This window comes from Euleptes europaea, chromosome 14 (genome assembly GCF_029931775.1).
Source record: "Euleptes europaea isolate rEulEur1 chromosome 14, rEulEur1.hap1, whole genome shotgun sequence".
NCBI classification, from domain to species: Eukaryota; Metazoa; Chordata; class Lepidosauria; order Squamata; family Sphaerodactylidae; genus Euleptes; species Euleptes europaea.
In genome coordinates, this window is record NC_079325.1 from 33,106,940 (window position 1) to 33,166,253 (window position 59,314).

Genomic DNA, 59,314 nt, shown 5'->3' on the forward strand with positions numbered 1-59,314 from the left:
TGGTTTATGAAACAGCAGCTCCTGAGCCATTCTTTTTTAACTCTTAAAGGCACTCAGCCATGACCCCCCTGCTTTCCCTCCCCCTCCAAAACCCCAGGCAGCCAATCCAGTGCCTCTCAGCTTTACCAGGCAGCGCTTAGAGGGGACGGCATGGGATAAAACCCGCTTGAAATGCCTCTATCGCTGGGGACAAAACTTCCTAAGCCGTCCAAGGCAATTCGGGACCGCCTTGGTCTTCTTCCCCCGGACAGGGACGGCGGAGAGCACCGAGCAGGTAAAGGGCACCCCAGGGCCCCAGAGCTACACCTGGGCAGGGGGGGGGGGTGGACGCGGCCTTCTAGGGACCCTCCTCGAATACCGGTGTTGATGGAGAGTAGCCCTTGCTAGACAGGATCTGGGGCGCAAGCATGCCCTCCTCCTCCCCCATTCCCTTCCCACCAACGGCTAGTTCCGCCCCACATCTCAGCAGGTGTCAGCCACCCGCTGGCCTTTGTGGGTCCCTATTTCGAAGCCCCCCCCCCTTCCCCCGACTCTCGGTCATGCGACTCTTTCTTCCCCAGCAGCGCCAGTTGGGGGGCTCGGAGTGCCCCCAACCCCAGGACAGACGCCCGTCGGCCTACGGGGGTCTCCGCGTTCGGCAAAAGAGCCCACCTCCCCAGCCAGAGAGCCATGCCCCATAACTCCATCCGCTCAGGTAAGCGCTCTCCGGCTGCGCGGAGCAGACCCGGGGTGGCCAGGGCAGGGGGGAGAGTTCCCGGGGCTCCCGCTCCGCAGGATGGACGGGAGGGGCGGCCGGGGGGTGGGGGGACGCCCTGGCCCCACAGTCCAGGCCGCCTGGGCGCAGTTGGGGCCCGGAGAGGCGCAGAGATGCCCAAGGCCCCTCGACGCGCCCTTCCTCCGGCCCGAGTCGGCCCTGAACCGCCCCCCAAAGACGACCTGCAAGAGCCTGGCCAACGTGCTCAACACGGGCCTTGAGTCCCCCCCCCCCGGGACTGCAGACAGGGCCTGGAGGCAGGCGGCCGCCCGTCCGGTGGGGTCTCTTGGCTCCCCGTGCCCCGTCGAGGCCTCGGGGGCCGCTCCCATCCCGGAGGGGGCTTTTGGCCGGCCCCCGGGCCGCATGATAACGAAGCGCCCCCTTCCGTCCCGGCGCCAGCCCCACGGGCGCTTCCTTCGAGGTCCCGGCCGCGCCCTCTCCCAACGCCGAATGCGGGGTCGGCAGGGGCCGCGGAGGTCATCCAGTCCAGCCCCGCTGGCGGTTCAAGCAAGACGGCCTCCTCTCGGGGCAATGCGTCTGGGGGAGTTCCCTTCTGCGAGGCCGGGATGGGGGACCTCTGGCCAAGGCGGGGGTTCGCTGGGGCTGAAGCCTGGGGAAAGGGAAGCAGGCTGGGATCACTCTTTGCAACTTCGCCGAATTTTCCTGATTTGCGGGGGGGGGGGTGTCTGTTTTTCCAGAGGAGGTGTGGGGGGGTTCTAGAAGATCCCCCCCCCATTTATTTTACCAGCCAGCGCAGGATAATGGATGAAAAGATGAAGGCAAAGAGCTAGCGGAGGGTCAGAGCTATTGATCCTTAGTCAACAAAGTGAGCCCAAAATCAATATTTCGGTTTAATTACTAGGAAATATGAAATCCGCTAACCGCGGGAAGGGGGAATCAGACCCTGAGATCTCCATTAGCAAATCTCTTCTGCAATTATTGCATTTTCTTGCCGAAGATCGTTTCTGAGAATTCAGAGACAGGAATGTTGGTAAAAATTAAGGGGGAAGGGGGCAATCTTGTTCCCTTTGCCTTGACCCTATATGTGACAATATTTTTGTTATCAAGAATAATTTGAATGTTGAATATTGGGCGTGCATTCCAGATATTGCAATTTTTATTCTTCAGGTTAATTTTTTAAACTAGCACGGCCGGAACGGGTAGGATAGCCATAAACACTAGAGTCTTGGTTGCTGACGGAACCAATCCGTTATATTTTGTTCGCTGCCGATTGAGCATCAGATTTTTAAAATTATTTTAGTTTAGAAGGGGGGGTACCAAAAATTAAGTTGTCGTTAAAAAAGCAGAATCGTTTGAGCGCCCGATGCTATGCAGTTTGATTTTAAGTACATGAGGGGACTGTGGGGGGGGGGGGGAATCGGATTTCCGACAGGTCAATTTCACCAGGCAAATTGGAAGTGATTTGGGCAGTTCCAGGATGTACAGATTTGATGGATGGTCCTGTCTCAGAAAGCGTGTGATTTTCGTTGTGCCCGTTTGAAGTTCTCAGCTGCCCATGTTAACTTGGAAGCAAATACCGCTTCCTTGAGTGGGGCCTACTCACAAGTAAATGAATATTACAACCCAGGCATTAGAGAAAAGGGAAATGTGATTCTCCTTGACCTCCAGATCTTTATGTACTTATTCTCTCCCCCCCCCTTAAATATAGTAGGCAGCAACGACCCTCTTTCCCCCAAGTACTCTTCCCCATCTGGAATATGCTACGAGGGGGAAATTCTGCCCCGGGCGATGTTGTGTGCACCCCAAAACTCATCCATGATCGACAAAGGATCGCATCTTCCGCCCGAGCCGTCGGGTTTACCGGCCCGGTGAATCCCAAACGTCCTTTGTCCTTTGCACCGTGGAGCGTTTTGTGCAAAGAAGCCTCCGATTAGGTCCGCTTCCACTCGCCCTGCCGGCCCCCCTGGGCTGCATCTAACTAGCCCTCTTCACACAGCCCAAATGATGCGCTTTCAATCCACTTCCAGTGCACCTGAACGGTCGTTTGCAAGTGTCTTTTGCCAGTTCACGCAGTAAAACCCACCTTCAAAGGGCACTGAAAGTGGATTGAAAGCGCATCATTGGGGCTGTGTGAAAGTTGGTGTTATTTCTCGATCTGGCGAGGTTGGCGCCTTGTGCCAGTCGAGGAGCCCCATGCCAGCCGCCGCCTACGGAGGGAGACCGCGAGTTCTGCCCCTGCCCAGCGCCTTGGCCGGAGCCGAAGGCGGCTGTGGATGCTCGGCTTGCAAAAGAGCCGGCTGCCCACCGGCGTTGGGTCGTTCTCCGCCCGCCCAGCGAGCCCCCAGCGCTGAAATCCGGGGTGCGTTTCTATGGGGAGTGAGCCCCACGGGGCAAGGCCAGGTGAGCCGCCCAGACAGCGTGGTGTCGCGGTTGAGAGCAGTGGTTTGGAGCGGCGGACTCTGATCTGGAGAACCGGGTTTGATGCCCCACTCCGCCACATGAGCGGTGGAGGCTAATCTGGTGAACCGGGTGGGTTTCCCCACTCCTGCACACGAAGCCAGCTGGGTGACCTTGGGCTAGTCACGGCTCTCTCAGCCCCACCTACCTCACAGGGTGTCTGCTGTGGGGAAGGGAAGGTGATTGTAAGACGGTTTGAGTCTCCCTTAAGTGGTAGGAAAAGTCGCCATATAAAAACCAACTCTTCCTTCCTCCTCCTCCTCCTCCTTCTGGCAACCCCACTGAGTGGAGGGGTTGATTTTGGAAAGGAGGGTAGGCGGCCTCGCCCTCCGAGGGACCCAGCAGTCGGCGGCTCTGCTCCTTCCCCCAGGTGGCTTCAGCTAGAGCGGCCTGCCAGGTTGCAACCGGCTGCATCTGTTCAGGAGCAAGCCGAACCTGTTTGCTGGGGAATCGAGCTGTGGGCGGCAGAGAGGCCTCTGGACGCAGGGCCGAGGGTGGGAGGAAGGCCTGGTGAGCACCTCTGGTCCGGCGACTCTCCCCACTCCCTTTGATTATGACGGTCAGCTCTTTTGCCAACCTTTCAGACGTGATTCTAGCCCTTCTGTTGGCGGATCTGCCACTTGGGAACTGGACAGGAGACAGCGTTGCTGAATGTTGGGTTGCCACCAATAGAAGAAGAAGAGTTGGTTTTTATATGCCGACTTTCTCTACCACTTAAGGAAGAATCAAACCCGCTTCCCTGCCCCTCCCCACAACAGACCCCCTGTGAGGTAGGTGGGGCTGAAAGAGCTCTGTGACTAGCCCAAGGTCACCCAGCTGGCTTCGTGTGTAGGAGTGAGGAAACAAATCCAGTTCACCAGATTAGCCTCCACCACTCATGTGGAGGAGTGGGGAATCAAACCCGGTTCTCCAGATCAGACTCCATCGCTTCAAACCACCGCTCTTAACCACTACACCACGCTGGCTCTCCTTTTCATTAAAAGGGTTGATAGACCGAAAGAAGTGATGAGTTTTTGTGAGCAAAGGTGATCTGAGCCCTGGTCATGGATTCTGGGGGGTGGGGGCAGCTTGGGAGGGTCACCCCTCAGGATGGGGTCCATGATCATGGGGTGAGCGAGGAGTTGCCACCTTGGTGAGAGAGGGAGCTCTCCCCAGACAATTGCCATGGTCCTTTGCAGGAAGGCGAGTTGATTGCAGAAGAAAACAGGAGTCCGGTGGCCCCTTAAAGACTAACTACATGTGTGTGTGTGTGTGTGTGTGTGTGTGTGTGTGTGTGTGTGTGTGTGTGTGTTCGCTTCCAACTCATGGCGACCCTATGCATCGAAGTCCTCCAAAACGTCCTATCTTTAACAGCCTTGCTCGGGTCTTGCAAACTGAGGGCCCTGGCTTCCTTTATAGAGTTGATCCATTGTTGGGTCTTCCTCTTTTCCTGCTGCCCTCAACTTTTCCCAGCACGATTGTCTTTTCCAGTGGCTCTTGCCTTCTCATGTGACCAAAGTACGACAGCCTCAGTTGAGTCATTTTAGCTTCTAAGCTACATTTAGGCCACTGTAAACTTGCCTGAGTCAGAGTTCACTGTCATCGGAGGCATAATCAAAGGGGAGTCAAGGCAAAAGGGTTGGCGACTGGGCTAGGGCTCTGGGGCCGGCCAGGCAGACACTTCCTCCCCCTGCGGACTATGTCACGTCTTCTGGGCTCAGGAAAGACACGGATCACCGATCCACTTGCCATTTCCTGGCAATGGCTTTCTGTGCCGCCACAGTGCCCCTGAAGTGTGCTCCGGCTGATCAGGATTGTTCCAGTTCTTTGCTCCCTGCACTCCAGTCTTGAGTGCCTGACATCTTTCTCTGCATCTCCCACGCGATATAAATCCTTTGTCAGACCTGGGTCACTCTGCCAGGCCCATACAAGAGATCATAACTCGTTGACTAAAGATTAGTTCACCCAGAATAACTCCCACCTCTTGCAATCTGTGGGATACAATCCATATCTCAAAATAGGTATGCATTGCAGGTGGAATGGGGGGGGGCACCATTCTTTAACTATCCCGATTGAAATATGAATGGCTTAAAAGTGTAACAGTATAACTAGTCTGTGTGAAGTGATCTTGACCGCACTGATTTGGAGTCTCCGTGTCTGCCCTTTATGATTGAAAGGCTTGCATGGTCTTAAACCCACAAAATCTAGTCCCATAAAAAAGACAGCTGTCTCACCTGCTTTGTACTATCTAGCTAGTTCTACTATACTGAGTGGAAACGTTCAGTGATCTTTATAGTCAATACTGGTGCTTTCAATTTTATTTCAGTAACGGCCAAGCTGTGTAATTCTAGCTCCTCCTTGATTCTTTCCATAGTTGCATTTTGGTTCTAAGAACCAGGAGGGCTAGGGTAATATTGGGGTAACCCAGTGATTCTCAGCATGGTGCTTGTGGGTGCCATAACACCTGCCAGTGTGTTTCCTGATGCTTCTTCCCTGAAGCATCTCTTCCCCAAAACAGACAATCAGTCCTGGATTTCCTCCACCTCACTGGTGTAGAAGATACTTCAGAAGAGCCCAGGAGGCATCATCTTTGTGTCTTCAGGGAGCACCCATTTTGAAACAGTTGCCTCCATCACAGAAGAGTGCTTGGCTGGGAACCTCCTAACAGGGGACGTCCTAATGTTGTGTTGGATTTTTCAGGGTTTTGTGATTGCACCTAGCCTTCATGGCAGCCATTTTGGGATTGGTCTCACCTCCCAGTCGGCAGCCATTTTGTTGTGGTGTCCCTGGCATGTTCTCAAAATTCAAAAAGGGCCTACAAGTTGAACGAGGTTGGGGACCCTTGGGGTAGAGAGTTTTACAGGTGGCACAGAACAAGTTCAGTACATGGACAAATCCTTGTATTTTTTCAAAATGGGAACTGGGCTTCACATTCTGACTTTTAGACTTCATTGTGCATTCTGCAGGTGTGTCTCTTACACACACACACACACACACACACACACACACACACACCTGATATGAACACTTTAAAGTGATGTTGTCATCAGGCAGGCCAAATTTCACAGGTAAGAAGGAAGGCAGGAAGACTCTGATAAGCAGTTCAAGTCTGAATATTCAAAAGGAAACAATGAGGGCATGTTGAAAAAATTACTTTAAAAATTGAAACAGTGACAAAACAATTGTAATAATTTCTTGATATTTCCATGTCTCTTTCTGTCTGTCTCTTTCTCTCTCTCTCTCTCTCTCTTTCCTACATAATTGTTATTGCTTGCATGATTGCTCTGGCCTCATATTCCATCTCCCCTCAGAGGCATTCTCAATTCTGCTGTTATTCTTGTATTAGTGCTGAACCCATTAAAGCTAATTTGTTCACCCTAATCTCCATTTATTTTTCCCTAGTTGATATTAGATTTGCCTCTCTATTGCTCTATCCTGATTTTCTTTTTGTCTTCCTAATAGGTCCCTCCCTCCCCCTTTCTCTATTAATGGTATCAACTTCCCTTTTCCCATCCTCCAAATCACATTAACTCCTGACTGCCCTCCTTCCACTGCTCAGACCCCCTGGCAGGCAGCATTTGGGTGTTGTGTTTTGCAGGGTTCCCCAGCAGGCTCGTGCGGGGGGCAGAATCTATGGGTACCTCCAAGCAACACCCAAAAGCATTTGAGCAATTAAGCTTGGCTGAGAATGGGATGTCCATACCCAGGTAGAGCCAACGCCATTTCGGGATTTGCCAGATGATACTTTCTTTTGTGTGCTTAAGGTCCAGCTGTTATCCATTTGTGCAGGGAAATCCAGATATCGTCCCTCCATATCGCTCTCTTGTTGCTGCCGGTATTCCATTTTCCCAGTCCTCAACTTCAGTGTGTTATTCCAGAGAAATGTGATTTAGTTCACTCTTGGCAAAACATAGACACTCCTTTCCCCACCCCATCCTTTCATAGTAGGAAACAAAAATATGTGGATAGGTGAGAGTCTTGGAGACATGTGGATGGGGCATGCACCTGGATAAGCCATACAGTCGCAACTTTTGATATGCTGGCCAGTGGAGTCAAAGCTCCCAAAAAGTACAGTTTGAGTACCAGTTAGGGTTGCCAGCCTCCAGGGACTAGCTGGAGATCTCCTGCTTTTAAAACTGATCTTCAGTCAATAGGGATCAGTTCACCTGGAGAAAATGGCTGCTTTGGCAATTGGACTCTATGGCATTGAAGTCCCTCCCCTCGCCAAACCTCACCTTCCTCAGGCTCTGCTCCAAAAACCTTCTGCTGGTGGTGAAGAGGGACCTGGCAACCCTAGTACCAGTAGCTACACTCGTCTCAGGGCTCAAAATCATCTTCAGGGAGGCCACCAAATGGGTGAGGCTGATTGAATGAATCCTTACCACAACGTCATAACACTGGGGGTCAGGATTTGGGAGGCAAGGACCCATGTGAATATTCCCACCTGCTTAGTCATGGACAAGTGAAAGAGAGAGCAACACCCATTTTCAGAGCAAAAAGAGGGAGGCAAAGCTCAAAAAAACCCTCTTTATTTGAATAACTGAAGCTACCTCATGAGTCAGGCCTTGGAGGTCTGAAAAGGTCAGCATTGCCTAAGCAGCTCTCCAAGGCCCCATGTAGAGGTCTTTCACACACCCCACACACATTCAAGTGCTTTAGAAATTTTACAGATATACACACAGGAAGTTGAAACTTCCTGCCTGCTAAATAAGGAAATGAGAAATGTATCTGGACATTCACGTACAACCTTGAAAGTTGTCATACCCCAACAAAAACTTTCCAAAGCCCGAGTCTGCTGAATTGGAATGGGTGTAGATTTGATGCTATTAAGCTTGGGCTCAGTAGGGACTCCTTGAGTAGCTAGCTCACTGCAGAAACTCCCCACAGAGCTTGTAGCAGGCCATTCCTTTGACGGTTTATTACTGGTTGAGAGTGGTCCACGCCTACTCTGATGGGATTGTTTTCTCTATGGACTAGGCGTTTCCCCCTACCCCTTTCTATGCTCTGCAAAATAATGCCTTGGATTTCTGGATTCCCCCTCACTTTTATGATTATATCACCTCCACTTTCCTCCTGCCTGAATCCACTGTATATCTCAATTTCTGCCAACTGGCAGTAACATTCCAGGCATCTGATAAAATGGGCTTTGGTCTCATGACAGCTTCTGTTGCAATAAACATGTCAATCTTTAAACTAGTCTATGTCTGCCACAGATTAACATTACCCCTCTGGATTTCCCCCTCTTTTTATCAAATTTTTGAGAGAACACTTACCAATGAGAAGATGTACAGGAAATAAAAATATTGGGCCATGGGGTCACCTATGATTTAAATCCTGAGAGCCCACATTTGTTGTTATTTACACTAAAGAGATTGTCTTACAACTCAATCAATAAAAATAAAGAGGGGGAAAACCATATTGCTTATACTTAGGTAAAAAAATTAAATACCACAGCCCTCCACAAAATTCCGCTGTCGTCGTTCCCATCATAAAACGGCAAATAGAGTGACAGAAATCACAGGATTAAAATCTGACAGCAAGAAACACTAAAAGCAACATACTCCTTTAAAACACAGATTAAAACTGTGAACTAAACAGATTAAAACTGTGAAATAAGTATAAAGCTGCAGAAGGATAATAAATCTGGAACAGAACTAGGTAAAATCCAGCTGAGATGCAGGCTTAAAATCACAGTTAAAACGCCTAAGTAAATAAATATTTTGGGCCGATTATGAAAAGACAATCAATGTGGTGTAGTGGCTAGAGTGCTGGCCTAAGAACTGGGAGATCCAGGTTCAAATCCCTACTTTGATACGGAAGCTTGCTGGTGGACCTTGGACAAGTCGCACATTCTCAGCCTAACCCATCTCACAGGGTTGTTGTGAGGATAAAATGAGAATAACGTCTGCTGCTTTGGGTCCGTGCTGGGGGGAAGGGGGAAGTGTGGCATAAACAAAGTTAAAAAGTTATCAATTTGGCACCAAGCACAGGGTGTTTCATCGGTGATGTCCCACAACCAAAAAGGTCTTGTTCTTGTTGCTCCTCACTTCTCCTCTGAAGGTGGGGATAGCTAAGCAGGCCGTGTGTTGAAGGCTGTTATTGCAGCAGGTGTTCGCTGAGGTATCTCAGTCCCAGCACATTTTGCATTGGGCCCAGCAACAGGCAACCGGTGGAGTTTTTAACCACTGATACGTTGCCTGCAATCGGCACCTGGCAGCAACTTCATTTTGAAATAACTGAAGCTTCTGAACTATCAAGAAGGTTGGTTCACCACAGCAAGATCTTGTCCATTTATTTACTTCATTTATACCCCACCTTTCTCCCCAACGGAGATCCAAAGCAGGTTACTTTGTTCTTGTCTCATCCAATTTTTTCTCTCACAACAACCTTGTGAGGTAGATTGGGCCGAGGGTGTGTGACTGACCTATGTCAAGCTTCCAGAGCAGAGAGAGGATTTCCACTGAAGGGCCCTGTTAATGTGGAACTTTGAACATTAAACGCATGGCAGGTTTTGCCTTGGATTTGCCGCTCTCTAAATGTACATTTTCCCCAGTCAAATTCTCAAAACTCAAAAATAAGCCCCCATGCAGAGTTTTGAGAATTCAGATGGGGAAAACGTGCATCTTGAGAGCGGCAAACCCAAGGCAAAACCTCCCGAGCGTTTTTGCCCATTGTAATCCCTCAACCTGCAGTATGAAATGGTGGTACTTCAGCGCCTAATTTCCGCCTCATTCTCTTGCATGTCTAGATCAGGCCTCAGTCTTACCTGGACTGTGCTTCAGTTTCTTGGCTGTCTTCCAGCCCATTATTTCCCCCAGGCACCAACCAATTTAGGACGCCCACAGTCTCGCCTGACTCCAATGAAAAAGAGAGAGAATTGCGAATCAATTGACCCTAGTCTTTTCCAAAGGTTGACAAATGGCTTGGTGCTTGCTTTCGGTTTTACAGCGCAGGGTTTGACGGATCTTTTGAATTACATTTTTTTTTCTGCCTGTGGTGGATTATATAATACTCAAAGCATTTCAGATTTTCGACCACAGTTTGTGCATCAGCAAATAAAGAAAACAGCGTTGCTGTTTTTTCTCTAACACTTTGAGGTTTGCCTCCCTGTCATTGCTCTTTAAATGTTACACCAATGCTGTGGCATGAACCCGTGGGAAAATAACTCCTGCAACTGCTGCTGCAATGTCTAAATAACTTAGCCGGGGAGAAACTCCACTGGGTTCTGGACTGGGTACTGTTTTTCATCTGAAGGTGGAATTCTTTGGTCCTACCCATACTAATCAGCTATTGCTCACAAAAGTCTAACGGCATTTGAGTATTATCAGATGAAGTAAATGAAATAAACATGTAAACAGAGTATTTTACATTTTCTGCTCTCCCATCCTCAAGTACAGCAAGGTATGACAGCCAGGGTGGTGTAGTGGTGAAGAGCGGTGGTTTGGAGCGATGGAGTCTGAGCTGGAGAACCAGGTTTGATTCCCCACTGCTACACATGAGTGGCGGAGGCTAATCTGATGAACTGGATTTGTTTCCCCACTCCTACACATGAAGCCAGCTGGGTGACCTTGGGCTAGTCACAGTTCTCTCAGAACTCTCTCAGCCCCACCTACCTCACAGGGTGTCTGTTGTGGGGAGGGGAAGGGAAGGTGATTGTAAGCCGGTTTGATTCTCTCTTAAGTGGTAGAAAAAGTCGGCATATAAAAACCAACTCTTTTTCTTCTTCTAGCACCAAAACTGGGCCTGGGGGCTGGGAGGAATAGGATGGATATAGTCCACCTGCTGAGGATGGGCAGAGCACATAACAGTCAGACTGTTGACTTATTACATCTACCTAGAAAGACAGCCACTCTTTGGTCTTGAGGCAAACCCAAAGGCTGTGCATCCAATCCATTATTCCACAAGTAGATTCTCACATCTGCCCAGTTCCCTTAGGGTACTTTGGCTGCAGTCATTCCCAAAAGATTGTAACAAATCGGGTTTGGAAAAGATCACAGCAAAATGGGAGAAAACACAGAAAGTGGACAATTAGAGAACATGGTCATTTGGATGCTCCAAAAAAACCCCACTCCAATTGAGGCACGAAACCAGAACAGACCCTCCCTGTGGAAACAGCCTCAGTAGAGTGTGCAGTAAATGAATTTTTGAATTATATGCCATTCTTTTCAACTGTGAACAATTTTGCATTCTTGTCCCTGCATTTTCTTTTTCACTTTCATTTCCATGGTAAATCTGATACCACTAACACAAGTGATAGATGTTCTGCATTTTAAGGGCATCCCATGTTTGTAAACTTTTCACACTTCCTTACAACTTAGTAGGGTCCGTTTTTGCAAACCTTTTGAGTGTCACTGGGCGACATTTGTATCTGGCGGCCTTAACAAATCTGCACAGGTAGCAGGTATGGGGGGGGTCTCTTTTATTTTGGAGAAGATAAGAAGGACAGCAACTCAGAATGAATTGGTGTAAGGATTGTCAAGAACTTGCATTATGGTAATAGCTAATGACACTGGCAATGGCCAAGTCACTGGTGCATTCTCAGAGTATTCCATACCTAGGGTTGCCAGCCTCCAAGCGGTGGCTGGAGATCTCCTGCTATTACAACTGATCTCCAGCCGATAGAGATCAGTTCACCTGGAGAAAATGGCCAGTTTGGCAACTGGACTCTATGGCATTGAAGTCCCTCCCCTCCCCAAACCCCGCCCTCCTCAGGCTCCCCCCCCATATCTCCAGGTATTTCCCAACCCGGAGCTGGCAACCCTATCCATACCTGAGCATGAAGGAGCTCAGTAGCCGGTGGCTAGCTAGTTAGGCACATTACAGAAAATTTTTCTCCAGGTTTTCTCCAGTCCCATTGTCCATGACTTCAAAGACAAGCAGCCCACTAATAATGATTTAGTAGCCCAATGAGGGGCTGCCTTGCAATGGTGGGATATCTTTCCCTGGGAGACTATTAGCAGGGCTAGATTTGGGATCAAGTCATACGATGCAAAAGGCAGTCATTGTTGCCCTTTCTCCAGCCTTCCTCTGGGCAAACTTGACGGAACTCAGTTTGGTGTTTCCATTCAGGTGAGAAGTTGTTAAGATTGTCACTGATTATAGGATTAGGAGGCTGCAATTAGTGACCAGACGCTTGCGTGGGCGATGGTAGAACTGGTTAGCATTTAACTTGGGGAATTTGTAATGTTATTCTTTGCTCACATGAACTTTCAGGATGGGTCATGAAAAAACTGAAATTGAAAACGACTGGGAGTAGGTGGAGGAGGGAATATATCTGGGGTTTCTCTCTTCCCATTCTACAGGGCAGGAATGTTTGGGAACCAGGTCATGCCTGGCTGGCATCTCTTTCCTGCTTGGGATTGGCTATGTAGTGGGGTGCATCAGGTGAGCCATTCATGCAATCAGGGCTCGGACTTGGATGCTGCAGTGCTGGCAGCTTTCCCCATTGATGCTCCTGGAGTTACCAGCCTCCTTTGATAGAATCAGCCATGGAGTTCTTCTGGACTGCCTCTGTTCTGGAAGGCAATGGAAGAGCCACTGGTCCACGGAGGCTGTTCCCAGGAGGTCTTGCTTGGAGATGGCTCTTCTGCCCCAAGACATTTTTACTTCAGGGCTCTGCAGGGCTCTGTGTTGTCCCCTGTACTTGACAACAACACAAAACGACTGAGTGAAGTTGCTTAGGGATTTGAGGTGAGGTGTCACCAGTATGTGGATACAGGGGGGGGAATGCAGAAACACATACAATTTCTTTGTCCTTTTGTTACTACTATTTTGTATAATTTTCTAGTAGCTACAAGTTGTTAGATAAACGCCTTTCAACCTCTGTAGCTCTTCATTTTTTTTTTCTGTCTTCTATGGCCATTTATGCAGGGTCAATTTTGATGCTCACTCAAAGCTCTTTTTTTAAACGCGACCTTTAAAATGCCTATTCACGGTCCCGACGCAAAAGGAGAAATTCTACCCCCAAAAGAAATTCCACCTGCTCCTTCGTTCCCTCCATTAGCAACTGTCGTTTGCATAGCTAATGTGCGGCTGTGGTTTTACATGCTTCCTTGAGGGGATTCTTCGAGGTGGGGATGGAGCAAACACAAAAGGTCACGTTAAAGGGACTTTTAAGAAGATATGTAGTAGGTATGCGCCATCTTCTCAGTCACTTCCTGAATGATGGTTTACCATGAAAAACTAAAAAAAAAATATGCAGGGCACTTCAGCCTAGAACGCGCTACTAATTACCAAGCATAAATGGCCTATCAGAGGTTTTTCCCCCTTCTTTTTTACCAGTATGTGGATGACATTCAGCTCCACTTTTCATCTGAGCCATATGTGGCCTGGACTCATTGATGCCTGGACTCAGGGATGGATTGGATGAGGGCTAATGACGTCCATACAAGAGGGAGGTCCTGCAGCTGAGAACCTGCGGGATTCAGAACAGGACTGCATTCCTTTTTAAGGATTAGTTCAAGAGATGCCGAGAACTTAAAAATGAACCCAATCAATAGTTGCTTACTGTGGATTGAATTGTTTGTTTATGTGTAAGTTAAGAATGTGATGAACTGTAGGCAGGGAGGAGGTAAGGGAGGCAGCTGGGAGAGAAGAACTTGCAGCAAAGTAGGTGGGATATTTTTTTCTAGGAGAGGTACCTTCCATACAGAAAATTTCCAGTGTTGGAATTTAATAGAGTATGTTGACATAAGAAAAAATATATAATTAGTGCAATCGGGGGACCCACAAAGACTTGTGGGGGGCATCTCATTTCCCCCTCCCTTACTATTTGCTCTTTCCCTTCCCTGAAAGTGCCATTCTCCCCTTTTCCTGCTTCATTATCTCTTTCCCACCCCCAGCTAACCTACTTTACCTGCCCTCCCATCTTCAGTTTTCCCTTCCTCTCTCCCCCTTGCAGCCTCTGCCTGGGGAAACTGGTGTTGGTTGCGGGGCCAGGGCCAGTTACATGGTAGGGAAGTTACAAGGGGCAGCTCACTTTCCCCTGTACCCCCCTTCCCACTATTTCCTCTCTCCCTCCTGGCAGCCCCCATATCTTTATCTTTCCCTGCTTCCTTCTTTCTTTCCTTTGCACCCACCAACCAATCTGCCTTTCATCTGGCCCCCAGCTATATTTATTAATTTACTTTATTTATACCATGCCTTTCTCCCCTCTGGGGCCCCAAAGCAGCTTACATCATTCTCCAACTCTATGATTCTATTCCTGTCCTCCTTTTTATCACAACAACCCTGTGAGGTAGATTAGGTTTAGAGTATGTGAACAGCCCAGGGTCACCCAGGAAGCTTCCATGGCAGAGCAAAGATTCAAACCTGAGTCTGAAACTTTTAACACTACCTAGGGTTGTCAGCTCTGGGTTGGGAAATTCCTGGAGATTTGCGGCAGAGCCTTTGGAGAGTGGAATTTGGGGAAGCTCAGCAGGAACGTGATGCCATACAGTCCACCCTCCAGAGCTGTTGTTTTCTCCAGTGGAACTGATCTCCGTAGTCTGGAGATTAGTTGTCATTCCAGGAGAACTTCAGACCCCCCATCCTGGAGGCTGGCAACCTTACATTCAGCAAACAGATTGGAGGATTTGCATGGCAACTGGTTGAGAATGTCAACTAGTCAGTTTTCAATGGACTGGGATTAATTGAAACCCAAACAGTTATGATGTTGCGCTTTTAAATTCCAGATACACAAAAAACAATTGAAAGAACAAGCTCTTTTGGTTCATAAACAGAGCGGGATAAAAACATATACAAAGATGAAAAAATAAATGTTGCAGAGAAGTTGGGAGTGGGGAAGAAAGGAAGCAGCAGAAGTCGAAGACATATTACAGGGCGAAATAAAGCCACAGCCCAGCCCTGCTGATAGGACAACAGAATTCAGAAAACATGTATCCTCAAGAGAGTATCATTTTCTTAAAGTCTTTCCCAAAAATCTTCTTCACTTGTTTCTAAGACCAAGCAGTAGGGAATATACTTTTATATCTCTGAGGTGTAGAACTTGTTTATTTATTATAATACTTTGCGTTTACATAGCATTTAACAGTGCAATCCTCAGCAGTTACACCTGCATCAACAGAAGTATAGTGTCCAGATCACGTGAAGTGATGGTATCGCTTTACTCTGCTCTGGTTAGACCTCACCTAGAGTGCTGTGTTCAGTTTTGGGCACTGCAATTTAACAAAAATGTACACAAGCTGGAACGTGTCCAGAGGAGGGCAACAAGGATGGTGAAGGGTCTGGAGACCAAGTCCTATGAGGAAAGGTTGAAGGAGCTGGGTATGTTTAGCCTGATGAGGAGAAGACTGAGAGGGGATATGATAACCATCTTCAAGTACTTGAAAGGCTGTCATAGAGTGGATGGTGCAGAGTTGTTTTCTGTTGCCCCAGGAGGTCGGACCAGAACCAACAGGTTGAAATTAAATCAAAAGAGTTTCCGTCTAGACATTAGGAAGAATTTTCTAACAGAGTAGTTTCTCAGTGGAACGGGCTTCCTCAGGAAGTGGTAAGCTCTCCTTCCCTGGAGGTTTTTAAGAAGAGGTTAGATGGCCATTTGTCAGCAATGCTGATTCTGGGACCTTAGGCAGATGATGAGAGGGAAGGCATCTTGGCCATCTTCTGGTCACTGGGGGTGGGGTGGGGAGGTAGTTGTGAATGTCCTGCATTGTGCAGGGGGTTGGACTAGATGACTCTGGTGGTCCCTTCCAACTCTGATTCTATGATTCTAAGCCCGTTGACTTCAAAAGGCTTTAAAGTGTGTAACCCTGCTTGAGATTGCACTGTTAATGTGCTCAACACAAATACTTGAACTTGGAGTCCTTAACTCTTTAAAATAGGTCTGTACCGTTTCTTATTCCCGTATTGCAGATGGAGAGACTGAGGCTGAGAGAGAATTGATTGCCTTAAGTCCATTTGATGAATTCATGGCAGGTGAAAGATTTGGATGAAAGTTTTCCTGATGCACAGCTCAGGTTCTTAGCCATTATGTTACACCACCACTCAACGTTTCTGTTTGGTTTTTGTGTGTGTCATATATTAATGACAAGATGCAAACAATTAGACACTTATAGCATTAAGAACATAAGAAAGGCCATGCTGGATCAGACCAAGGCCCATCAACTCCAGCAGTCTGTTCACACAGTGGCCGTCCAGGTGCCTCTAGGAAGCCCCCAAACAAGACGACTGCAGCAGCACCATCCTGCCTGTGTTCCACAGCACCCAAGATAATAGGCATGCTCCTCTGATACTAGAGAGAATAGGTATGCAGCATGCCTAGTATCCATTCTAATAGCCATGAATACCCCTTTCCTCCATGAATATGTCCACTCCTTTCTTAAAGCCCTCCAAGCTGGCAGCCATCACCACATCCTGGGGCAGGGAGTTCCACAATTTAACTATGCATTGTGTGAAAAAATACTTCCTTTTATCTGTTTTGAATTTCTCATCCTCCAGCTTCAGCAGATGACCCCGCGTTCTAGTATTATGGGAGAGGGAGAAAAACTTCTCCCTGTCCACTCTCTCCAAACCATGCATCATTTTATAGACCTCTATCATGTCTCCCCTTAGTCGCCTTCTTTCCAAGCTAAACAGCCCTAAGCATCTTAACCGCTCCCCATAGGACAGTTGCTCTAGTCCCCTAATCATTTTGGTTGCTTTATGCTTTGAAAGGTCACCACGTGCCAGTGCATGCCAGCTTTGGCAGAAGCATTTGAAAAACTCCTAAAATCATTTGTAACAAGTAAATTCAGTATATATTATATATGGCCAAATGGGATGGGTTGGAGTTGGATCTTACCAGGTTTCCAGCCGGATCTGGCCCACTCACCTCCTCACTGCAGTCTCCATCCTGCACAGCTTTTTTGTCCATGCAAACACCAGGATACTTGACACAGCCTTTTTGTTGTTTGACAGGGGCTCCTCCTCCTCCTGTTAGGATCCAGCCCTGTATGCTCAAATCTAAAGGAGGCTTTAGTTTGCAATACTGTTTTTGTAAGCTACCTTGGGCTGGTTTGCTGGAGAGACGGCATAAAATTCTTTAAAATAAATTTTAAAAATCAATAAATGTTTAAACAAAAGCCTGAGCAAGCTAGATTGCTGCTATATTTTGTGACGCCTGTCCCCTCTCCATTCCTGCCTCTGATGTTTTCAGCATTTTTCTTCCAACCCAGTTTAAGTAATGTGACATCATACACACACAAGTTTTTTATAATATAATGTCACAGCAGTTAAGTTCCACACTTTGTGTTAGCAGAGCTGTGTTTTCTGTTTTGCAAATACATCATGCAGTTCCTAAATGAAATCAGGTCTCCTTTTGCCCGCTTGGGACTGGGTTTGTCTCTTAGCAGGACACGGAGGATTAAACCAGCTGGGTGGAGCCTTTGTGAACGGCCGACCCCTGCCAGAGGTCGTACGGCAACGCATTGTGGACTTGGCACACCAGGGCGTGAGACCCTGTGACATCTCTAGACAGCTGCGGGTCAGCCACGGCTGCGTCAGCAAAATCCTGGGCAGGTAAGCATGAAGGTGGCAACTTAGAGCCAAGCAGTGGTTTATTTCTCCTCTGAGAATTCAACCTGCCATCTTACAGAGCTCACACAGACAAGGAGTGATGTGCATCTTTCCTGAATTAAGAAATTGTTCTGGGGGCTGAGCAGATGCTATCACGGATGGCTAGTTGAAAGCATGTGGGAAACAATTTAACTGATCCCCAATTTTAACCACAAAGGGTTAAAAATTTCTGTTTTGTTGTCCCTTTGTGTTTTTCCACAAGCATTAAATTGTATTGCTCTCAGTGCTCTTCTGAAAATGTTTCTGCATGCTCTTCCCTTCAAGGGAGCGTTTGGGGAAGTACATTCATTCCTCATTCCCTGTCTGCTTCCCCAGTGCGTGACTTCATGCCATCCGAACACAAGTCCCTCATCCCAATCCCAACTGTATTAAAGAGCCTGACCAGTATGAGTAAGTTGGGTTCTTCCAGCCCTTGGGGGATTCAAGCATTGGCAAACCCCGCAATTTTTTGTGTGTGAAAATGGGCAAGTCAGCTGTTAGTGCCCCCAGAGTTCAGCTTCCCCTTTGCAACAGAGGCACAGTCTTCCATTGGCTACCCTTGCCCACTAGGGTGCAAACCAGAAGCAACCATAATGGAACACTTTGTGAGGCTGGGTGATATGGTACTCAAAGGAGCCAACTGGGAGCTGGTGATAATCAGGTAGACCTCCCAGGGATTCCAGCTAACAACTGCATCTTCTTCTAAGACAGAAACCAATCCACTTCCTTGTAACTTTTTTTTTCAAATTCGCTGCTTCTCAAGCCCTAACATCATTTTATTTGAGCCTTCTTATCCAGTGTAATTTGCTTTTAAGAACAGTAAGATGGGCAAGACTGTGTAAACGGTGGATTATATATCATCAGATCACTTTTCCTGAAAATGTATGATAGATAGTTGAGCAAGTTTGGTGAAAGGAGGGAACAGGGTGAGATTGGAGGATCTGGTCAATGGCTGTAATTCTAATCAGAATGAATCAATTTTGAATTTCAAACATTAGCAGGAGATTTTATTTGCTTTTCTCCCCAGTGAGCTCCCAAAGCAGCTTACAACATGATCTCCCCATTTTATACACACAACCACCCTGTCAGGTAGATGAGGCTGAACGACTGGTCCAGGGTCACCCAGCAATCTGCGACAGCAATGTTGGCATTCAAACCTAGGTCTCCAGATTCAAACTTGAGACTCTCAGATCCTAGTCTGATATCCTGGCCACTGCACCACACTATGAACTGGCCTTCAGCCAAAGTTAAAAATGTCTCAGTGACATCCAAGGCTTTGCTTCTTACTGGTGTGGTAATCCTATCGCTTTCTCTATTGGAGTAGGTACTACGAGACTGGCAGTATACGACCAGGTGTGATTGGGGGCTCCAAGCCCAAGGTGGCAACACCTAAAGTGGTGGAGAAGATTGGAGACTACAAACGGCAGAATCCAACCATGTTTGCTTGGGAAATCCGGGACCGCCTCTTGGCAGAGGGTGTCTGTGACAACGATACTGTTCCCAGCGTGAGCTCCATCAACAGGTGAGAACCTGGGAGGTGACCTTCTCAGGGGCATTACCCGATAGCAAGTTCTTCCAGCCTCGCAGCAGTGCTGTGAGCAGACACAAGGCTTCGTGCTCTTCCCTAGGCAACCGCAACTACTTGCCTCTTCCTTTCTCTTTCCAGGATCATTCGCACAAAAGTGCAACAGCCGTTCAATCTCCCGCTGGACAACTGTGTGGTGTCAAAAACCTTGAGCCCTGGTCATAACCTCAGTAAGTGCCTCCTTTGTGTACTGTGAGCGACAGGACCGCCTGACCTGTCTCCATTCTGCCCCAGGTTGTTACTCTTAAGTTCAGAGGGGATCACCCTGGCTGGATTACTGCTGAGACAAGGAGTGAATACTTGAGTGAGTCTACAGTGTTGGGCCACAGATGGTGCCAGGTGCGAGACTCATATCATGTCTTTGGCGAGTGAGGTTTCTTCCATGTCAGCACGCTGGAAGAAGTGATGCCTTTGACGGTTTGCAGACTGTCCTTTCCTGGCACTGGATCTGCCAGCCTGGGGTTCCCAGAAATCGGAGGCTGCAGTATCTGGCAACAGGGAGCTTCCTCCATTGTGTCACAGTTAAATATGGAAGTAAACAGGGAAACAAGGATGTCCTTATTGAAGGATATAGATAAGCTGAAATGTGTCCAGAGAAGGACAACAAAGATGGTGAGGGGTCTGGAGACCAAGTCCTATGAGGAAAGGTTGAAGGAGCTGGGTATGTTTAGCCTGAAGGAGAAGACTGAGAGGGGGTATGATAACCATCTTCAAGTACTTGAAGGGCTGTCACATAGAGGAGGATGCTGAGTTGTTTTCTGTTACCCCAGAAGGTCGGATCAGAACCAACAGGTTGAAATCAAATCAAAAGAGTTTCCGTCTAGACATTAGGAAGAAATTTCTAGCAATTAGAACAGTTCCTCCTTTAATCGGCTTTTTTGTGTAAAAAGGGACAAAAAGCCCCATAGAGAATAGCGAGGCTGCACCTGCAGAAAAGCAGGCGCATCAACGCCATTCTCGGCGCTGGTGTCTGGGGCGGAAAGGGGACAAGAGGCTGCCTAATGGCATCTCCTCCCCCTGTAACGCCCTGGGAACACCTCCTGGGATGCCAGAACGCCCCCAGAATGCTGGTGTGGGCCTTTACGCCGGTGGGATGCCAGCGGAAGGCCCTGCCAGCGTTCCAGGGCGGCGCTGCCGTTGCAGCGTCTGGAGACCGTCATCTGGGCCTCCACGCCAGCACTGGGGCTACTGATGCCGGTGTAAGTAGCCTGGGTGCCGGCATGGGGCCCCCGATGCTGGCGCAGCCCCTTCCTAACCTCCTAAGGGCCTTCGCCCTTGAAGGTCAGGAAAGCGCTGTTAGGCTTTCATTGCCCATTCCATTCTCCCATTCCATTCCTCAGCTTCGTAGCCCCTTCTCTGCAGAGATAGTTGTCTCTGGGATGTTCTGATGCTCACCTGATTTCCTCCCACTGTGCCCTTTAGTTCCTAGCTCCACTGTGACCCCACCAGAATCCCCTCAGTCAGATTCTCTGGGCTCCACCTACTCCATCAATGGTCTTCTGGGGATTGCTGTGCCCAGCAGTGACAACAAGCGGAAAATTGATGACAGTAAGTACTGTTAGACCCCAGGAGGGTGCTGGGGTGGGCTGTTGCTGTTCAGTGTACTCTATCATTATTACAATGTTTTATTCAGGTCATTATAATATATTCTGGTTTTTAAAAAAAAAACAATTTGGCATGAAGCAAAAGTGCTAAAATGTGTGGCCAATGGATGTTAACTTCCACACATAAACAGCCTCACTTCCTCAGGGCCCCTACACTGATCTTTCAGCCTCAGTTGCCTGCCAGTTGGTTCAGTGGCATAACGGTGTTTAACAAGACATACGCTTGGAAATTCTACACTTTGAATTATCAGAACCAACCTCTTGCTAAGCTTATCTTCAGCTGCAGAACCCAATTTTCTGCATATTTAACTAGGAGGGAAACCAACAAAGTGACCATTCAAGCTGATCAGAACATCAGACTTGCAGATTTGCTCTGCTCTGCTTGTAAACTCTAAAGATTTAATTGATTCATTTTAAACAGGGCAAGCCTGTGCATGTTTACTCGTAAACGTGGGACTTTCTCACTTCAACCTTTCTCTTGATGACTTGCTGCAGCTGCTAACTTTGACCTGTTAAGACACTCCAGACCACTTTCCGCTACAATGATCACCCGTACACTGACTCACGCCAGCAGTCTTCCACCAGGCAGAAATCTGCCAGCACCATTTCATCTGCTAAATTTCTTCGGAACGTCCATCACTCCATTACATTTCTGCCCAGAGATTTACTTCAGTGCATTGGGAATTTTCTATTACAACTATTTGTTTTCTCAGTAGGAAATTTGATATGGTGAATCTCTTTGACAGTTCGATAGGAACAATCCTGACTTCAGGGAAATCAGATGAAAAATGCTTTAAGTGTTTAAATATCAGGGGAGAATTTTTTCAAGTTACCTTCATGTACTATAGAGGTAAACAAAGAAGAGTTGTAAACACAGTGCCAAGTTCTGGTTTCTATTTGAACATTACCACATGTTCTGACTTGACCTGGATGGCTCAGGCTAGCCCAGTCTCACCAGGTCTCAAAAGCCAAGCAGGGGCGGCCCTGGTTAGTATTTGGATGGGAGACCACCAAGGAATACCGGGGTCTTTATGCAGAGGAAGGCAATGGCAAACCACCTCTGAACATCTCATGTCTTGAAAACTCTATGGGGTCACTGTAAGTCAGCTGCTACTTGAAGGCGCTTTCTACTACCATACGCTGTACTCTCATCTTACATAGGGTGGTGTTCAAATGGAAACCAGAACTTAGCTTTGAAATAATTCTTCCTATTTTATTTTATTATGTGCTTTTATGGTATATGAAAGAAAAGGCATTCAGGATTTAAACATTGGTAACTCACACATTTTTCATTCAGTTTCTCTGAAATGTCTTCTTCTTTCCATTCAGGAGTTACTCCATACAAAATTTAATACTGGCAGGGGAAATCATTTCTATTTTATAACAGAATTTTTGTGGTTTTGATAATAGGACAATACGAACTCTTCCCCACTCTTGGTAGTTCTGCCTTTTTTGACTAGAAATTGCTTGTTTGGCCTAAATTGCCTGGACTGTATTCTCCACTGACTAAAAGGGCAACTTTTTAATATTTAACTTTAAAACAACAAAACAGATTTTTTTAATCAAACCAGCTAAAGGAACATCCCAACAACATCCTTGAGTTTTTGACACTGCAAAATGACAGCAGTTGAGAGGTAAGGTCCAGACCACCCCTCCCCCGGAGTAGCTGTTGCATTTTTTCCATGCCTTCTAACCCCTAAACCCCTGGCACCAAGTGAAAGGGGCGTCAGGAAGCTGTTTTAGAAGATCACGCCTGGGGGTGTGCTGCTAGCACAGCATTGCCAGAAGGGTCCAGCCAAAGGGTCTTTTTGGTGAGCCCCTGGTCACGGTGGGACATTCTACTTAAAAGGAGGACGCCCCTTGCATTTTAATGTTCTAAGGCTGTCAGTGGCTTTGATCTGACCTTTTCTCTAAAGAAAAACCTTGTGTCCCCTAGATATGAGATAGCTACATTTTGATGTTTTTAAGAGGTTTTTCTGTATTATTTTTAGATGTCAAATTGTTATCAGCCATGAGAATTGTCCAGTACTACATATGAGGAAGTGAAATAGTTGTCTCCCCCCCCCCTTTACTGCTGTAATGTTGTTTTACCTTTAGAATTGTGAAATAGTTCTTCGTGGGTCTGCTAAATGTTCTGTTGCTGTTAAACTGGCACTTACTTGAGGAACAATGTGATTTTTCCCCCTGCAATTTTGTCCTCTTTGGAAATTGAGTAACAAGGGGAGGGGTTTGGCTGTTAATATGATATTTATCTGAAGGATTGTGAAATAGCCTTTTTTGCGCTGCTGCTCAGTTTTCCCCTATGGCCAAATTTGGTTTACCTTTAGTATAGTGTCCCCCCTTTTCCTTTTCTTCTTGCTACATTGATGACTACCCTGGACATTGTGCAATAACTTTGTGATGTCTGTTTTTGATGTTTAATAATTATTGGTGGTGTTTTCCTGTCAACATTTTTTTTTTTGCCATTCTGTAAGGATTTTTAAATTGTAGAAATGGTGTTTGTTCTTGAACCAGGTAATATTTTACAAACAACTGGTATCTGCTTTATGACGCGATCCTTTGCAGTAAGGCTAAGCCCATACCGTTCAATGAGCTTAAACTGGAGTAACTCTGTGTAGGACTGCTATATTCATAGGTATATTTAGTTGATTAATCTGAAGCTTAGGGTAGGATGAGTAACTAGTTCCATAGAATCGACAGAAAACTATTAAATGACCTCTCTCAACTATCTTTAGGGCAATGAAGAGAATTAAAGTTTGTTACAGAGAAGTTAGTTAAATGAAATATCCAATACAAATGGGCTGTACTTTTATAACACCTTTTCTGATGTGTTAAAAGATCCATTAGTAAGTTTATGGAATGAATGCTTGAATACCTCTACATTCCCAGGAAGATTCCAGGTTTGATGCAGGGGTATCCATAATATACACAAACAGTTAAGAACAGTTATATTCAGGCAGTATATGATAATCCTGGAGCTTAATTAATTATTATTTTTAAAGACAAAATGACAACTTTAAGGGACGCTTTGACCTGTAAAACCATGTTCAGAAACTATCAGTGCAATCATAAACAGAATTATACCCTTCAAAGTCCACTGAAGTCAATGGACTTAGCCATTTGAGTCCTATATGGGGCATTTCAGGAACTGTGGAGATTTCCCACCTGTCATGTATGGAGCCCATAATGTTCCCAAGGCCTCCCCCTTTGCACTTTGGCTTGGGCACGTTATTTACTTACTGATTTGGTTGGCTGTGCTATTCTAGTTTCGCATGAATGCACCGAGACATTTAAAGTCAAAACAGACAAGTCTAAGAGTTTGGCAGGCATGAACTAGAGCAGTTGCTCCATCATCATTCCAGACATGCCAGCAGAGCCAGGGGGCAGAATGTGACTCTCTGAGAACTTCATCCCTGTCTGAAAGGTCAGATCAAGTTTCTAGCCCTTATGGCGGAAAATCTATGCTTGAGTGTGTGTGGGTTTGGCCTGCGGGAATCTGTGCATAAGTTTTCCAGCAGTTGGGAATGGCACTTCAAGAACCCTCACCAGTTCAAGTTAAATCAAAATAAAATACGGTAATCGAAGTAAAAGAAATTCTGTACATTAGCCTATCTTATTCAAGCCACAAAACGGAGCTTTCCACATGTTCAGCTTGGAAATCTTGAATGATGCTTCATTTGGTCCTTCTTGCTTAACCCTGGAAATGAGAAGGAAACTACCCCACTAAATGGCCTCCCCTTGGCTGCTTCAAGGTTGAAGGACCTCACTAAGAGTCTGCAGATCCTGTGGCTCTAATTTATGAAAATAAGTGCCTTTGGGTTTGCAAGTGCTCTGAGGGGAGTCAGAATATGTCTAGCAGTCCTGGAGACTGGGGGTCTCCTTCTCAGTCCCACCACAGTCACCCTTTACAACTGATTCCTGTTCCTCTTTCAAAATCAGAGCATCTGCTACTTTACAACCCTGCATCCGTAGCCCCTTCTCACAACAACAAACACTTTATTACAGCCTTGCCAGAAAAATACATATGGTTAGGGCAAATATACTCATATACATACTATATGCTGTTACAACATAATCCTTCTTTCTGGGAACTCAGTCCTAAATAGTCTGAATACATAATTACATAACCGATGGATGCCCTTTTGAGGTTAATCCTTACACTCCTTAGGAATACTCTTAGATTGACGAATTTTAATCGCTACTGCTCAGAACCTGGCAGTGGAGGATGTAACCTGCTTGTTTTCCCCCAATAACAACATCTGCAATAAATCTGCTTGCGGTACCCCTGTGATACCTTTTATTAGGGGGAAAATGAGCTGGACACGAGCCTCATTATACCAGGGACAATCAAACAAAACATGTGCCACTAATTCCAGCTCCCCTGACCCACAGGGGCAGAGTCTCTCTGATATTTCTCATTTAACCAAAACAATATCTTATTATAAAATGGACATTTCCATTCTTTGAATGGTTCTTGTCCATAACAGGTCTGTACTATTAATATCATATATATTTTTTTGGCTAAGGGGGTTAGCTTCACTAAAATATACACCTCTTTTATTTTTGATAACCAATCATGTATCTTAGGGGAGGTTTTCTGGCTCCACTGCCTAGCAAAGACCATTCTAGCAGCAGTTAAAATATGTAATGCTACTATCCGTTGGTCTCTTGGTATTTTGGGAAGATAGTTCAACAATAAGGTTTCTGGATTAAATGGAATTTGTTTCCTCAACCCTATGGATATAATTTTTACAACCTGTTTCCAAAAATTTGATGCCCTTAGGCAACCCCACCCCATATGAAAAAAAATCTGCATTGCCTTCATTACAGAACAAACATCTGCTGGTACCTGTGTTATAGATCTTTGCCTTCCTTGAAGGTGGTAGATGCCACCTATAAACCATTTTCATCAAATTTTCTTTGAATAAGAGGCTAACTGTAAAGTTTGTACCGTGATTAAAGAACCCCTAGGGAGATTTTTAACATATGCCTGTCTAATTCTGAGGGCACAAAATATAAACTTTACCGTAACACGCTTGTCATTACCAGCGAAGATATATAACAGATGAAAATCACGAGAACAGCAAGGGAACCTGCTCAATAAAGGCAATATATATTTAGCTCCTACAAATGAATACAAATAACAGCTAAATACAAAATGAGGTAAAGTTTCAATTACAGCTCTACCACAAGGACAGAGTCTCTGGGGGCGGCTAATGCCTTTGCAGCGACCTGACAGTTCCAGCACTGTCAGAAAAAAAGTTGACTGTTAGAAAAGTAAAATAACTCAGCAAAACAGGGAAAGGGGGGGCTGAAAAGCCCCCAAAAGGGGGAGAACAATGTCTCCTAGCATCTAGATAACTTCCTGATCTAATCTCCTCAGTGATTCCAAAGCCTTCTTTCTACAAATGATACATCCATGCATATCAGTATGCGCAGTCACCAGGTTATCTGAACAACATATGCATTTTCCCCACATGGACCACCTAAGCACAAACTGGATTTTCCAGAGTTCTGGTTAATGCACTCCAGCATGCAAAATATGTGTGTTGTCCCTGCTCAGGCAACACTGCATATCTTGGGAGCACAGCGAGAGGCACTCTGCTGATGCGCACAGCTGCCAGGCTCGCATCTCATGTGGACATGCAGTCTGTAAAGGGCTGGTGCATCAGGGGGATTTGTGGGAATGCACAACCTCTCTTCTACCCTAGTGAGCAATCCCTGAGCTTTCGAAAAAAGCATTTGAAAGGGTCAAGCAGAGCTAGCCAGAGAACATAAAACAAGCGCATTGACAGAAGTGAGCATCACTGAACAACAGGATACTAAATGAGCACATAATGTCCAGCAGTGGGGAATGGGGTGAGGGATAAAAAAAAAATCCCTTGGTAATGAAACAACCACCCTCCTATACCTTCATATCATGAGAGCATGACCTGGCAGGAGAGGGCAAAATTAAAACACAACTGGAACTGTTGCAAAGAATGTGCCCTTGCAGAGCTGCTACATCACTGAGGGACTGTTGTGTGAAACAGCAACAGATACGGGAGGGTGACCTTTCATACATATTTAAATCTTGGTAGGAGGGCTTGTGCTGTGAGTGCTTAGCCAGGCGCAGACTGGTCTGACCTAGGCAAGAAGGAAGGGAAGGGGTAAGAGGCGGAGCCCTTTGCCAACCCTGTAACATATCCGCAGAGGATTGCTTTTTCCCTTCCTTTCTTGGGTATCTTATAAAGCTTTGATGTGACCAGAGGCACGAGCCCTTGGATGTAAGCCAAAGGGCAAGAACCAAAGGGCTCTCGGCCCTTTGTCTCATAGCCTGTGGCTTGCAGCCTGTCTTCATACAAGCCAGGCAGTGATTCCAGGACCAGCCTGAGATTCACTTGCTCTGTTTTGTTTTGTTTTGTTTGTTGTGCTTTTGTCTCTTTATATATAAGCCGCTTTAAGTCCTTTTTGGAGGAAAGTGGGATATAAATGCATAAATCGATAACCTTTTGGCAGGTGACCAAGAAAGCTGTCGGCTGAGCACAGACTCTCAAGGCAGCAGCAGCTCCTCCCACAAACACCTGCGCAGTGACACCTATGGGCAGCACCTCCTGGAGTGCCCCTTTGAAAGGCAGCATTGCCCGGAGGCCTATGCTTCCCCCAGCCACGCCAAGGGAGAGCAGGTGTGTAGTCGCTCACCGGGCTTCCATTTTTAAGGGGTTTTTGGTGGGGAAGGGGGCAGCAGGGGGCAAACTGGTGGTTGGAGGAGTAGGCAATGAGTCCGAGTCAGGCCTTGGGTAACTTTGGTCTTTTATGCATGGGTTGGATTTCCCTGCTTGGACCTGGGTTTATTGCACATTAAAGTAACCTGGGTTGGGGGAAACTATATGCATTGGCTTGAATGATCAGGGACGAAACAGTGTGCTAATGGAGGCATGAATACAGAAAAGCAGTCTCCCAAGCTCAAATCAAGTCCCACCCCTTTAAATGCTGCTCTGTAATTGGCTTACTTCGCAGTGCTCCCCGTGAGAGAAGATCTCCTTCCCCAAAACCCAACTGCCGCATAAAAAACATTTTAAGAACAAAAAACAAAAAAAACGGATCAATCTGAAATAGGGGGGGGAGAGAAATCCAAGCCTCGTTTTTAAAAAGTCTTTCTTTTGCTCAGAAAGAGCTCAGAGGTAGCAGGAAGCAGGAAGCACTTGAATCTCCACCTCTTTACACACTGCTTCGTGATTGGCTGTGAGAGAAGCCAATCTTCTGTGTATCCCCCTAATGGAGTATGCACGCTCTGTGACTCCGGAATGAGCCAAGATCTTTAAAAAAAAAAAAGTTTTTTATTGTTTTTTCATACATTCTATACAATCAATTAACATTGCCTTTCAATCTTTTCTAATTCTCAATTAAATCTAACATATATATAACAATCATCTTCCCCTACTTTGACTTCCCCTCTTCCTTCTTCTATCTCTAACTTATCTTCATAATCCTCTTAGCGATTATTTTCTAATTCTTTATAAAAAAAATTATAAAACCTTCTACAGTTATTAAAAAAGGAAAAAGAGAAAAAACAAGAAAATTGAATGAGCCAAGATCAATGGTTTAATTCAGGCCAGACCAGAAGAGGAATGGGAAAAGCCGGGTTCGTTTTGCGTCGAAACAGCATTGAGCTTCCAAGGAATGAGATAGCGTGCATACTGAAAAATTTGATCCTGGCTGAAACAGGGAATAAAGGAGGTTAAAGCGACTGTGCATAAATGACCTTTGATTCATCTAGGGATTCAGTCCTGGTTGATACCAGCGGGATCATGGGGAATAAACAGGGAAGGGGTTTTAGGGAGCTGATGGCTTGTGAATTCATGTCTAGGACACTGGCAGACAAGCAGAAGGCCTTGAACTGGGGCACTGAGCTCTCTTATTCCTCCCCTCCCAGGGTATTTATGCATTGCCCCTACTGAACAGTTCCATGGACGAAGGCAAAGCCATGCTGACACCTTCCAACACACCACTTAGCCGCAACCTGGCTGCCCACCAAACATACTCTGCTGTGACAGGTAAGCGTCGCCCTTTCCTGGGACCCCTAAACCTTCTCCCAGACGCGTTACGTGCCATGTGCCAACCTAGGAAGAAGTTGCAAACCACTGGTGCACAGGACTTTGGGCCCAGAAGAGGAAAGTGGGAGACCCTGGACCAGTTATAGGCAGACCTCTGTCAACTCTGACCCCAGTAAATCACACAAGGGCCAGCGGATCCTGAAATAGCCTCTGCAAAGCCTCCCCCTGAACATCTTGGCCCTTTCAGTCCCACCCCATCCCTGTACTGCACCAAGGTCATAGATTTCTGCTCATTTTCATTTCATGTCTCCTTCTCCCACCATTCCTGTTCCTCCACCCCATCTTAGTCCCATCAGACTCCTCTCTGCCGTTCCTTGTGAAACAGGAACCCCCTGAAGTCTGCAGTACTCGCTCCGCCCCTTCCTCCTTACCTAGCTCTGCATTTTTGGACTATCAGCAAATTGGCACCGGAGGCTCTGTCCTGCCTTGCAATGCCTTTTCTCACACGACCTCTGTCTATGGCCAGTTCACAGGCCAGGCCTTTGTCTCAGGTATGATGATACAGCTGATGCACTGTGAGATAGTGTGCCAAAATGCAACATGGGGCAGATGCCTGGGCACCTGTCATCGTTAGCTGGGGGTTGAAACATGGTTGCTATAAATGTTTAGGTTTTGTACAGAGGAAATTATTCCAGAGCTCTACCAGGTTATGCGGAAGCAGTCTCTCGTTCTCAGCAAGTGAATGCCCCAGAGACTAGTAAAATGATGAGTCTGTACTCGTGGTGTAGTAGTTAGGAGTGGTGGACTGACTCTAATCTGGAGAACCGGGTTTGATTCTCCACTCCACGTGAAGCCAGCTGGGTGACCTTGGGCTAGTCAAAGCTCGCTTAGAGCTCTCTCGGCCCCACCTACCTCCCAGGTTTTCTGTTGTGGTTAGAGGAAGGGAAGGAGATTGTAAACTGGTTTGATTCTCCTCAAAAGGTAGAGACAATCGGCATATAAAAACCAACACTTTTTCTTGTACAGCAACCCTGGGGAGGGCACGAATGGCAGACCAGTCTTTAAAATCAGGTTAAAATCTTTCATGACACCCCCTGTTTACCGGCCAACAGCCAAAGTCTCTGTCCCCTTCCATGCATGTGGGATTGGCATAGTCCCATGACTGTCATGGAGGGCAGGAAGTCATGACTTTCCAACATGTGGTGTAAATACTAAGATCTGGAGGAAGCCTGGAAGGTTTCAACATCAGGCCCAAAATTGGTCATCAGTCCGGCCAGATAATCTGTTAGGCACAAGGGTTAGCAGTGCACTAACAGAATTACCAGGGTTGGATCCACCGGTTCACTGTCCTTTCCAGCCTGGCAGTTGTAGGACTCATGTGGACTAACAGTCATGTGGGTCGAGGGTAGGGTTGCCGACCTCCAGGTACTGGCTGGCGATCTCCTGCTATTACAACTGATCTCCGGCTGATAGAGATCTGTTTACCTGTAGAAAATGGCTGCTTTCTTAATTGACTCTATGGAACTGAAGCCCCTCCCCTCACCAAACCCCACCCTCCTCAGGCTCCACCCCAAAAATATCTAGGTATTTCCCAACCTGGAGCTAACAACCCTAGCTGAGGCCTGCACTGAGGAGGGGGAAGGGGGCAAAATTGTTTCCTCCTCCCTCTTCCACAATCACAGCTTTGCTGATCCCAGTCTATGCAAACACTTCCTGAGGCCCACCAAATCAGTAAGGTTGCCAGCCTCGAGGTGGTGGCTGGAGATCTCCCACTATTACAACTGATCCCAGGCGATAGAGAACAGTTCCTTTGGAGAAAATGGCTGTTTTGGCAATTGGACTCTATGGCATTGAAGTCCCTCCGTGTCAAAGTAAACAAGGCTGTCATATTAGTGGTCTGACTGATAGCATCTAAGATACTCCCCTCCCCAAACCCTGCCCTCCTGAGGCTCTGCCCCCCAAATCTCCAGGTATTTCCCAACCCGGAGCTGGCAACCCTACAAATCAAGCCCTTGATCTGGCCATGACCTCACCTTCCTGCTTTTTTGCTAGTGTTCAGAAGGCCAGGAGGAAGAACGGGGTAAAGACCACACTTTGTGGACATGATCCCCCATTGTAATAGATCCTTCTCTGTTCGGGCACAATCTAATCCCCCTCCCGCTCCACCATACACACTTTTCTCCCACAGTCAGAAGACTAATGAGGGAAATCTATTCAGGAGTGCAGCAGTGAGTGTTGTCCCCAGGAGAGAGAGACGGATCTCTCAAAAAATACCGAAGCCAGCCCTGCTCTTGCAAATATCTGACAGAGGTCCTGTGGGCCAGGAAAAGAAGCTGCTTCTTACCCTTCATGATGGTGCGACAATGCTTGTGTCTAGGGAAGGCCGTGAAGGGATGCAACAGTGAACAGTTAGGACAGATTCAAAGTTGGATGTACCACACATGGAGCCACTGAGCCAGTCTGCATGGTGGTCCTTCAAGCGGTGGGCTGTAATGGTGTATTAGGCTTCCTGGCTGCGTTTCATTAGACTTTTATCAGCTGCCCAAGCCAAACAGGAAAGAAAGGAACTGGCATGGAGGCATTCCATGTGGTTGGGTTGACCCTCACCACCACCCCACCCATAAAGACCACTCACTGAGGGAAGGCCACCCTTTGTGGACACGATCCTCCATTTTCATAGGCTGCTCCCCATGTACTACTATGTGGAACCCTGCTACGCTGAAACAATTTTCAGTTGTCCGCAGTGGGGCATATCATATCTGAATCTTCTGCAGAAGACCATGTGGGAGATCTACATAGGTAAATGGATTCCTGGCAGCCAGTGTGGTTTGGTGGCTTGTGTAGTTTAAAATCCTCACTTGGCCATGAAGCTTACTTGGTGACCCGAGGCTATTATTTACCGACAAAAAACGTTTATATCCCAAGCTTTCATCCTATGTGGGATCCACGGAGTGGCTCACAGCAGTGTTTAAAACAACATAAAACAATCCACAATGGTAAAACAGCAAGATAAAAAGCACACCCACAAAGCCAAGAACAGAACAGACACGGTAACAATAAAAAGCACAATTAATCCTCCAGATTGCCTCCAAAGTAGCTTTTTTAACACATCGAAGGACTAATGACGAGGAAGCAAGCCAGGATCCTCTCCACAGCCTCCAGAAATTAAAACAGAACAAGTCAATACCTTGAGAGAGAACTCACCCCCTTCCTGCAAAGGGTCACAGTTGGAGGCACTGAGGGTTCCTCTGTCTCCTTCTGCAGACCCAGCTGGAACAGGCTGGAAAATCTCTGCTTGAGACCACAGCGCAGTCATTGCCACCATCTTGGCCACAGAGGGGCTGTGGCTCAGTGGTAGAGCATCTCCTTGGCATGCAGAAGGTCCCAGGTTCAATCCCCAGCATCTCCAGTTAAAGGGACTAGGCAAGTAGGTGATGTGAAAGACGCCTGCCTGAGACCTCGGAGAGCTGCTGCCAGTCTTAGACAATACTGACTTTGATGGACTAAGGATCTGATTCAGTATAAGGCAGCTTCATGTGTTCATGTGAGCTCTATGTCTGGTCTGTCTTCTGGGGTTTTGGGCCACTATTGCTGTAGCTGCCATCCCTTCCGTTTCCTTAACAGTCAGAAAAAAGAAAAAGGTATTAATTATTCAAGGCCAAATAAGATATCTATACAGCCTTTTAAAAGTCAGAAGTCGGGGTGTTAGACACCAGGAAATTCAACATATACATGTTAGTTAAGAAGTTTCAGACAAAAGAGAGGAAAGAGAATTTTTGTTTGTCTGTTTTGGCCTAGCCTTGAAATGAAGTTTTGAAACAGCTGGATGGCAGGTTTGTCATCAGATAGACCAGAATGGTAGCTCTCCACACAGCAAGAGCCTGGTAGGTTCTCCCAGCATAGGTGGGTTTTGGATCCCTGGCAGATCCCCATTTATCTGAGATCCTTACATTATCTCCCTGACTGGCTCTCCTGTACTCAGTTACTTGTTCACTCTCACCTTGTGCAAGGCAGGCAGAAATAGTTTGGGCGGGGCATCTATCTGTGCCACTGCTGGTGACTTTTGGCTTCTCTCAGTTGTGTTTCTTCCCCTTGCAGGGCGTGAAGTGGTTGGTTCCACCCTGCCTGGCTACCCTCCCCACATCCCAACCAATGGGCAGGGCAGCTACAGCTCTTCTGCAATTGCTGGCATGGTGGCAGGTAAGGCTCTCCTGGAGAAGGTATGGGAGGCAGGGAGATCGAAAAAGGCTGTGCTGGATAGCAGCTTTGGCATTTCACTAAAGGGGCAGGTTTGAAAGGTGGAGGTGAGGTGGAGGGGGTGGCTGCTACAAAGGCTCACTGTCTCGTCCACCATGGCAAGGAGAGAACAGCAAAGACCCTGCCATCCAGTTCGATTCCTAGATAGGTCAGCTTGGTGGATGGGCCCTCAGTCTTTTCATGGGCTAGGGGCACTCCCAACTCCCCGCACAATGCATGAAATCGCTGCATGAGCTCCAGACACTGAGGCGACTCTGCAGGGCCTGCAAAAAGGAAATCATCTAGATAATGTGTTACGCTGGGTTGACCAGAATGCACCTTAACTGCCCACTCCAGCATGGAACTGAATTTCTCAAATGCCGAGCAAGATATGGAACACCCCATAGGCAATGCCTTGTCAAAATAGAATTTGCCTTGAAAGGAGAAACCCAGGAGCTCGAAATCAAGTGGATGGACAGGGAGAAGGCGGAACGCAGACTTAATGTCACGCTTCCCCAACAGCGCACCCTCCCCAAAGGTGTGTATCAAACACACTGCATTGTCAAAGGATGAATATTTGACCGAACAAAGCTCCTGGGGAATGGCGTCATTCACCGATCCACCCTTCGGGAATGATAGATGATGTATCAGCCTAAACTCTCTGCCATCCCAATGAACCATGTGTAAATCCAGTTCCAGCATTATGGAGTATATACGTTAGGTCCCCTGTGGCGCAGAGCCCCGTGGCGCAGAGTGGTAAGCTGCAGTACTGCAGTCCAAGCTCTGCTCACGACCTGAGTTTGATCATGACGGAAGTTGGTTTCAGGTAGCCGGCTCAAGGTTGACTCAGCCTTCCATCCTTCTCAGGTCGGTAAAATGAGTACCCAGCTTGCTGGGGGTAAAGGGAGGATGACTGGGGAAGGCACTGGCGAACCACCCTGTAAACAAAGTCTTCCTAGTAAACGTCGGATGCGACGTCACCCCATAGGTCAGGAATGACCTGGTGCTTGCACAGGGGACCTTTACCTTTTTTATGTTAGGTCTGGAGCTCTTATGCTGTGTAAGTTAGGTTGACTTGCAGGTTCTTCACAATTCCTGTGCGTGTTGTGTTGGATCAGAAACATGGTGTGTATGCAGAAAGGTCTTCAGCCTTCCCTGCTGTGCCATTTTTCCAACCTGAAATGCCCCTGGGGGGGGGACTATTTGAACCACTGGGGAAACCCATGTGTATCCCATAGGGACTCCAAACCCAACTTGCGTACTCCACAGTGTGCGAATCAGGCTCAAACCTCTTAGATGCCTTCCCTTTTAATCCCTCTTTAGTGGGTTAAGGTTGGGAGATCAGTAAATAACAATAAATGTCTACAACTTATTGAAAGGAAACACTTGTCTTCAGTAGACATCTCTAATTTATCCCTTCTGTGATGATACTGTAACATGTATTCTAGCTGAGGAGGCATGAGTCATTTTACAATGAGGCAATTAATCCGTTAAGCATTAAAATAAACCCTACAAAAACATAGGGGAGCTCGGGATGAAATCTTCATGGGAGGAGTGAACCGATCCATACTATGACTACTCCTCTATTTCTCCAGATCAGCTTTCCAAAAAGTCTGTTGCTTGGGTTTTACAATCAACAACAAGAACAAAATTCTCAAAAATGAGAAGCTAAAAGGGAGCTTCAGTGTCAGGAGGGCTGCTTATAAAAGCAGTATAAATGAGGTTCCAATAAAATACCATACATTAGAATAGGCACAGAATAGAACAGGCACTGATTAAACAGGCAAGATGACTTCCTCTTAAGGTAAGTGGAGATAGTACCCAAATGAGCATTAAAAGAGCATAAAATTTTAGAGCTTAAGCTTGTCAACCAACTCAGAATTTGTAGTGGATTTTAGCTGCCTTAAACTGATTCTTTAATCCATTAAATGAACATTTTTGTGCTGGTGTTGGAAACTTGTTTATTTATTTTATTAGACTTCTACCCTGCCCTCCCCAGCCAACTTCAACAAAGGTTGCTTCTGCATGGGGTTTTTTCTCCACCTCTTTTAATTCTCTTCTTTCCAAGTTTTCCCCATCCTCTGTATGCTCTTTCCCAAACCTGCTTTATTTTTTTGAAATAATGTTTTCCAAGCATGCTGCCGTGCTGCCTGGATGGGAAGGAGCACTTTTTGGGAAATCCTGCCCACATCCCTGCCATTTTTCTAATGTCAGCCCCTCATGGCTGCCTTTTTTCCACGCTGTATCGCTAGACGGTTTTTAAAAACAAAAATTGGTAATTGCTACAATGTGTAGTGTTACAGCGCTATAGCAATCCCCAATTTTTTTAAAGAGCTCTCAAAAAACTGCCAGTGACATGGCAAGGAAGTAAGGCAGGTATATGGGGTTCACAGTGGGAAACCGAGCAGAAAACTCCTATGTGAAAGCTCCGTTGCCGAAGCATTTGCCTCTGCAGTCGCTTAGGTAATAAGAGCAACACAGAGAATCCTGGCCATCTGGAAGCAGCCAAAGATATATATTTTTTACAGGATTCAAGATAGCGTAAGATCAAGAACAAAAAGCCACCATTTGCTGTTAGAAGAGAATATTGTCTTTACTGCTGTCTTTTTCCTTCTCTGTTGCAGCAACACCCCAGAGTCAGACTAGCCTTGACAATCAAGCATGCCCTTTGGCTGCAGCAGTTTTTGTCAATGAAAGCTTAAGAGGGCATCCCTAAGAGCAAGACCAGTGCTTGCTGACCCTAAATTAACTGGCCTGGAATTCTTAACAGTTCATCTTGTGTACTTATATGTAGTGAACCAGGTTGGTTTCCCGACTCCCACACATGAAGCCAGCTGGGTGACCTTGGGCGAGTCACAGCTCTCTTAGAGCTCTCTCAGCCCCACCTACCTCATAGGGTGTCTGTTGTGGGGAGGGGAAGGGAAGGAGTTTGTAAGCCGGTTTGATTCTCCCTTAAGTGGTAGAGAAAGTCGGCATATAAAAACCAACTCTTCCTCTTATACTTGTTCACACTGATCGGAATCTCTCTTCCACATCTGAACGTGCTCTGAAATTCCCTCTCCATTTTTCTCTCCTTGGTCACCCTGACTATGAGCCAAAAGCAGCTGTAGGCACTTAATCCGCCTAAAATAATGTCCTGCGTTTTCAGAAGGTGCTTCTACCAAGGATTTAGTTCCCACAGTACAGCTGCGGCCCCTGCCTAGTCCCAGGCCAGCAGAGACAGCAGGAACAAATCTCTTGCGGGAGCTGTTGACCTTGTAGCCTTCCTTTAGCCATACAATTTAGCATCACCCCTTCACCTCTGGCTATTCTACTTCTTAAAAAGAATGTGAAATATTATAGAATAAAAAGCTACCTCTGGGCACGACAGAGGCCATCCTTCACTCCCCACTGTAAAGCTGCAACCTGCCCCCAGACTCACAGAATGTTTGGACGGCACAGATGGTAGCGCATCCATGCAAGCCTAGGTCGGAGCATGGCTGTCCTTCATGTTCCTGGACAGCATTTTGAGAGAATTGTCCACCACCACCCCGCCCCCAGCTGACAGTTTATGGTGGCTTCACTGAATCTGAAGCTGGTAGTCTGTCTCGGACCATACCGACTGCTTTTCAGCATGGTGTAGTGGTTAAGAGCGGTGGTTTGGAGTGGTGGACTCTGATCTGGAGAACCAGGTTTGTTTCCCCACTCCTCCACGTGAGTGGCAGAGGCTAATCTGCTGAACTGGATTTGTTTCCCCACTCCTACACATCAGGCCAGCTGGGTGACCTTGGGCGAGTCACAGTTCTCTTACGAGCTTTTTCAGCCCTACCTACCTCACAGGGTGTCTGTTGTGGGGAGGGGAAGATGACTGTAAGCTGGTTTGAGTCTCCCTTAAGTGGTAGAGAAAGTCGGCATATAAAAACCAACTCTTCTCCTTCTTCATTATGGCCCCACGGCAGCTCTCTGGAGAGGAGGAGTAAACTCCGCTCCCCCAGGAAGGTTTTGATTTTTTGCTGGCAATGGCGCCTTGCCAGGTGGGTGAAGAGAAGCTGGCACACGGGCGCAGTTCCCTTGGGCTGGGACGTGCTGAGCTGGCGTGTTGCTGTGTTACCTTGGAGATGTGCTTAATGCAGCGTTGAGAATACAGAATCTTCTCCCCCTGTGCGCTCCCTCCCCTCAAGCGTGAAATGAGATTGGTCAGGAGAAGAAAGGAGAGATTGGGGGTTGTTTTTGCACTGCTTGTAATGAGGACACTCAATCAAATGCCCCTTGAAGTCCAACCCCCCTCCCCCATGGAAGGGTCTGTCTCTCCCCCACCCCCTCCAAGAGACAAATGTTTGTATAAGCTGCTCTCATACCTGTACATATTCCTTCCTTCTGCATACCTATTTATTTATGCCTTTTACCCTGCCATTCCTTATCTATCCTGCTCCACGGAGCCCATAGCAGTGTCTTGAATTCTCCCGTCCTCTGTTGCATGCTCACAACGACCCAGTGAGGTAGGTTAGGCTCAGAGGGGGGGGGGCTAGCCAAGGGTCACCAACTTACCTTCATAGCTCAAGGCGGATTTCACAGAGGATGCTTGTAAGATCGTGGCCTGAAAAAGTGTGCTTCCCCCCTCTAGCTTTTTACGTTTTTGTAACATTCACCTGATGAAGAGTTCTGGTGAGCTCAAAAGATTGCACAATGTTTTGTGTCAGTTTGGTTGATCCTAATGAAAGGTATTACCTGGGTTTTGTTCTTGCAGATTTGAACCCAGGTCTCCCCAGGAACTTGGTACAATACGCTAAGCACGGCTTCGCACTGGCTCTCCCAATACCACACAGGCTGATCCAGTATGCACAATATTCTTGTGGTTTGCTGGATGCATGTGGCAGAAAACAAAACATTTAAGACATTGTATCAATTGCAAAATAAATAACAAAATTAAAGTATGTGTTTGAAAAAAATACAAAAAACAGAAACTGACAGAGATAATAGCCAATAGTCATAACAATTTCCCTTAACTTCAACCAAACACTCACCAGCTTTGCATATACAAAAAATTTATAGAAGAAGTACCAGTACCTCAACTGTGGGCATGCTAGATAGATAGCTTGAGCCATGCCACCATCAATAAGCTACTCCGTCCCCTGCCCCGTTTGGACCCTGAAGATAAGGATACTGGCCTACCTTGCAAGGGTAATGTACATGGAACACTTTTAGGAAAAAGATCCCTCTTCTTATCTTTTTGCTAGGAGCTCCTTACACAACACCATTTACTAACCAGCAGCTCTTGTTGAATCTTTTGCTTGCCTGCAAGTCAACGCTGCAGTGCTCTCCTGCTTCGCTGGTCCTTGAAGGATTCCAGAGAGCTACTCTGGGTCCCTCGGGAGGCTTCACCTGATCCCTCCTCTGCAAAACATTTGGCTCCCTGACGGGAAGCTGCAGCATAGGTGTGAACCCTGCCAATTAAATTAGCCCAGCCCACCATGCAGAGAGGGAGTAATGAAGCAGAGGCAGGCCACCCACATCCCACTCTGTGCTGCCCCTCTAGCTGCCCTAGGAAATGTCCCCACTTCCCTTTGTTTCTCCATTGCTTTCATTCCCACTTCAAGCGTGGTGTAGTGGTTAAGAGCGGTCATTTGGAGCGGTGGAGTCTGATCTGGAGAACCGGGTTTGATTCCCCTCTCCTCCACATGAGAGGCGGAGGCTAATCTGGTGAACCGGAGCTGTTTCCTCGCTCCTACACACGAAGCCAGCTGGGTGACCTTGGGCTAGTCACAGCTCTCTCTGCGCCACCTACCTCACAGGGTGTCTGTTGAGGAGAAGGGAAGGGAAGGTGATTGTAAGACGGTTTGAGTCTCCCTTAAGTGGTAGAGAAAGTCGGCATATAAAAACCAACTCCTCCAACTCCTCCTCCTTCTTCCTCTTCCCCTTCCTTTCCCCCTCCCTCATACTAAGACCTACGGCCTGAACCTGTGTATTTTTATTTGTAAGTAAGTTACACTGAGGCTTACCAGCAAGTGTGTAAAAAATGTAGCCATAATTTTATGTTTCTCTTGATTCTTTGCGGGGAGGGGGGGGTTCTCTCTCTCTCCCCCCCCTCTTTTTCCTCTCTCCTCTGCCCCAATATGGCTGAGTGTATCCCCCCTGGTCTTTCTTGCAGGCTGGAGCAGCTGCACTGCAGCTAATGATTGTTTAAATGTCAGTACAGTACTTAGTTTCTCAAATGAGAAAGTGCTCGAGCTTGAAGTCATATTCTCTGCCAAGAAAACTTACTGCTCTTCTCAGATTCCTAACATGAGAAAACTGGACATTATCCAGGATGTAGCAGGTTCCAGAACTAGGTCTGCATTCTGTCTCTGCCTATGTTTGTTACTCTGGGGTGTAGGGTTGTCAGGTCCCTCTTTGTCACCGGTGGGAGGTTTTTGGGGTGGAGCCTGAGGAGGGCGGGGTTTGGGAAGGGGAGGGACTTCAATGCCATAGAGTCCAATGGCCAAAGTGGCCATTTTTCTCCAGGTGAACTGATCTCTATCGGCTGGAAATCAGTTGTAATAGCAGGAGATCTCCAGCTAGTACCTGGAGGTTGGCAACCCTACTAGGGCGACAGGCTGGCCTTCAGATTTAGCAGCCTAAATGTTGGCCTGCTTCTACATGGAGATGATTCCCAGGTAGCTGTCATCACTGTTGCAAATTTCTTTGCACCCGCAGTGGCAATGAAGCATCTACACAAGAAGTTTTCACAGCACTTTCCTTGCTTCAGCCCGCCTTGGCTGCCATTTTCCTTTCTGCCACTGGAGGGCTTTTTAAAGTTTTAAAAAGGGTAGTCAGTACATTGCTATAATGTTATAACAATTGATTGCAGCACTGTACAAGTTCCCAGTTTTCATTTTTTGTAAAGTATCTAGCCCTTTTTGTTGTGCAGTGGTAAGGTGAACAATGCAGCCAATGTATTTCCCTTTTTAACTCCACAATGAAAAGGGATGAAGATGTACTTTTAAAAATGAAAGCTGAGAACTAGTACATTATTGTGATAGGTTGTTATAATGTTGTAGTGATCTAGCTATTCTTGATTTTTTTAAAGGCCGTACAAAAACCTCTGATGGTGGTGATGGAGAGAGGTAGTGAAAACAGCAGCTGCAGGGATTGAGATTAGGAAAATGATGCCTGTGTGGCTTGGACCTGCAAAAATGTGCATCTTCCTTTCCACACAGTGCCCAAAAATGTTTGGTCTGTGATCTTTCCAAACGATCATACCAAACCAGATTTTGGAAAGACTGCATCAAAGCAGGGGGAAACAGAAAAGCAGGGTGAGAGGACAATGTTATGTGGATGTTCCTCAAAACTGCATTACAGTAAGGAAGCCAAGGCAGAGCAAAACCTCCGTGTGGGAACAGTGCTGGTGGCAAAAAAAAAAAAAAAAAAATTGAAGCTGGAATAATGTTGGAGTATAATCCCTATTTTGCCTCTTGCATTAATGTTTTTGTAAGTGTTTCTTCCCACCCTTCCTAGTTATATGAGAAAGGGAATGCTCTGAGTTCCTAGGAGGAAGGGAAGGATAGAAATGTGAAAAATAATACAGAAAAAAAGTACGGGGCATGTAAAGAAAACAACCATCTCCCTGAGGGGAAGGGCTGTGGCTCAGTGGTAGAGCATCTGCTTGGCATGCAGAAGGTCCCAGGTTCAATCCCTGGCATCTCCAGTTAAAGGGACTAGGCAAGTAGGTGATGTGAAAGACCTCTGCCTGAGACCCTGGAGAGTTGCTGCTGTTCTGAGTAGACAATGGGGGTTAGCGCACTTTGTATTTCCAGCGATGTATTAAAAGTTTGAAAATGTTGTAAAAAACATCGCTTTTAAAGGGTTTTTGGATACTACGGCTTATAAATGGTTGGAAGACGTCTTCACAGCTAAAAGGGCCAAACAAAGTTCGAACAGTATTTTTTATAGCGTTTTCAAACTCTTAATACATCGCTGGGAATACAAGTGTGGTAACCTCCAATACTGACTTTGAAGGACCACGGGTCTGATTCAGTATAAGGCAGCGTCATGTGGTCATGTGCGAGTTATGTTAAGCTAATTTAATAAATGTAGTGGGTACAACATGCTTTGCCTATGTTTAATGCCTGGTTAATACAATTATACAGACAAATTCAAATTCAGCAATTATTTACACTACAACAAACCAGTTACCCGTCTATAAGGTAACACAGAACTCTGATTGTTATAAAGGAGAGCAATTGTAACATCCATTAAAATGTATTCTACCGTGGCACTAGCAATTCATTGCTAGAGGTGCTAAGTATTATACAGTTAATATTAGAGAAATTAAAAATAAAATAAAATTACATTCCACGATACTGTAGGTTATTTTCCATGAACCTCTGTTGAAGAACTAATGGAAGAGGAGTGGCAGCAAACTTGTACCTTACATGGGACAAAATACCTTGAACCGCCCTTGTCTCTGCCTCCCCTTCAAGTCCCCAGGGCAATCCAGTTATTGGCCTACACTGCTGCTGTATGGGAAGGGAAATATATCCCATGCACTCCAAATCAGCAGAGTTTTGGATCTGTGGCATTCCAAAATTTTAGACTGCTACCTTCTGCCCAAAGCTCCTGGCAACATCTGGCAGCAAATCAACAGGTGTGGTTGTTGCTTACCGGGTTGATTCCACACTCCTCCACATGAGGGGCAGACTCTAATCTGGCGACCTGGGTTTGTTTTCCCACTCCAACACATGTGAAGCCTACTGGGTGACCTTGTGCCAGTCACAGTTCTCTCCGAACTCTCATCCCCACCTACCTCACAAGGTGTCTGTTGTGGGGAGAGGAAGGGAAGATGATTGTAAGCTGGTTTGAGACTCCTTATAGGTAGAGAAAACTGGGGTATAAAAACCAACTCTTCTTCTTCTTGATCACCTAAGGCAAGGGAACCACTTTTTCCAAAGAGTTGAGTGGTCCACAGAACAAGGCAGAAAGCCCCTTTCTCAGGCAGCACAGTTCCAGAGCATCCCTTGCTTTGAACATTTTGATCTGGTAGCTCTTCACTGTCATGGAGGCTCAACCAACACCATCATGGAGGCCCCCCTGTCGGCAACTTGGGGGTCAGACAGACCTTCGGACTTCCATAAGGTCATCCCACCCTCCACCTGTACTTCATCTGACATACGCTTAATATTGGAAAGCACTATTCAATTGTACTGCTTTGGCAGGGAGAACATGTGCTTATTGTTTCCCGAATAAAACCCTTTTGAAAGAAACTCAGCTTTGAAGTACATACAAATTTACTTGGCAAGATTTACTGCTGCAAATTCGACACTGAGTTTCAAAAGATTTCTGGAAACGTTAGCGTTAGAACTGTTGAGAGATTGATTGGTGTGGCGTACTGAAAATAAAAAGATTTGCGATTCCTAAAAAATACGCATACATAGCCACTGGACCACAGGCAAGCGGCTAAAGCAATCAGCTTGCTTTCTGTCCTGTTTTGAAAAGCTTCTCTCACACGTATCGCAAAACAAGTCACAATAGTTGAACAGCCTTTAAACCATCTTTTTACGAGTCATGACGGTTGAGGAGCCTTCTGTCCCCTGGCACTCATTCCCTCTTTTTTTCTGTCACCAGCAGGAAGTGATTATTCCGGGACCGCTTACAGCCATGCCCCTTATTCGAGCTATGGGGATACCTGGCGCTTCCCTAATTCAGGCCTACTGGGTGAGTATCCTTGAAGTGTTATGTTTAGGAGAATCTCGGTTTCTAGATTTGCCCAAGAGAGCCTGTGTCAGCTACTCCGGAGCACCTTATGGACCAACACTGGGATAACCACATCAGCTACCTGATGTGGGTCTTTGCTCCAGCCCCACAGGCACAGGGGAATAGGGGTGGGAAACACTGTCTTCCTCACCAACTTACCTTCATAGCTCAAGGCGGATTTCACAGAGGAAGCTTGTAAGATCATGGCCTGAAAAAGTGTGCTTCCCCCCTCTAGCTTTTTATGTTTTTGTAACATTCACCTGATGAAGAGTTCTGGTGAGCTCAAAAGATTGCACAATGTTTTGTGTCAGTTTGGTTGATCCTAATGAAAGGTATTACCTGGGTTTTGTTCTTGCAGATTTGAACCCAGGTTTCCCCAGGAACTTGGTACAATATGCTAAGCACGGCATCGCACTGGCTCTCCCAATACCACACAGGCTGATCCAGTATGCATAATATTCTTGTGGTTTGCTGGATGCATGTAGCAGAAAACAAAACACTTAAGACATTGTATCAATTGAAAAATAAATCACAAAAATAAAGTATAAGTGTTTGAAAAAAATACAAAAAACAGAAACTGACAGATAATAGCCAACAGTCATAACAATTTCCCTTAACTTCAACCAAACACTCACCAGCTTTGCATATACAAAAAAATTATAGAAGTACCAGTACCTCAACTGTGGGCATGCTAGATAGATAGCTTGAGCCATGCCCCCATCAATAAGCTACTCCGTCCCCTGCCCCGTTTGGACCCTGAAGATAAGGATACTGGCCTACCTTGCAAGGGTAATGTACATGGAACGCTTTTAGGAAAAAGATCCCTCTTCTTATCTTTTTGCTAGGAGCTCCTTACACAACACCATTTACTAACCAGCAGCTCTTGTTGAATCTTCCTCACTTTGGATCAGCAAGGCCTGGAAGAAATACTGGGAGCTCGGTCTGGTGCTCTCCCCTGGTCAAAAGAGTAACAACTTTTGCCTACTAGCTCCAGCTTCAACAGTTCCATTGACTAGACTAGACTCAGGGCTGGGGAATACATACACCAACACTTCAACCCCTAGACCATGACTCACAGTAGCAGTCTGGCCCTGACAGATTGGTAGTCAGACCTTAGGGAAAGAAGGCTTCCAGATGCTGAGTCCTCCACAAGAGTAGGGCATGGGGGAAACACAACCGACTGCAGTTGCTGATGTGTTTCTGCCGCATGGCTGGAAGGGGGGGGGGAAAACTCATGGCTTGTAGCCAATCACCTGCCCATGGAAGGCGTGCAAATTTCCCCCATGTTCCTCTGCTTTTCTGTAGTCCCTTTCAAACAAACACTGTGGGTTGTGGGGGCTGCAGTATGGAGTAAAATCCCCCCTTCTCCTGTCAGTGAGCCTAAGCGGAGGAAGAGAAGAATGTGGAGAAAATCAGCCTCCCACTGATTTTAAGCTTGTTGCTTAAAAAATAGATCTCTAGTACGTGATGAAGTTTTAATATTAAACAGTTTTTTAAAAAAAAAAATCTACAACTTGTCTGGAAGACGCAAAGGAAATAAATCTTCCTTATTTGCATGACCTGGGATTCTGATGATGTACAATTCCAGATTCCAGAGTTCAGCCTCATTTCCTCCCCTGCAATTACCATGCTCACTGAGGAGTCTGATGCCTGTTTCCCAGAAGGCAACAGCATATGACCTCTGCCCGTCATTCTGAATTGCACGAGTGGAAACATCCTGCCTTCCCTTGCTAATAATTTGTGAGGGATCCATCCTGGCCCAAAGCTGACTGGACATGCTGCCACCTTTCTAAACATATTTTACCCACCTTCTAAAGAGCTCAGAATGGCATGAACAGTCTCCCCTCTTTCATCTTCACAACTGCCCTGTGAGGTAGTTTAGTTGAGAGAAAAGCGGCTGGCTCAAGGACACCTAGTAAGCTTTGTAGCTGAATGGAGACCAAAACAGAAGTGCCTGTGGTCTGAGTCCCAACAGTTTTAGCCACTGGACTACACCACCTCTCCAGCCCAGGAGAATATAAAGAAGTGACAACCTGTGACCAGCGGGAAGAATGAAACTCTACAGGCAAGGGGTTGGCTAGTGCAGCTGTTGCAGAAGGGTGGGACGCAAGCCCTCTGAGCAGAGACCCTGACTGGAAACCAGCTCTTGTAGAACTGGACTCTTCTGCCCCTTTCCCCCTCTTTCCTAAAGGAAGGAAGGAGGTGATGTGAAAGACCCCTGCCTGAGACCCTGGAGAGCCGCTGCCAGTCTGAGTAGACAATACTGACTCTGATGGACCAAGGGTCTGATTCAGTATAAGGGAGCTTCATGTGTTCGGATATAAAATTTAAAGGGGAGGGACTGGGGCTCAGTGGTAGAGCATCTGCTTGGCATGCAGAAGGTCCAAGGTTCAATCCCCGGCATCTCCAGTTAAAGGGACTAGGCAAGGAGGTGATGTGAAAGACCTTTGCCTGACACCCTGGAGAGCTGCTGCCAGTCTGAGTAGACAATACTGACTTTGATGGATCAAGGGTCTGATTCAGTATAAGGCAGCTTCATGTATTCAAGGAGGCTGGGAGCAGGGATATCATTCCCAGGAGCATTTTAAGAGCGGTAAAATATGAGGCCTGTTGAGGCAGGCAGAGAGTGGCAGGCTCGCAGGTGGTGGTCCATGAGTATTGTGTGATGAGCTGCCATGAATGCTTCACCCTGGCAGGTTTTTTGGTAATGGGTGTTCCCCTTTCTCTAGGTTCCCCGTATTATTACAGTTCACCATCACGGGGCCCGGTGGCCCCCACCGCCACATACGACCACTTGTAGATGATACCATCACTGAAGGAGCCGGGGCAGCCCTAGTGAATCAGAAGAAACTATTTATTGCCCAGCAACGGAGGGAGAGAGCAAAAGAGACTAACTGCAGCTCAACGCCCAGGGGCCCGGCACACTGCATGCAGCCCTTGAGCTGAACAAGAAGTGCCCAGCTTGGGCCAAGGAAGGAAGCCAAGCGAGCAGCTACATGGGGCTATTTGCATGGATGTGCAAGTCATACTGTGACCACTGGGGCAGGGAAAGGAGGAGGGGCAGCAGTGGGGTTAATGGGGGACACTGGGAGATTTAGAGCAGCAGGACAGGTGGAAGTGTGGCAAGGCAGGAGAGGGAGACATCGGGGATTGGAGAAGGTCTGGTAAGGAAGCTACGGCAGGTGGCAGGAAGCCCAATGGACTGGAGCACCCTTGGACTCCAAAATGAAGTGTAATCAGGGCTGAAACGGCTGGACGTGACAAACACCAGCCAGTAAAATGGCATGACATTTGGAGAACTACTTGCCTTCAGCTTTCTGGTTGCAGAAAGACAACTGAAGACAACGGTGTCTTAAAGAGACAATGTGGAATTTTCAGAAGATACAGTGAGTTTTATGGAAGGAAGATCTTCAAGATCTCCAATAAAGCTACATGTTTAACAGCCATCTTCTCTCTAGAAAGGGTGGACCAGCTGAAGATAGGCTGTCTGTGTGCTGCACCAATTGGAAAGTAATTAGCTAGCTGCCACACAAAAGCCATATCTTTTGTTGCTTTTGCATTAACCTGCGCTGACCCTGCAGGATCTGGACTGAAGCTGCATCTTTGTGCCGCTCTGCTCCCCTGTACCTGCACGGCCACAGGGGCCATCCCTGTTCTCACCAACTTTTATTTCTGAAGGATCTTCTACCATTCCATTGAGTTTGAGCAGCAGAAAAGGGAGGCACAAATGCAGCTTTACCTATGCAAGATGACAGGTGAGCTTCTCTTATGATTGCAGCAAACAGTTTGGGTAGCTGCTGCTGGCTCCAGGGAGTAAACAGATGGGCCAAACCCCTTCTTTGTTAGTGAACAGGGCATTGCAGTGGACTGCAGCTGATACAGTTGCAGACGGAACCAGAACGTGTGGAAAGAACCTGAGACTTTGCACTGACCACAACACGATCATCTAAAAGTCAAACCACTGACAATGGGAGATAACTTTGAGAGGGATCAGGGAACAATGGGGTAGTAAGGCTAGGAAGTAGAGGTTCAGGTCAAAAGGAGGGAGCAGCAGGAAGAGTGAAAACAACAGAAGCTTGTTAACCTGCTGTCCAAAATCGTCCCCTTGAGTGTGACCTCTTGCCCCAAGTCCCACTGAAAGCATCTTCCTTTATCAGTGGGTCTCATAGGCTTAGTCCACACCCACCCACTCTTGCCTCTACTTTCCTCACTGCTCTTGATCATTGCTTCTTGCTGGCTTGTTTTCTCCCATCCGTCCTCACTGGCTGCCTAGCACAGGATCTGAGTACTGAGTACAGTTCCTCTCCAGAACAGATCACATTTTAAAGCTCATCGTCATTGCAAGCCATCAAGACAGGCGCTAGAGATGCTCAGAGGAGTTGGCTCACCGGAGTCACCATATGAGTTTCTCGGGTGCCCCATGAAGCAGCTGGGGGCTGAGACACTGAGTTTCCATGTATATATATATATATATATGACTGTTTCCCATTGTATTATACCATCCACCAGCACCACCGTTTGGAAGAGAGTGTGACTTTTCTTCTTGCCCCCAACTGCATTGCACAGTCTCCTCCCACCTCCTCCTGCCCACCTCCTCCCTATTTGTATTCAGTGCTCGTCTCTGGTCTTGGAAATTGGCCTTCAAAGTGATGATGATAGCAAAGGTGGTGATGATGGGCTTATTGCTGCTCTTGGGGGTGGGAGGGTTCTCATTCTTTCCACCTCTTGGCAAAAAAGAGGAGCAGGAACTGGCTGAGAGAGGCACATAGCTTCGTGGTGCAGCACATGCTTTGCATGCAAAAAAATTCAATATTTCTGTCTCCAGTTAAAAGGTTCTCAAGTGGCAGGGCTAGTACCGTAGAAAGCAGCTGCTAACTGTAAGAGGCCATATCTGGGCTAGAAGAAGAGTTGGTTCTTATATGCCGACTTTCTCTACCACTTAAGGAAGAATCCAACCAGCCTACAATCACCTTCCCCTCCCAACAACAGAAACCCTGTGAGGTTGGTGAGGCTGAGGTAGTGTGACTAGCCCAAGGTCACTCAGCAGGCTTCATGTGTAGGAGTGGGGAAACCAACCCGGTTCACCAGATTAGCATCCACTGCTCATGTGGAGGAGTTGGGGAATCAAACCTGGTTCTCCAGATTAGAGTATCCAAACCACCACTCTTAACCACTGCACCACACTGGCTCTCTAGATGGGTGCACAGTAAACCATTTGAACAGTAAGCATAAACACAGCCATGGGGAAAAGTCCTGACCTGCCTTTTGGGGTTCCCCTGCCAGTTGTTAGCAGCTGGATCCTTCACCTTTCCAGCTGCGTCATAATTTAAGATCCATGGTGGGAATGGGTCAGGGTAGGACTGATTTCTTTTGCAGATTTTTTTTTTTTTTAAGAAAAGCTGTGGAGAATATTAGTGCAAGAGCTTTGGTTATCCAACTGTTAATCCAGATTCTGATCTTTCAACATGATGAATGACTGTCAAAGAAAGGGTGGGGCTGGAGAGCTTCTGGAATTGCAGCAGTGCAGAAGCTGCGCTGGCAAAGTTGTGTGAAACATCTGGACTTCTGTGCTTTTGCTACAAGAAAGTTATCTTTTTAGCTCCCCGACGCTTGTGGATATGATCTTGACAATGTAAACTGTTAATGATTCAGCCATTAAAAGAACACTTCAAAGCAAAGTGATTAATAACAAACTCATTCTTAAGAAGCTGACGTCTGGATTTGAACATTCAGAATCAGCAAGGCCATCCTTCACTGTCTGCCACCACCAACACTTTAGCCAGTCTGCAGCTGCCAATGGGCAGGAAGGGTAAGCATGGCACCTTAGGCAAAGCTCAGTTCAGCTGGCAAATCAGCCTAGAGGGTTCTGGCTTCTGCAAAATACTGGGACATATCAGTTGCCTCTGGAGTACACCATGGATGCGCACACACTAAGAGGGTTGGGGTTGCATGCCTGTCAGTCTGCAACCCGAAGCACATCGTACGTGGTCCTGAAAGCATTTGTGCACTCTGTTATCCCCCCACCCACTCTGCGCCATGGTTAACTTCATAATGCCCTGGCAAGAAGAGAAGGAAGTGGAACACCATATTTATTCCAGCCGTGTGGTGATATCGAAGGTTGTCCCACAGGTAGGGTTGCCAGGTCACTCTTCACCACCAGTGGGAGGTTTTTGGGGGGCAGAGCCTGAGGAGGGCAGGGCTTGGGGAAGGACTTCAATGCCATAGAGTCCACTTGTCAAAGTGGCCATTTTCTCCAGGTGAACTGATCTCTATCAGCTGGAGATCAGTTGTAATAGCAGGAGATTCCAGCTAGTACCTGGAGGTTGGCAACTCTTCTCATAGGGTTGCCAGCTCGAGGTTGGGAAATACCTGGAGATTTTGGGGGTGGAGCCTGAAGAGGGCAGGGTTTGGAGAGGAGAGGGACTTCAATGCCACAGAGTCCAATTGCCAAAGCAGCAATTTTCTCCAGGCGAACTGATCTCTGTCACCTGGAGATCAGTTGTAATAGTGGGAGATCTCCAGCTACCACCTGGAGGTTGGCAACCCTACTGTCCCAGCAACATCAGGACACCAGGGTTTCTTCCCACGTGCCCTCTGGTTTGCGCAGTGCCCCCCACTGTGCGTGGAAGAAGACATGTAAAGGGTTCCCTCATGCCTGATTTGGGTAGCATTTCTCTGGAGCATTTCTCCACAATGCCTCTCTGTAGATAACTGAAGATCTGGAGCTCCTTGCTCTCTTTCAAGGTGAATGTTCATCTGTCCATGAAACAAATGCAAATCAGTAAGAGAAAGTGATTGACTCTGTACACGGTGGGGGGAGGCTCAGGAGGGAAGAAAAAAACATATATGCAAAATTCTGCGCATTGCACTGCCAAATGTGAATTCTTCCAAGGAAAGGGGTCTTTAGGGAATCATAGCAAGGAGAAAATTATATTGCTACCAGAATTGCCCAGAAGGAAAAAAGACCCAGCCTCAGTCACTATATTTTACACAACTCTTGTAGGTACATCCTAAAATTAAAGTGTTCCTGAGGAATAATCACATGGTGGGAAGGAACGAATCCTTACCCTTTGCCCTCCCTCCAACCTTTCTCTCTCCTTTATGACAGCACCAGGGGGGTGAGGGGAAGTGATGGGGCAAACTGCATTTCAAGGGGAAGCTTTGTCCCACTTGTCCCACATTACATGTCTGAAAAGAGACATAAAGGTCTATTTCACACAAACACTCTCATCCTAAACATATTTTCCCTTGAAGAAGAATAAATTGAGACAAAGGGTCTGTGCAGCTGATCTATACATCTTGAACCTGCCAATTCTTACAGAGTTCTGCAAAACGGTTAATAGCCTCCATTTCAAATTTCAGAGCGGTTTCAACCTATCCATTTAAGAAAGACTCAAGCTTATGAACAGCCATTCTATTAAAATGACCTCTGTTTATGCAAGTGAAGCCTGAACCCATGAAAGGAAATTGGCTCTGTTATCATGCTATTGAACCACCTTAACTGTCATGTTGCTCGGGTACGTCTCATAAAGAGCCTTTCCTCATAAGAGCTGGAAACACTTTGCATACAGTCTCTCAGTGCATTTTATAGAAATGGTTTCAGATTAGCTGGCATTACTCTCCTACTCTGCAGATTAGGGGCTTGCCTAAAGCCAACCAGCGCGCTTAAGACTGAACTTTGAAGGGAGTTCTGGCCCAAAGTTGAAGCTCTTAATCACTACATTATGTCAGCTCCCAATTCTTGTGCTATGTGCAATCACATCAAAGCATGCCATCAGTATAGATCAGTATAGCCAGTGTGGTGTAGTGGTTAAGAGTGGTGGTTTGGAGAGGTAGAGTCTGATCTGGAGAATCAGGTTTGATTCCCCACTCCTCCACATGAGTGGTGGAGGCTAATCTGGTGAACTGGATTTGTTTCCCCATTCCTACACACGAAGCGAGCTGGATGACCTTGGACAAGTCACTCTCTCACAGCCCCACCTAGCTCACAGGGTGTCTGTTGTGGGGAGGGGAAGGGAAGGTGATTGTAAGCCAGTTTGATTCTCCTTTAAGTGGCAAGGAAAGTCGGCATATAAAAACCAACTCTTCTTCTTCTTATACCTGTGATACTTCAGCAAGGAAGCCAAATAATTTAAAAATGGGTTTTGTTCCAGATCATCAGTATTTTCTAACACTCTGGTCCAGATGCAAATATTAAAAAGTGGTCAAGTAACTGATTTATAGTGTAGTCCCATCCAGTGTTACTCCAGTTTGTGCCCCTTGAAACCAATGAGTTTAGTCTGGATTAACTCTTCATAGGATTGCACTATTCAGTTTACCTGACAAAGGGAGTTTTGACTCTTGAAAGCTCATACCCTGAAAATCTTGATGGTCTTTAAGGCGCTAATGGACTTAGATTTGGACTTTGATTCAGTTTAAATATCTTTCATGCAGAATAAAATAATTCTTTTACCTGTAATGTAACTCTGTAAGGTCAGTATAATTATTTAGTCTGAGGGACAATATGTTATTGTTTTAAACCATTTATTTTTCATTTAGAAGACTGAAAGAAGGGAGATGAGACAAAGGAACATATGAGCACAGCAGGTCTCAGTTTGATCAACTCTCCAAATCCGTAGCTCATTTCCCATGTTTTAAAGAAAGACAAAGCAATGAGGCCAATGGCTACATATAGAAGTCAAATGCAATTCCTTACCTATGGATAATTAATAAAACTGCCTCATACTGAATCAGACCCTTGGTCCATCAAAGTCAGTATTGTCTACTCAGACCGGCAGTGGCTCTCTAGGTCTTTCACATCACCTACTTGCCTGGTCTCTTTGCCTGGAGAACCTGGGACTTTCTGCATGCCAAGCAGATGCCCACAGAGGTGAACCGCACAAGGTAATCTGCTGGGCAGAGTTGGGACGGAGTTGGGGGTGGGCATAAACAATGAACTTGTTGGAAGGGGAGGCCTCCAGCAAAGGGGACAGACCAAACCGTTGTGGAATACAGCGTGCTTTGTTCCCATGAAAAACCAAAACTACATCAAGAGTAACAAGAATAAATCACGGCCATGAAAAAAAAATTAAAATCGCTTTTTTTTTTTTTTTTTGCTCTATGGCAAGAGAGCAGCAAAATTGTCTGTGAAAAGTTGGCCAAGTTTACCATACTGCTTTTGCTGCAAAATTTTATTGTGAGATGTATACTTTTGTGAATTTCTTTCTAGGTTTCCCCTTTTACTAACAAAAAATGGTTGCATCCTTCTGGGTTTTAAGAACGAAAGTGAAATGGCCTAAATTCAAAACCAAAAACCAGCCTGGCTTCATTCTAATCTAAAGATTGGGATGGGGAGGAGGTTAAAGAGACAATATACAACATCATTGGGATTGGTAGCCAAAATATTTTGGACTCTATGGCATTGAAGTCCTTCCCCTCCCCAAACCCCGTCCTCCTCAGGCTCCACCCCAAAAAACCTCCTGCCGGTGGCGAAGAGGGACCCCCTGGCAACCCTAGCCCAGCCCCCGGATGGAGAGAGGAAGAGAAGGCCCCCACCTAGGGTTTCCAGCTCCAGTTTGGGAAATACCTGGAGATTTTTGGGGTGGAGCCTGAGGAGGGCAGGGTTTCGGGAGGGACTTCAAAGTCATAGAGTCCAATTGCCAAATTGCCATTTTCTCCAGGTGAACTGATCTCTATTGCCTGGAGGTCAGTTATAACAGAAGGAGAATCTCCAGCTAGTAAATGGAGGTTGGCAACTCTACCCCCACCAGCTCCCCTACCCAAACCCCACAATCCTCAGGCTCTGCCCCAAAAACCTCCCATCAGTGGCAAAGAGGGACCTGGCAACCCTACACCCACAGGACAGAGGGGGCAGGCAGGGGGAGGCAGGCAGGAGAGGGCTGGGGCAGCCTGAGTTGGTTGCTCTAATCATGGATAAGCCTCCACCGAGTTTACATTTTACAGACTTTCAGTTGAATCTGACACAGTGACTTGCCCACAATTGCTGCAGCGGGGAAGGGGATAACAGACAAACTCCAGACTCAGAAATGTCTACTTAGGTTCACCGGAAGATCTCCCTGTCACGCATTTTCAGCATCATCTTTAACTCATCGATAAATAGTCTATTAAATTATTTTTAATAGGACGGCAGGCAGAAAGGCTGAGCAGCTGCTATGGCACTTCTGGCTGTGCAGCTGAGGCTTCTAGATGTTATGTTAGAAAACCTTAATTCCATCTGCCTTCAGCTTCCAAATGTTTGCCAAGAGACCCTCCGAGGTGCCACACTGCATGGTCCTGGGAGCTCCATTTTAGGCATTTAAGGCTAAGTGTACTCCGAAGAGGAAAGCTAATTGAGATCCAAGATCCGTTAGAAAACACTTTAGCAAGAGCAAGTTAGACTGTGCCCTTGGTGAAGCACTCCTCTTCAAAATGCAGGGTGTGCTTAATTCCCTAATAAACCATTGGTAATGTATGCATCCTCCCCACACACATACGCACACTATTCTTGCTACTGCAAGAACTGCCTCATCTGTGATCTGTGGAATCTGCTGTGAACTGCGAGTCACAAAGTCAAAGCACTTGTATGACCCCCACCCCACCCCACCCCATGAAGGACAAATCCTTGCAAAACATAGAATTCAGCCTTGTTGCAACATTCCAGCTAAGGCAAAGCATATCCAGTCGCTGCTTCCTCCCATATGTGCAGATACGTATCATTTTAAGTATAGAAGAGATGGCAGCTACTGATTTTGTAAAAAAATAAGTACTTCCAGGCAGCAAACATTTGCAAACTGCAAAGCGCTCCCCCCTGCATGGTATATTAACAGTCACACAATTGCAGAAGTCAAAATCGTGCCATTAGCCAGCAGTTCATTTTTCTGAGACCTGTAGCTGGAAAGTTCACCTTCATACTATCAGCCTGAAGTTGAGCAGCAAACAATGGAATCTCAAGAAATAAGAAGGGGGATTCCCCTTCTTCCCACAGCCTTAAAATGTCCTGCCTAGGAGTAATGTGTCATATCTTCCCCTTAGTATTGCATTTCCAGCTTTTCCAGCTGTTCTATCTTAGCAGCTGGGTCCTCCTGGAGCGGGTTGAAGTCTCCCCCAGTGCAGGGATCCGCCCAATATCTAGAGACTGGGGTCTACTCTTTAGGGCAGCCCTAACATCACTATTTGGGATTTGTTTAGGGTTGGAACCTCCAGGGGGCCTAAAGATCTCCAAGAGTTATAACTGATCGCCAGACTGCAAGGTCAGTTTTCCTCAAGAAAACGGCTGCTATGGAAGCTGGACTCTGTGGCATGATACCCCTGCTGAGGTCTTTCTCCTTCAAATCACCAGAAAATTTCCAATCTGGCGTTGGCAACCCTAAATTTGTTAGGTCCAAGTCTGCAGGATTAACAGAGACACACTGACTCCTATGAACTGATTGTACCAGAAATGCTGTCTGATCCGTTTAGGGCTGAAATATCCTGAAAGGAAAAGAAGCCCCACTGTTCCAGAGAGCCAGTGTGGTGTAGTGGTTAAGAGCAGTGGTTTGGAGCGGTGGAGTCTGATCTGGAGAACCGGGTTTGATTCCCCTCTCCTCCACATGAGCGGTGGAGGCTAATCTGGTGAACTGGATTTGTTTCCCCACTTCTACACATGAAGCCAGCTGGGTGACCTTGGGCAAGTTACACTGTCTCAGCCCCACCTACCACACAGGGTGTCTGTTGTGGGGAGGGGGAGAGAAGGTGATTGTAAGCCGGTTTGAGTCTGCCTTAAGTGGTAGAGAAAGTCGGCATATAAAAACCAACTCTTCTTCGTCTTCTTAATGCAGCTAGGGCTTGATTGAGATCTAGTCCTGCAAGGAACTATATACAACAGAGCAGTGAACATCTTCCGTAGCAGAAGCATGGGCCACTTTGGCAGCAGTGATAAAGCCACGTGGAAATAGCTTCAGAGTCAAAATCGTACACCCAGATTTGATATTTCTGGGTCAAAGGTGGGTCAAAAGTGGGCAAATCGGGTCACTCTGGGTCAATGGTGGGCCTGAAGGCCATATCTGGATCTTGGCTTGTTTTCATGGATTCTGAGTTGGATGCTGGCATTAGCTTGGGCTGACTGTGACCAAGTGGAGGGGAGGCTGCCTTAAAATAAAAGTCCACATGAGGCTCGGTGTTTTAAAAGAGGAAGGGATATTCTTCATTGATAAAGAAACCCATACTGTGATAGAAAAGGTGAGATAGGCATGTTGACTAGCAAAGACAAAGAACCCCCTTGGAGGTCAGGGTGGGGGAGAGAAGGGGCTGGAAGGCAATCCCTTGGATTAGCAGTCTAGGCAACAAAGGGATAGCATCAGAACAGTAAAGAGGGGACTTCCGGGTCAGGTGACCCCCCCGTTGCAAGCGCGAAAGTAGCGCTCCTGCCGTCCGCTGCTACGGGGCACATAATTAGCCCCGGGAAGAGCCTGCAAGCGGCACCCCTCGGGACAAGAGGGGATGCAGTCCTGGGTGCCGGTGGCGGAGCTGCCATGGGAGCGATAGCCGCCGAGAAATCGGCGGCGGTTGCTCTGGCAGATTCCACCAAATAGCCGGCGCCATCTTAAAGAAGACGGCAGGAGAGAGCGAGGTGGGACCTGACTTTTTCTTTTATGGATTATTAATAAAGTTTTTTTCTGATTTTTAAAAATCACTATTTGGGGTGTGTGGCAGTTTTCTTTCTTGAAGGACAGTTCTGAAACTATCTATAATTCAGTTACGCTTTTTTGTTCTTTTTTTGGCTTTTTGCCAGTTGAGTGACGCACTCACAAAAAAAAAAAAAGTTTCTTTTAAAACTAAAGACCGTTGAGCTAAGAGAAAAGAATTGGAGGATAATCAAGTGACATGGCATAGAAACTTTATAGTGGTCACAGTGATTGTTTTTTCCAAAGTGGTTTGTTCTGAATGAAATGAAATAAAAGAAACTTTCTGCCCCCCCCCTTCCTTCCCTTGGATTATAATGGATTTGTAACTTCAGTCTCCAGGTTTTTTTTTGCCTCACCAATGGGTGAGAAAGAGAAACACACTAAGGACATTTTAAAAGACACAAAGTTGGTGGTACAGCCTCCTGTTAGACGGTCCTCTGTGACTCAAATAACTCAAACAACCAAACAGACAACTTCTCCAATTGCAACAACATCTATTGCTGCCAAGATGCCTTTAAAAACTAAACCTGAAGTGACTTTGACTTCTGTTTTTGAATTGCTAACTAAGACCCATCAGGATGTCACTGAAATGAAACAGGAGCTATCTCAGAATACAGCTACTATAGCTCAGAACTCAGCTGCAATAGCTGCCTTGCAGGATACAATCTCATCTTTGGCTGTCAGGCAAGACAGGGTAGAAACCAAGCTCAAAAAAAATTCACAGGATACTAAAGAAACTAAGAAGAAGGTGGATACCCTGGAGATGTCAATAACATCTGTAGCTGACAGACAGGAGATCCAAAATGATCAGATGGCAATGATGGAACTCAAGATAAAAGAATCTTCCCTACGTATTCGTGGATTGCGAGAGAAAATTGAGGAGCGGGATTTGCGCAAATATCTGTCGGTTCTCTTGGCAGATTTTTTGCAAGAATCTGAGGAGGTGATTGCAGGGATGATTGTGACAGCCTACAGAATAAATTCAGCATATGCAACCAGGAATAAAGTACCGAGGGACTGCCTGATTCAACTATTTTCTAGAAGCCACAGAGACTTAATACTTAATACTCATTATAAAACACCACTGAAGGTTGAAGGTGAGTCTCTGAGGCTGATGAAAGAAATACCTGCAAGACTACTGAGGAAGAGGAAGGATTTCATGGAGATTGCCCAGCGCTTAAGACTCAGTGGAATTCAATACAGATGGGAATATCCGCAGGGTGTCTCTTTTATTTTTAAGGAGAAAAGGTTCAAGTACACAGAAGTGGATAAGGCAGACCAGTTTTTAAAAAGATATGATGCAGAACTGGTTAAACCTTTCAAGTCAGCTAAACAAGTTCCAACTAGAGAATCTACAGAAGAAGAAAAGGCATCTGAAGCTTCTGGTGGCGGAGATTTGCCAGTAGCTTCATCAGAGGACTCTCTAAATGATGAACCTGAAGACTGAAGATCGAACAGATGGGGGGTAGAGGGGGGTTGTGGTAGTAGGAGTCAAGTATGTATTTACTGTGAAAATATATGGAATCTAATTGATAATTTGATATGTTACAGGCTATATCTTGGAATGTTAATGGATTGAACTCTCCCAACAAAAGGAGGAAAATATTTCATCATTTACGAAAATCTAATGCTAATATTATTTGCTTACAGGAAACGCATATACTCCCAAAGGATGTTGTGAGGCTGGAACATGCTAGGTTGGGTACTTTATTTACAGCTTGTAATAGCACTAAAAAAACTAATGGTATAGCTATGTATATATCTGTTTTATTACAACCAAAAGTTATTTATCAAGATATAGAGGGAAGAGTTTTGTTGTTGGAGGTAACAATTGGTTTCCAAAAGATATTGCTTGTGGGAATATATGCACCTAATACAAATCAAAAGGTATTTTATGAGAACTTAGCATTATTATTAGCTGAACATGCTACTGAAAAAATGATATGGATGGGGGATTTTAATGGAGTTAAGGTACCTAAGCTAGATAGATCTGGGAAAAAGAAAAAAGTAAGTAATGAAGGAAAGTTACCAGGGATTTTTGATGTTCTTATAGATCAGTGGGATATGTTTGATGTCTGGAGGTTGACACATGGTAATAGGAAGCAATATACTTTTTTTTCACAGAGACATCTCACGTGTTCCAGGATAGATATGATATGGATGTCAGAGGGTCTGGTACAGAAGTTAGAAAAATGTGAGATTCTACCTAGGGTGCTCTCAGACCACAACGCGGTTTCAGTTAAAATTGAAATGGGAAATAGAGGTTACAAACCCTGGAGAATGAATGACTTTCTTTTAAAAAATAAAAAAATTGTAGATAAATTGAAAACTGAAATATCAAATTATTTCATAGAAAATATCGATAAAGGTACCAGTGAAGACATAGTTTGGGATGCCGGTAAAGCAGTAATTAGGGGATTTTTAATTCAACAAAACACAAGATACTATAGGGAAAGGGAGAATAAGAAAAAAGGTATATTAGATGAAATAAAGCAAGCGGAGAGATATTTAAGTAGATTGCAAGATAAAGAGGCTAAACAAGAACAACAAAATAAGATTAGAAACTGCCAACTTCAATATGAATTCTTACTTGCTGAGGAAATTGAACGAAAAGTTACGTATACTAAACAAAGATTCTTTGAACATGCTAACAAACCAGGTAAAATGTTAGCTTGGCAAATTAAACAGAAAGATAAAAAAATACCAATAACTCAAATAAGAAGGGAGGGCAAGATAACAAGAACTAAAGAGGAGATAGTAGATACATTTGTGAAATTTTATATAGATTTATATAAAAAAAAGTTAGTTTCAGAGGTAGAAATGGATGCATATCTTGCTAAATGGGATTGGCGGAAAATAACACAAGAAAATAAAGAACTTTTAGATTCTCCAATAACCAAGGATGAATTGGAGCAGGCTATAAAAAAAACCAAATTGAATAAATCTCCTGGACCAGATGGTTTTACAGCATATTATTATAAAACATTTAGAGAACAATTAATCCCCTATCTTTTGGAAGTTATGAATTTAGGGATGACAAAAGGTATTATTCCTCAAACATGGAAGCAAGCAAATATAGCTTTAATACCAAAGGTGAATTCTGATATATTGGAAGTTAAAAACTATAGACCGATTTCATTGTTGAACATTGACTATAAATTATTTGTAGCAATTTTAGCTACTAGACTAAAAGGAGTATTGAATCAATTAATACATGATGATCAAGCTGGATTTTTACCAGGGAGATTGATTAGTCAAAATGTTAGGGTGGTAATAGATCTTTTAGAATATGCGGAACAAGACACAACACCAATTGCTTTTATATTTTTGGATGCTGAAAAAGCTTTTGATAATGTTAATTGGCAGTTTATGATTAAGGTATTAGAATATATGGGTTTTGGTGATAGTTTTAAAACTGCCATAAAAAGTATATATACACATCAAACAGCTAATTTGATTATGAATGGATCTTTATCACCAAAGATTCAAATTCAAAGGGGAACGAGACAGGGTTGTCCTCTTTCCCCTTTACTTTTTATTTTAGTACTAGAGGTTTTATTGAATAATCTTAGAAAATCTAATGATGTAGTAGGGGTAAGAATAGGGAGAAATCATTATAAACTTAAAGCTTATGCGGATGATTTAGTATGTTTTTTGATTGACCCGAATGAACAGTTTGACAAATGGAACAAAATATTGGAGGTTTATGGAAAGCTTTCAGGTTTTAAAATTAACAAGGCAAAAACAAAAATTTTGGTTAAAAATATGACTCTCTCACAGCAACAAACATTGACCAAAAAGTCGGGACTCAATATTGAACA

General features: G+C 46.0%; 1 protein-coding gene across 3 annotated transcripts; it reads left to right on the forward strand.

The window, feature by feature from the left end:
• The first annotated feature begins 653 nt into the window (after nt 1–653).
• Nucleotides 654–45,890, forward strand: PAX8 (paired box 8). 3 transcript variants are annotated; one of them, XM_056861009.1, is made up of 12 exons: nt 680–694; nt 16,004–16,066; nt 17,440–17,647; nt 19,008–19,205; nt 19,350–19,438; nt 20,691–20,816; nt 27,371–27,537; nt 28,788–28,908; nt 29,256–29,459; nt 33,007–33,108; nt 42,724–42,813; nt 45,582–45,890. In XM_056861009.1, exons 2-12 carry the CDS (start codon nt 16,060–16,062, stop codon nt 45,650–45,652), a joined length of 1,383 nt encoding a protein of 460 aa, XP_056716987.1. In that variant the 5' UTR covers nt 680–694; nt 16,004–16,059; the 3' UTR covers nt 45,653–45,890. The 3 variants fall into 3 exon arrangements, with proteins under 3 accessions (XP_056716988.1, XP_056716987.1, XP_056716989.1); XM_056861010.1 differs by lacking the exon at nt 16,004–16,066 and having other exon boundaries at nt 654–694; nt 17,479–17,647; nt 19,005–19,205; XM_056861011.1 differs by lacking the exon at nt 29,256–29,459 and having other exon boundaries at nt 19,005–19,205.
• Nucleotides 45,891–59,314: the final 13,424 nt, after the last annotated feature.

Bases quoted from the DNA above. Each gene is read 5' to 3' on its own strand.
- PAX8 (XM_056861009.1), top strand. The intron at 29,460-33,006 runs GTATGATGATAC...TTCCCCTTGCAG, and splicing joins AGGCCAGGCCTTTGTCTCAG to GGCGTGAAGTGGTTGGTTCC. The intron at 42,814-45,581 runs GTGAGTATCCTT...CCCTTTCTCTAG, and splicing joins CCCTAATTCAGGCCTACTGG to GTTCCCCGTATTATTACAGT.